The sequence below is a fragment of the Aythya ferina genome, assembly GCF_964211825.1.
Source record: "Aythya ferina genome assembly, chromosome: 6".
In the NCBI taxonomy this organism is placed as follows: Eukaryota; Metazoa; Chordata; class Aves; order Anseriformes; family Anatidae; genus Aythya; species Aythya ferina.
In genome coordinates, this window is record NC_140303.1 from 41,908,480 (window position 1) to 41,978,678 (window position 70,199).

General features: G+C 43.7%; 2 protein-coding genes and 3 long non-coding RNA genes across 20 annotated transcripts in view; 4 read left to right on the forward strand and 1 right to left on the reverse strand.

Annotated features, from left to right (window-relative positions):
• Positions 1-12,201, forward strand: part of LOC311439328 — a 17,719-nt gene extending 5,518 nt beyond the window's left edge. Inside the window, exons 2-4 of the long non-coding RNA XR_014694662.1 lie at positions 1,630-1,768; positions 8,809-8,936; positions 12,019-12,201. This is a non-coding gene — a long non-coding RNA (uncharacterized lncRNA). The remainder of the gene's footprint in view (positions 1-1,629; positions 1,769-8,808; positions 8,937-12,018) is intronic.
• A 4,490-nt stretch (positions 12,202-16,691) lies between these two features.
• MARCHF7 (membrane associated ring-CH-type finger 7) lies at positions 16,692-44,158 on the forward strand. Of its 16 annotated transcripts, XR_014694199.1 has the most exons (12): positions 16,694-17,144; positions 22,118-22,274; positions 24,970-25,128; positions 28,436-28,607; positions 30,214-30,381; positions 34,690-35,806; positions 36,055-36,224; positions 37,574-37,683; positions 39,127-39,240; positions 39,636-39,944; positions 41,221-41,269; positions 43,201-43,285. XR_014694199.1 is itself a non-coding variant. In XM_084523145.1 (11 exons), the coding sequence occupies exons 2-11, from the start codon at positions 22,128-22,130 to the stop codon at positions 43,321-43,323; spliced, it is 2,112 nt and encodes a 703-aa protein (XP_084379271.1). In that variant the 5' UTR covers positions 16,693-17,144; positions 22,118-22,127; the 3' UTR covers positions 43,324-44,158. The 16 variants fall into 16 exon arrangements, 7 of the variants coding, with proteins under 7 accessions (XP_084379272.1, XP_084379271.1, XP_084379273.1 ...); XM_084523145.1 differs by lacking the exons at positions 39,636-39,944; positions 41,221-41,269 and having other exon boundaries at positions 16,693-17,144; positions 34,690-35,484; positions 35,653-35,806; positions 43,201-44,158; XR_014694197.1 differs by lacking the exon at positions 41,221-41,269 and having other exon boundaries at positions 43,201-43,334.
• LOC311438596 lies at positions 33,615-34,680 on the reverse strand. The gene is made up of 2 exons (XR_014694205.1): positions 34,065-34,680; positions 33,615-34,010 (listed from the first exon to the last, which is right to left on the reverse strand). It is a non-coding gene; the product is annotated as an uncharacterized lncRNA (long non-coding RNA).
• A 1,122-nt stretch (positions 44,159-45,280) lies between the features above and the next one.
• Positions 45,281-49,584, forward strand: NAA20 (N-alpha-acetyltransferase 20, NatB catalytic subunit). Its single transcript, XM_084523155.1, has 6 exons — positions 45,281-45,407; positions 45,555-45,579; positions 45,668-45,758; positions 46,968-47,103; positions 48,144-48,289; positions 49,252-49,584. Exons 1-6 carry the CDS (start codon positions 45,355-45,357, stop codon positions 49,335-49,337), a joined length of 537 nt encoding a protein of 178 aa, XP_084379281.1. The 5' UTR covers positions 45,281-45,354; the 3' UTR covers positions 49,338-49,584.
• A 5,017-nt stretch (positions 49,585-54,601) lies between these two features.
• On the forward strand, positions 54,602-68,624 carry LOC311438597. Its single transcript, XR_014694206.1, has 19 exons — positions 54,602-55,075; positions 55,346-55,399; positions 55,500-56,376; positions 57,250-57,359; positions 57,481-57,530; positions 57,916-58,009; positions 58,119-58,254; positions 58,971-59,100; positions 59,288-59,370; positions 60,004-60,149; positions 61,307-61,496; positions 61,615-61,716; positions 62,397-62,495; positions 63,206-63,279; positions 63,710-63,855; positions 64,927-65,324; positions 66,118-66,216; positions 66,640-66,916; positions 67,406-68,624. It is a non-coding gene; the product is annotated as an uncharacterized lncRNA (long non-coding RNA).
• Positions 68,625-70,199: the final 1,575 nt, after the last annotated feature.

Consider the following 70,199-nt stretch of genomic DNA (forward strand, 5'->3'; position numbering starts at 1 on the left):
CCTTAAAGCAAAAATGATCACCCGAAAAATTATGTTTCCACAACACACAAGTTTTCAGTGCACAGAAATAGCAACAGAGCACTATTACTATGGTTTTCCATCCTTCGACTCTTTTACTACGGTAGTCCAGTTTATCCCAGGATCCCTTTGACATCCTTTCCAGGTAAGGAGGCAGCACCTGATATGCTAATGTAAATTCATATGATCATTGATTGGACAGGTTGGTTTGTGCAAAAGGACATACATCATATGCATCCAGGCATTCCTTTCCTCACTGAGAGTATTAATTAATATTGCTGTCCTTCACACCTGGCAAGAGCTATGGGAGCTATGGCTTTCTGATGTCCCCAAAAGATAATGCTCATTGTGAACAGAGGCAGGAAAATCTTGATGTTTAAAATGTCTGGGGGGAAAAAATCAATGATTTATGGTTCTGAGAAGGAACCTCTATCAACATTTGTTTCAAATATAACATTGACTCTGATCTACGTTTAAAGCTGGGCTTCTGAGCAGGAGCAGAAGCCTGCCAAGATGTACTTTGACTCAGTGCACTCAAACCAAAAGATGAGTTCAGTATTTAAAATTAAGCAGGTACATTCACAGAATCACAGAATTTTCTAGGTTGGAAGAGACCTCAAGGTCATCGAGTCCAACCTCCAACCTAACGCTAACAGCCCTCCACTAAACCATATCCCTAAGCTTTACATCTAAGCGTCTTTTGAAGACTTCCAGGGATGGTGACTCCACCACTTCCCTGGGCAGCCTGTTCCAGTGCCTCACAACCCTTGTCTTTATACAAGACTAGAATTTAAGTCTCTTTTGGGAGTCTTCTAGATGAAGCAAACAACTGTCATACACGCATTTGTTAGTTGCTTCAGAAAGACTTAATTTTAAGGAAATGAATGGTGAGAAGAATGCAGTTGATTCCTGATAGGAGCACATTTTGCAGTAGTATGGGGCTGGCTGTTTTGCTATGTCCTTCGTGGATGCATGTAGTCAACTGCAGACTCCCACAAGAATCTGTACATATTGCTCCCTGTATCTTTTTATTGCAGAGGATGCGACAAGATGCTAGGATTGATCTAATATTTTAGTAAAATATTTTTAGTAGAAAATGGAGGAATTTTCATCAAAATAATACAACTGTTTTTCTTTTTTTATTTTTCACTATTCCTATACTTTCTCCTATTAGCTTTGTATCCACATGATAAACAACAAAAAAAAAGTTTTTATTTTTTTGTTTTGACAATAATCACAGTCTTTGTCATTGACTCAGTTCTTGTGAGCCTTGGTTTGTTGGCTTTAACAGGTTACTCCTTTTTCCCATTACAATGTACTGCTAGAAAGAAGCATATATTTGACAGAAATGGACAAAAAAGTAAAATGAATAGTTGGTCGAGTATAATGATAAAAAAATTTACCCAACTTCAGACTTCCAAATCGGTCACACATAAAACATCAATATACACAATACAGAGAAAGCAAAGAACACAGAGAACAATTTTAATTACTTCAGCAATAGATGCACAACAGAAGTTGGGTGGAATAAGTAGGCTTTCATCAAATTAATTGCTGTATTAGTAGTTAATTTTCCCCTTGACGTATGTCACGTTTTCTTCCATTATTCAGAAGCAATCCTGACAGACAGTGAACGTCATAAGCATTAGCCTTCTACACGCAGTGGACTTACGTCATGCTGCAGGACTTTTTTCCGAATGCTGTGTGTCGGCTGAAACTGCCATGTCTTCATTTGTAACAACAGCTGAAGGTGAGCCCAGGAAACCACCATGACAGCTTAAGGGATCACTGTCAACAATGTCTCAGGCCAGGCTAATAACCACCCATCTGGTGAAAAGACACTCCAAAAAGCACCAAGCTTATTAGTAAACAAATCTTTGGAGACTCACAGTGTAGCTTTTATTTTAGTCTTAGACAGAAAACACACTTCAGATTCTTGTAAAGCATTTAATGTTATCCCAATTAAATAGGCACTTGTGAGTCCAAGGCTTTGAACATCAGTTGTAGCTGGACTGTAGGCATTTTTTAAAATCCTGTGTGAATCTTCAGATAGCTCTAGACTTTTTAAAGTCCTGAACTGTTGCCTAGATAGTTTCTGACAAAATTTCTGGGAGGGGGTGATACACAAACTAAGTTCCTCTGTTCTGGCCAAGGTTTCCTCCCTTCCCCTTCCCCTTCCCCTTCCCCTTCCCCTTCCCCTTCCCCTTCCCCTTCCCCTTCCCCTTCCCCTTCCCCTTCCCCTTCCCCTTCCCCTTCCCCTTCCCCTTCCCCTTCCCCTTCCCCTTCCCCTTCCCCGCCCCTCCCTTTCCCCTTCCCCTTCCCCTCCCCTCCCTTTTTCCTTCCTCTTTCCTTCAGTAAGTATTTGGATTCAGGACCATAACCAAAGTTAATTGCATATATTTGTTTTGGATAATTGCTTGGATGACTGTTTATCACAAAGTAAACATTATGCTTAACTAGTTATTTTAGAGCTGACAATGATAAATGCAGGCTGACTCTTTTAAAGTGGTACTATATTTATTTCCACCTCTCACTTGGAGCTCATGCAGCTTGGTGAACATGGAAGTAAAATACTACGTTCTCTTTTCTCCTGCATTCTCTCTTCATATGAAAATGCCAGTTGTTTATTAAGACAAACAAAATAATTTATTGTTTTGATATCATATACAAGATATTAAGTGATTTAACTAATTCCATGAATGTGCCTTAAATGATGAGAACATAGTATTCCTTACCGTATTTGTTCTTTATCTTATTAAGTGACAATAATGCAGACAGTAAATGGCACCTTCCACACAAAACACATTCTAAATTTAATGTCAGTCTAATCACAGGAACATAAATATATTAGCATGAAGATATTACAAGTCTGTTCAGTAAACAGAAGTAGATGGAGTTGTAACAAACAAACAAAAAAGAAGGATATAAAAAAAGGCTTTCTTTTTGTCAGACCCTTCTGCTCTCTGTAGCTGGATTTGAATCTAAGATTTTTAACTTCCCAGACAAGCAGTAATTCATAATTCCATGCACTCTTCCTCAAATGCTAATATTTTTCTTACTGAATCTACATTATTTAAATTCCAGACAATATTACTTGTTCAGCAATATGCAAAACTCTTATTATAGCCCAAGCTAAGAAGACTGATGATCTTGAAGATGAAGCAGTAGACAGTTCAAAAACCCATGACTGATTTCAAAGCCAACCAATACTTAATTAATGGAGAGACCCAGAAGGCAAAATGAAAATAAAATCAACCTTTATGATTGTAACTGGATAAAAAGTCTCTATTATGTTGTAAAAAGTGTCTTTACCATTGATAATGACATACAAACAAACAAGGCTGGTGTTTTTGCCTGCAGCTACCTGGATGCAAGCCTTACTTTCCAGGCAGACAAAGAGTGAAATTATTAAAAAATGCAGTGGACACACTCAAAAATTAAAGAGGATAATCTACCCCCAGAATATACACTCAGCTACTTCATTGATATAAAAAAGTGACCTTGTCCTTTTCACATTACATTCAAAAAGAGGGCAGAAATTACATAACACAGCAGCATATCTTGCAACACAGCAATTTCCCAAAAGGTATTTAGAAGCATTGTGAGAGTATTAGCATTAGGGTAGTAGAGTTTGTCTTGCTGTTTGGTCTTGCCCCTCTTTACACATCATTGGGATACAGTTAATCAATAAGAATTCAGTTATAAAATTGCTTCAATATGTAGCTTTCCAGAGCAAGGTCTACTCATGTGAATGGTTTTCATCACGAGAGGAGGAAGAAATGAAGAGTTCACCAAAATCAGTTTTAATGTAGCACGAGGTTTCTGATTTCACCAGTTGATATTACTGTGTTAACTGGTGCAACAAAGGAGAAAAAAAGTGTTGTACTGATGAGGGAGATGAATACTGAAATACAAAAAGAAAGAAAAAAAAAAAGTGTGATTACACAATAGACTCATTGAACATTGAGTATATTAAAAATAGAAACCTTTTTCTATCTATATATGGGATTTGGTACTTTAAGGTACATAAATTATTGAGAGCCTTATTTCTGCTTTCTTAGCATACTATGCTTTCTTTCTCTCCCAGAGATTACATTTCTGGTAGTGTATACTTTCAGTAAAGCTTAAGAAATGACACCAATACAATGTTGTTTACAACCCCCCCTAGCAGTCTTAAAATTTTCCAGGATATTTATGTAGTTGACAGCCTGTACTTTTAGAACTCTCTCTCTACTTGTTTCTGGCTACATTCTTCTAATTTTTATACATGAAAATCCAATTAAAATCTAAATGCATTTTACCCAGGCTTTGCAAGTAAGTTTCTCTACTACAGTAGTAGTTTTACAGATACTTAGCTATTTTCATTCTGAAGAGTCAAAATATTTTATAACTGCAATATAACAAGCCACAAGGCAAACTGTATATATGGATCTTGTCATTCAGTGCTAACAATCCATTTCAGAAGTGGAAGTCAGCATCTGTTTGACAACATAGGAAAACATGAGAGACCATTTAAAACAAAGAGAAATAGTTTTAACTCTGAAACTGCAGAAAGTAAGATACCCATATTTCCCAAATGAGTGTATAAGGAGTACGTGAGTATCGGTATTTTAATTCTTGCACATACAACCTAGAATATATAATCACAAGTGCTGAGGACCTTGATTTTACATCCAAACTGAGAAACAAACAGCCTATCATCTGCAAAAGAACACTGCCTCCCGTTACAGTACAGGACGTTGGTACAGAAGGTCCTCAGAGGAAAGAGTGCCATCTGCTGAATTGCTACCATACAGGAGCAATTTGTTTCCTGGGATAACTTGACTAAGAGAATTTTGCTTTTAGAAATTTGTAAATACTTGCTTCTTAACTATCTTTACACTGCTCTTCTATACACATAAATTAGGATTCAGTCATTAAATAAATGATAACCTTTTGCTGAGACCAGTTTCCATCATAATGGGAAATATGCTCTCATTCTCTAGTGTCCTGTTTCCTGCCTGCCTACCTCATAAGGTATGGAGTTTAAGACCCTCTTTTTTGTCGTTCTTTATTAGAGCAGCAGCTATTTTAGAAAGATCCCATGGGTCATTACAGCTTATGTGTGTTTGCTGATACAAATAATAACCAGAAACTCACTTCTCACATCTTAATTCTTAGAAAGGGAAAGAAATAGTAAACTGGCAGAAGAAAAACATATATTTGCAAAAAACAATTTGTCTAAGTAGGTTTTGCGTGAGGCATTCATCAATGTATTTATCCTCATTAACATTCCAATATGCCCTTAATTTTAAAATAACCTGTTGGATTTGAAAATCTGTATGTTCACAGTTACCTCTTCATCAAGTCATACAATCACAGAATGGTTTGGGTTGAAAGGGACCCTAAAGTCCACCCAGTTTCAACCCCCTGCCATGGGCAGGGACGCCTCCCACTAGACCAGGCTGCCCAAAGCCCCATCCAGCCTGCCCTGTTGTTTTCATCAGAAAAGTGATATAAATTCACACACACAAAAATCACAGAGAGGGAGAATCAGTGTCAGGGAAGGTCATGGCCTGTGAATATCCATTAGTGGAGTGACAGCAGCTAAGGAGGAGAGGGCAAGGGGATGGGTGAGGTTGATTGGGTGGAAAAGACAATGAACCCATGTTTTGGTAGTCATGGCCCATTAGATGAGCTCCACTGCTCATGAAAGCAGCCTAAGTATAGAAAGGTAACACACTGACTAGTAAAAAGCTTATGGCCTGACCTTAGCCTTGCATCAGAACATCATTCGGTTTCACAAGTACATGTGCCCTTGAACAGGCCTCTGGCTAGGCAGGAGGAAAGGACTGTGCCAATGCTAAGTAGTACAGATCAGTCTGTGGTACCATTAAGCAACACCCTGAAGACAGCTGGAAGAGGACAGAAGCGAAATTACTGGAATTCAACTGTATATCAGCTGACCTGTCCTGAATATCCATGAATGTGCCATTCTCATAGCAAATGTGAGGTTAATTTGACCTACCTTGAAAAGGAAGAGGCTTAAATTAGGATACATTACCTAATACTTGTTACGGTCTAAGGCTGTGCCCTCTGTCAGAGTGCACGTGGCTCAGCAGACAAGCAGGAGCTTGTGTAGCTCCAGGAACTCAGTCCTGTGGTGAAGCCCTGCCTCACTGCATTGCAAATCAGCCGCTCAGAATCATAGAATCGTTCAGGTTGGAAAAGACCTCTAAGATCATCTAGTCCAACCTTTAACCTAGCACTGACGTAGTACTGATGCCAGTACTCCTAGCGTCCAGCCCACAGGCACAGGTGTCATCTTGAGAAACATTAAAAGGGTGCGTAGGTTGCATTGTTGAAGCAGCTGTTGGTATTGCTTCATGTAGTCACAGAACTCATTCATTCTTACTCCCTGCCACTGCAGCTCATGCTTTTGTATAGTTATACTACTGCTTACGTATGACAAGCAGTACGCGAGACAAGTATTATGAATCAATTGGTATTTAATTATAATATCTCTAGTAACAGTCTGTTGTCTCGATTCAGACATTCTTTGTTGAGCCAGTAAATTATACTGCATATTTGCATAGGTCCTTGTACCTTGCATTAGCATACGTTACTTCAAAATCTCAGCAGAAACAAGCATGTATCTATACCTATACCTAAACACACCTTAGCACACAATCCACTTCTAAAGACAATCATAAGATTTCTTGAAAACAAAACTGCATTCCTGTTTGGTGAATGTAGCTCAACACATCCATAGACACAGGATGATGGTGCCATTTTAATCACGTTTCCTATTCTTGACTCTGCATTTAGCAAATACTAGCTTGTATGATAGTCACTCATTTCCAGAAGTTTTTTAAGATTCTGTATTTAATCAGAGTGAAGAAGAGATGAAAAATCACATGCACGGAAGATGATGTTTAGCATTACTCATAAACAAGCAGATCATTCACAGCTCCACAAACAAATGCATTCCAAGCAAAATTTTAAATGTGCTATGATTCTGGGGAATAAGTGAGATGCTAGTAGCCAGTAGCTTGACAAGTAAACTTGTAAAAATGTTTATGGCTTCTCTGGTTGAAAATTGAGTCTCTGGAGAAAAAGAGAAAGAAAGCTTTGCAGTTATGTCTTCATTGTTTTTTGTTTGTTTACATTTATTTGTAGGTGGATACAGAGAAGGCCATAAAACATTGAGTCATGTCGTGTTTGCAGATTTTGTACAGTCTGAGGATTCTGTAACTTAATTTAGAGATAAGAATGCAAACTACAAAAGAAACAGGCATTATAATAAGTGCAATGAGTGTTTGAGAAGCATGTGGACTCAGACCTGATTACAGTGATAGTTAGTTCTCAAGTTTATACTTTAATCTTGTTTGCTTCCCACATAATGGAAAAATATTTCCTGAAGCAAGATAGCTTTTGGAATTAGCTCATTGCAAACTCACATCTAGCTCTGAAGGAAATTTCACCAGCAAACCATCCTTACTCCGTTTGAGATCACTTTGATTCTCAAGGCTATTAAAAGCATCAGGCTCAAGTCCTTTTTCACTAATAAAATAAACAAACAGCAACTTTTTGGTTGGGGAGGGGTTACGTATGTAGAAAGACAACATTGAGGGGAAGAATACAAAAACCCTGCACAACCCTGAAAAGAGATGTGCTCAAAGGAAACAGATCATGAGTTTTCAAGCATCAAATTAATATTTTTCAGTATATATTAGTAACAAAAAAGTTTGGTTTGTCAAAGTTAAGTCCAGAACAAAACTTTATCTGCCTGAATATCAGTTTTAAACACAACATTCTGTAAAACTTCAATCAAAGAAGTTGTAAGGATCTTGATGTGGGCAAAAGCTGGAATGATTCCAGAATGAGTATGGTCCAGAAATGAGATTTAATATCTTTGAAAAACTTCTGCAAATTGCAGGAGTGCCAAGTCAGTTAAAAATAGAACTTAGTAAATAAGCAAAACTGCATCAGCTGCCATGAACTCATATTCTTTTTTTTTTTTTTTTTTTCTTTCCCTAGGGCAAAATATGTTATCATCAAATCTTGAAAATTACCTCAAAGTAGGATTAAGCAGAGCAGTGCAAATTTCTAGCTTGCTAAAAGTTTTTATTTTCCCTAGTTCTTTTGTTGAGTAGTTGCCTTGAAACCAGAGAAGCTCCACTGGCATAAAATATTTGTGGATTAAGAATTATCTTTCCTTCTGCCTATTTCAATTCATGTAATAGCCCAGTGTGTTGCAGGTGCAGGGAGCTTCACCCAAGGAGAAACATGAAACAGAAATGTAACTTGCTGTAATGTAGATGAAAAAAAAAAAAAAGTGTAATAGCTAGACTCACTCTGTACTAAACCATATCTGTTCTGAAACAACTTACATGAGGAATTCTGAAACCCAGAATAAATTATGTTAATGTTGCTACCTGTAAATGTAACTGGTTGTATGTACTGAATAATCCATTTACTGTGTTCTGCAGGCAAGGAATATAAAGAGAAATATTTGTGTGTCCATATATGCCCATGTATACATAAAGTCATTTTTATGTAAATTTTCCATTTAAAAAATGATTTAAATTACCATTATAATCATGAGTTAATCCTATGCAGTTTGACTTTATTTGAATAAATGCTTCTTCAAAAACATTAATATAGCTTGTAATCATTAGTTATATTTTTGTTCATCATAAATATACTAAATACGTATTAATTAGAACTATGTTACGGTGTGTTTATAGAAAACCATTAAGACTATGTACATTTGAAAATGGAAATTCACTGCTTTCTAATTTTGTGCAGGTCTCACTGGACAAAATAAACCCTGCATACGTTATATAAGAAACCTCACTGTAAACTTCTCAGTCTTTTCAAGATGAAGGAGACTACTGGGGTGTATCCAGTAGAATAGCAAGATCTCAAGGTAATCGGTAAGTGAAAACAAGGCTACATTTCCAAATGAGTTAAAACAGCTGTTTCAAAATTGTTTCCAGAGAAAACGAGTAAATTGTAAATTATAAAACATGTTTTCTTCGTAGGTGGTAATGGTGTCCAAGCCCAAGACCCTACTACAAATTTCAGAACACACTGCTGCTACAGCCAGTGTGTTCCTTTCAATACAGTTTTATATTTTGCTACACTTACCTCTAGCATTACAAAGATTTATGAGTATGCTAACCTTTATAGTTCATGAGAATTTCCATAACCCACACAGCATATAATAGCAGCTGCCTGATAACCTGGCTAGAGATCTAAGTATGCATCATACAGGCTGTCACAGAGGATGTCAATAAGTTTGTTCCCATCTACCCAACAAACATTTACAAAGGGAGCAGACACTTTGTGCTACTTTCTTATTTTCATAGGTTGTAGCAAAGCCCTCCCCAGACTACTTTAGCAAGCTTTAGCTTTGTTAGTAGTCTTAAGCTCCAATAATTAAAAGATTAAGTACTAAATCAGTATATTAAGAATACTATTAACAATGTATTTTATAACATCAAATTATTCTTACTCTATTTTATGAATGTTATATTTATATTATTAAGACTACGTAGGTTGTATAAAAAAAATTACTAACTACAAAACCAAAAAATATACAAAACGTCTAAAAAGAAGCCTTTTATATTGTGTTTTCTAAAAGGAAGGAAACGTTTTCACCTTGTTGCACTGAAATCTCCAATGCCCACATAATCTCGGACAGTGAAAACAGCAAAAATATTTTACTGCTATGTATCGTTCTTCTCTGTCAAGCATCAGTCTCATTAAGAGACCTCTCTCCTCAGGCTGATGGATAGTCATCGTGCCAGTACAACTAGGAAACTCATGCTGCAGGAAAGAAACTACTGAGTAATTGCCAGAGATTTAGTCTCACACCTTTCCTATTTATGGGACTTGCAGAGAAGATGTATAAACATACAAGTCTGACTACATTGAAGCAAAGAATGAGTACATCCAGTCAACTTCCTAGATCTAGATCTAGATATGTGGTGGGTTCACCTGGCCTGGTTGGTGAATGACCACCCTGGGAAGCAGCATCAAACTACTTCCAGGCTGAGCCTGTTTACATGTGTTGATAGTGATAGGACAAGGGGAAATGGTTTTAAATTAAGACAGGGGAGATTTAGGTTAGATATTAGCAAATACAAGCAAATTATATTGACAGCACATAGAGTATGGGCAAAAAGCAGACCTTGAAAGTCAGCTTATAATAGCTGTGTGCTATGGACTGCCTGTTCCATTGGGAGACATAAAAATAAATCAGAACATTTATATGGAGGTCAGAACAACCTAGTGTGATTCAGCACACAAAGAGCAAGACAGTGCCTATCGAAAGGCTGGACCTGATTACTGGGACTGCTTGTGGCACTCGAGTCTGTGACAAGAAGCCCTGTGTGCTGTCTGGGGTTCCTCTGAGTTCGTTCGAATTAGATGAACCCAGAAGCCTGCTTTGGGTTACTTGGCTATAACATTTTCTCAGACACGAAGCATTGAAAACATGTTCTTGCTTTAATGGCAGCTGAGAAAGAAAAGAAATTTTGTAACCTCAGTCTGTACCTGTGTGGTAAGATAATCAGTCGTCATAAAAATGAAGACAGAAGATGTGTGTCATCGTGCACATTTTTCCTTTTATCATTAATTTCTTTCTCTTAAACTCATATAAAATGGACACAGAAGAAAACATGGCTTTTTTTTTTTTTTTTTTTTTTTTTTTTTTTTTTTAGTGCAAATCACTTACTTGTCATCAGGTAAATTCTAATTAGGCTGTTGTTATATTTGTGTGCATACTTATTAATTCAATAATTATATATCTTTAAAGAATGACATTACCCTTATTTACTACATCTACAATGTAAAGCAGAAGAGAGTCAGGCAGGCAGAGAATAGCTAAGCAGCTTTTCCACCAGCAAGATGCACTTCTGATACATAAAACAGTAGAAGCCAGGACAATGTTCCTAATCCTACACTTGATTTATTACATCAAATATTCTTGATATTTATTTCCTCATTTGTGTGAGACACAAGAAGAAGATAATTAATATGATCTTACTTTCTTAAATGCACAAGAAAACAAGTTTGTTCATTTTCACTTGTTCTTGGCTTGTTGAAGCTCAAGAAAAGGATTTTGTCTGTATAGCAAGGGTAACAGACAGGTACAGTTTCACTGACAGTTGAAAATGCCTTCTGTTTTAATCATAGTCATTTGTCCCTACCCAGAAAAATGATGGACATAATAAAAACAAAGGAAGACAAATGAATAAATTACGTCCCGCAGGGGGAGTGGGGGTGGGGGAGGAGAATACAGGGGGAGGGCAGAGAACGAGAGCACTCAACTGCCTGTATTTCAATTACAGGAAAAGCACAATGATCCCCTTGCATGTACATGCAACTAATAATTCCTGATGCTTTGCTCCTCCCACTTCCTCTTCTGCTTTAATACTAAATTGGTCACAATAACAATAATTATCTCTTTCCTGGATTCCAGTCCATTCTCACCAACACATTAGTAAAGCATCTCATCCCTGCCCTATTTACATGCTACCCTCAGTAATAGGGCTCAGACAGATTTCAGTAAAATCTTACATAGTTATTATGCTAGTTCAAAAACTTTTTCATGTCCTTGTGTTTACATATGTACGTGTGTTGCTTTTATGCAAATACTTATAAGTTAGGCACACAGAAGAAGGTACATATTAAGGCTATCCAAGTTTTCTTAAGTATTCAGTAGCAAAACTTAAAGCAAAACTTTTAGGTTGGATATTAGGAAAAACTTTTCTACCGAAAGAGTTGTTAGGCACTGGAATGGGCTGCCCAGGGAAGCAGTTGAGTCACCATCCCTGGAGGTCTTTAAAAGACGTTTAGATGTAGAGCTTGTTGATATGGTTTAGTGGAGGACTGGTTAGTGCTAGGTCAGGGGTTGGACTAGGTGATCTTGGAGGTCTCTTCCAACCTAGACGATTATGTGATTCTGTGAAAAAATTCTTCCTGAATGACAAGACATTTTCATCTTCAAAGGAGTAATTTCCACTCCTCTAGCCTGGACAAATAACAGAAGTTAACCTCCACCTGGGTTTTTCTCCAGCTGCAGAGATACGGTATTCTCTCAGATCTGCAAACAGCGTCCCTAACTGAAGCCATCATGCTGGATAGTAAGATTAATGAGAATATTCATATCTAAACTTCTTATTTCCTCTATGATGTTACATGACTTTCTACTGTTAGCCTTGTATATTAAAAAATAACAATCTGTATATGTGGTTTCAGATGAAGAATGTTTCCTTATATGATATTTGTATACAAGGTGTAGATCAACATAAAGTTTTTATTTTATAGCATATAATAAAAGTTTTAGAAAATGAGAAAGGTAGGTGTGTTTCCTGTTATCTACTGAAGAATATATTAGTTCTGATTTTTTTTATTTGTTTTAAGATGATGTATCTCTGCCTTGTATTTGCCCTGTGTTTAGAGAAGACTAGATGCTCCACAGAAATTAATGAAAAAGAATACAAGCATAAAGGGAAGACAAACTAACAGAAGCATTTTGATCAACGTTTTTAATTCAAATCAGCTGTAAGAGCTCTTTAGTGAATAAAATATTACTAGAAGTTAAATTCTATGCCTCGTATAGCTTTAGGCTTCCTCATCATATGGATCGTGCAGTCGAAGGAAGTAGACTTTAAACAAAGATTTCTAAAACATTCACACTTTATTAAAAATCCAGAAATAGTAATTATGGTAAAAAAAAAACACAAAACAAACAAACAAACAAAAAACAGACTATCTCTATAGAAAACAAAATAATCTAACCAATCTAAAGATATTTTGTAATTTTAAGAGACATTCTTTTAGATTGAAATTAGAAGAATCTCTGGAAAACATACGTGTAATCTAAAATGAAAATTTTAGAACAAGATATAGGTACGCTTTGTCCTTCTACACAAGGTACTATTACCTGACAAATTTCATCTACTAATATCCTTTAATTGCCCTCAATGGTACGCACTTTTAAAGCAAGAACAGATGTTATTCAAGGAGCATATAAACCCTTCCTGATTAAAATACATTGGTAGAAGAAGGAGGTAAATATTTTTATGCTTAAAAAAATAAGATTAATTATCAGGAACATTGGACAACATTGTTTTCTGGATACAACAGGAGAAATATAGATTTATAAGGCAGAGAAACAAGAAAAAAAATGTTTCTAACATGGGTGTGAACTGCAGTGTTTTATCTTACAGAACACTGGGCCAAAATTATTTCAGTTTGATTGTAATAAAGTTAAAAAGTCTTCTAGTTTCAAAGCTTTTCATATGAAAATTAGTTTTTACTTAAACCGGTTTCCCATAACAAAAACCTTAAAAGCAGTGATTGTGACCTTGCCTTACAAAAACAACTATGTTCAAAATCCCTGCATTGTAAAGGCAGATGTTTTTTGGTTATCTCTTTGTTTCTATTAGAATTATGTGATGCTTCACACTGGCGGTATTACAGTTTCTTTAAGGCTCTATCAGTTCTGAATTCTTGTGTCTCTGCAACAAACTAGTAATTTTTTTTTTTTCTCATATCACCGCAGTGTATGCTGCAGTTTGGATGCTTAGAACAAACCCTTGACTGTCACCACCCTTACAAGGTTTGCTTAAGCTGTGAGCTCTGATTTGGATCTAGCCTCTGAGGACAACTTTCCAGTTCACTGTCAACTTTCAAGTCTTTTCTGTGCAGTGTTTACTGTAGGCAGTCTACATGAACTCTGCTTCTTCGTGCATCCCAGTTTTCCCTCCTCTGTAACATATTTTGTACTTAAACTGTGTGGCCCTGTGTTTCAGCAAGTGAACCAGGAGCAATCCCCAACTCCTGGCAGGCTGAAAGCAGCAGACATTTTGCATTGTGCTCAAAAACTACAGTGCACATGGCAGCCTGCTGGTAAAGCACAACACAAAGAAGAAAAGACAAGGCTCAAGCTAACTCCCAAGGTAGCCCTTGGGAGATGTCTGTAGGGACTATTTCTACAGTACTTGTTTTAGCTGACAGAATAAAGAGAAAAAATACACACATAACCTAATGCAAATCTTTTGTGCAGACAAAAAGAAAACAGAACACGGTAAAAGGATGATTTCAGACTTCACTGGTTTTGTCTGTCTGCAAATTCTTAACCCTATGCCTTTTCTGTAGTCTCTTTCTATGCTACACATACATAGCAGGCAGTGCATTCCAAACCCTGCATTTCATAGAAAGTGCTGAATGGACTGACTCAAGAATGCATTTTTTCCTTTTTCTCGGGGCATAATGTTTGCTGCCCATGGAGGTCTTCCACCTGTGCCCAACTTTACAAACTTGAATCATTAATAATAGTTAATAGTTGGGATCACGTACATGAAGACATGCCACATCTGAAAACCTTTTATTGATTTGGGACCTTGTTGCTGGCATTTCTCACTGAAAGGAGAGGGTCAAAAATCTTAGGATTTTGGCTAAAGTCCTTCATACCAATGAATATTCAAGATGCAACTTAAACTGCATATAAATCAATGAGTTTAGCACTCTAATAAAATTCTCGCTGGTCAGAAATGTTACGAACATGCTTTGGAAAGTGTCTATCTCCAGATGGTTAGTAGAAATGGATTTTATTTAATAGCAATCTACTAACATGTAGATTAAAACTACACCAACTAGAAGACTCCAATTCCAGGTCATCTTCAAATTTCTTTCTATGATCTACTGAAATTAAGTACTACCCCCGCAAAAAGCTCAGCCATCTGTGGAAAAACAGGCTTTGTAAGAGAATGCAAGAATGGTCTGTTAGGGATAGTAACTCTGTTAATAATTATCTGACTTGAATTTGCCCGTTTGCATGTTCATGATACAGTTAAAGAACACGATGAAACAGAAATATCCTAAACCTATTTGGCCATTTACGAGCACATTATTACGCAGGCTGTTACGACTCCAGTCAGTGAAACCCCATGCTTTTGACGTTTTCCTTAAGACAAGCCCCAGCTTATATTCCAGTCTCATGAGAGGTCCCAGTTTTCGTAATGACTCACAATGTAACAAAGTCTTTGTGCAATATGGTAACATCAATCATTATGTCTTACCTTTTACCAAGATTATATATTTATGATTAAACCAATTTACTTGTGCAATGCAGCCATATTACAGGAAGGTCTTTGATTCATTATGCAGATTTACGAAAATGCAACCCTTTGAGTTCAGGAAATTGCATACATTTTCTTATTCTAAGAAGAGGCAAAAAGTTTTGACAAGAGTGGGGCCAACAAATGGCTCATGAAAGGGTATTGCATCATCCCTCATGTCACAGAACCCTAGAATGGCTTGGGTTGGAAGGGACCTTATAGATCATCTGACTCCATGTCACACACTGCGCATTGCATTGGGCAGAGCTAATGTAGTGAATGGCATAACGTTTTTCTTAGCACCCTGGTAAATCCTCTTCTGATGATAGTGAGACTGGGTTGAAGAGTTCTCAAGTTCTTCATTGCCTTCAAAAAGAAAAGCCTAATGGGCTTGCTTAGTGGTGGCCATGATCTATTCTGACTGCGGGAGGATTTTACATTCTATCCTCTACATTCACATGATCATTGTACTTGATCTGTGAATTACAACTGATTTGTGCATGATTACAACTGATTTGTGCATGATTAGAAAGGCAGAACCCCTTTCTAAGGATCAAATTTACATAAGTAACACTTTCTAGAAGCATTCTTGTTTGCTAAACAAGAGAAAGGGCATCCAGTACTGCTAGAACGATTTTGAAGTCCATTCCCAGCTGTCCTCTTTCCCTTGAGAGAGTTATGCCAAATAAAGGGTACTTGAAGGAGTAGCAGCCTGCTCCTGGCTGCTGTAGACAAGATTTCCAAATCAAATATGCACATACATGTTGGCATGCTGGTAAAAGGCAGCAGGCCTACCAGCAACAATGAAGAAAAGAGCAGCCTTCTCTCCCAGGCATTTCAGTCAAATTGCTTTTCCCTCTCTCTTTACAGCTCTTCCCACCCCAGATAATCAGCAAACAAAGCCAGTCACAGTCCAAACGTTTGCAAGAACACGGTTAAAAGCACCATCGGGAAACAGAATCAAGGCAGTTGCTAAACATAGGACTGTCCCTGCCCTTCAGAGATGCCAGCTGGCTGGATTCGGACCAGCCTGGCTGGTCTTACGCGTCCCAGATCTGTCAGAGCTATGCGGCACGCACACGTTGCCTCTGCGTGCGCTGTATCCCTGTGCCAGGGCCGGCGGCTTCGGGTTATTTTTTTTTGTTTTCCGACAGACCGGCCAGCCTGCCGCTCTTTCACGCCCCTTTATCTGCCGTGCACCACTGCGATCTCGGGCACTCGCCGCGACGCCCGGGTAGCCCTGCCGCAGGCCGCTGTCGGGCGGGTTGCCCGGCGAAGCGCCGAGGCCCTCAGCCGCCGCGGCAGCGCCCCGGCCGGCGCAGCAGCGCCGCGGAAGGCCCGCAGGGCCGGGCCCGGCTGCCCTTCTCGGGGCCGGGCTCGCAGAACGCAAGGGCGCGGGGCTGCCGGCGGCGGGGCTCGGTCACCGCCCGGCTCCCCCAGTGACGCCAGCTCGGGGCGGGGCGGGGCGGGGCGGGGCCGGGCCGCCCCTCCTCGCCGCAGGCCCCGCGGGGAGCGGCGTCAAGGTGAGGCCGCGGGCGGCGGCTGGCGAGGCGCCGGGAGCGCGCGGCCGCGGCACGGCCGACAGCGGGCGGCCCGCTCGTTCCCTGCCCCGCAGCACGGGCCGGCCGCCGAACGGGGAGGCTGGTTCGGACGGCGCCCGTGCGGGGGCTCCCCGCGGGCAGCAGCTCCGCCTTCCGCCGGGGGGCGGCTCGGAGCGGCCGCGGCTGAGCCGAGCGCCCCCGCCCCGCCCGGGCCGCCCCGCTCTGCACAGCGCCCCCCGCAGGCGCAGAGCGGGTCGGCCTCCCTCCCTCCCTCGCCCGTCCCCGGGTGCTGCCGCGGCCGCTCTCGCGAGAGCCGGGCACGGGCGGGGCGCAGGCGGTGACTGACAGCCGCGGGGGCTCGGCGCTGTCGCCATTGTGCTGCGGGGAGAGGCGGCTGGATCGGCTCGGCTCGGCGCGGCCGCCTGCGGGTCCGGCTCCTCCGGTGACCCTGGGTGCGCCGCCCGCGACAGTGAGTAGGGGCCGGCCGCGGCCTCGGCGGGGGGGGGATGGCCCGGCCCGGCCCGGCCCTGGGGGCTCGGCTCGGGCCCGCGCGCCGCCCGGAGCCCGCGGCTCGGGGCCAGGGAACCATTTTGTGTCGGGGCTGGCCCCGGCCGCGCAGAGCGCTTCCGGCGGGAGGGCGCCCCCGCGAGCTCCGCCGCCGCGCCCGGGCCCCGCCGCCCCTCGCCTCCTGGGGGCGCCCCTGCCTCGCGGGGTGGGGGCAGAGCGCTCGGCGCCGCCCTCGGGGCCAGGCCGGGCGCGGCCGCCGGTCCCCGGCCTCCCCCCGCCGGCCGCGGGGCGGCGCCCTGTCGCTGCGCGGGGCCCCGGCTCCGGGGCGGGAGCGGCGCGGGTGCTGGCGGCGGCGCGGGGAGGCGGTCGGCTCTGGCAGGCGTCTCTGTTAATCCGGGGAGGCTGCCGAGGTTCCGCCGATCTTGCGGCGGCGGGTTGGGAAAAAGCCCCGAGCGACGAGCCGCGCGGCCGGAGGAAATTGCCCCCGAGGCCTGCTTGGCTTGTCGGTAGAACGTGCTTCGTGGGTAAAGGTGGGAGAAGGCCGCGCGATCAGGACCTGGGCGACAGTCCTGCCACCGGCTGTGTACTGCGTCAAAGGATACAGAAGCCTGTAGCCGTAAAAACTCAAGTTTTAGCTAGTAGCAGCACCACGTAGTTCAAAGGTAGAAAACTTCCGTTTATGAGCTGGGAGCGAGGCGTGTGCAGCGCTCTGAGCAAGGATACAAGAATGCTTTAAGCTGTCAGCAGAAGGCGTGGTAGCTAGTAAGGGCCTCCCTTGCTGGTAGACAGAATACATCAAATATCTCCCTCGTTTCTCAGTAGAGGGGGCTTAGGCCACCAGAGAAGCAGTGAGAAGTCCCAGTTTTAAAAGTTTGGTGTTATTTTTACCTTTTGAAATTACTCTGCTTTCCTGTAAAGAGCTATCAGTTTTGGTTTTAATCTGTTAATGCCTGCCTGTGGCTAGGTTAGATCTAGTTCATCTAGTAGTTGGAGGAATCACAGCTTAAGAAGGGCAGAGCGTTAGAGCAGTCTACTCAAAATAGGCAGTTCAGCTCCACCTCCCAGATAAGACACGGTCATCTCTTTTCCATGTACAACTGAAATTTAAACTTTGATTTCAGAAGTTGTTTTTTTTTTTTTTTCCTGTCTTGAGATGCGTCATGTAGTGCCTTACTCCTGAAAACACTGGAGTTCAGATTCTTCTGTGGTGTTTTGTGTGCAAAGTTGAATACCACTGTATGAGCTGATGGAATATTATGCTTTGATGAGGAGTGTTTCTCACACCTTATTCCATTTCCTATTTTCTGCTGTATAGCCACTCCGCAAATTGTCGGATAGCAGCGTGAGTAGTATCAAAATACGGAAGTCACAGAGAATCCAGAAATCTGGTTTGTCAAGGTAGTGAGTTGAGGTTGCACAATGAAGGATGTGACAGGTGTTGTATTTGAGTAAGGTATTGTTCTCCTTTCCCACAACAGCAGTCTTTTAAACCAGTTGAGGATGTAATGCAATTTTTTTTTTTATTTGTTCCTTAAAAAAGTTGTTTAAGCATTTTTCTGTCTCACTGTCTTCTGTGTAAATTTAGCTGACTACTTCATCATTATAGAACTTGTTATAGCATGTTAATCATCATTTGGGGTTTGGTGAATTTCTTTGCACGTAAACAAAACGTTTGAGGTTTTAAATTGGAGTGCCATTGTGTTCGTTCAAAACAAAAGCAGACAAAAAAAAACACACCTCATGGTACTGTGATATTGTAAAAGAGAACCATTTTAATTCCAAAATATCCTATAAAACTGATGTTTCCCCTTTCAGATGAGTATTCTAGTGACGTAAATAATTTTTTTAAATGGTGAGATCACAGAATCACTGAATGTTAAGGATTGGAAGGGACCTTCAAAGATCACCGAGTCCAGTCCCCCTGCCGGAGCAGAACGCCTAGATCAGGTCACACAGGAACGCGTCCAGGCAGGTTTTGAATGCCTCCAGAGAAGGAGACTCCACAGCCCTGCTGGGCAGCCTGTTCCAGTGCTCTGTCACCCTCACCATGAAAAAGTTTTGTCTCATACTTAGGCAGAACCTCCTGTGTTCCACATTGCACCCCGTTGCCCCTTGTCCTGTCATTGGGTGTCACTGAGAAGAGCCTGGCTCCATCTTCTGACACTTGTCCTTTACATACTTATAAATATGAATAAGGTCACCCCTCCGTCTCCTCCAAGCTTAAGAGACCCAGCTCCCTCAGCCTTCCCTCGTAAGGAAGATGCTCCACTCCCTTAATCATCCTCGTGGCTCTGCACGGGACTCTCTCAAGCAGTTCCCTGTCCTTCCTGAACTGAGGGGCCCAGAACTGGATGCAGTATTCCAGATGTGGACGCACCTGGTCACTGTCGTCTTATGTACTATGTTCTGTGATGGCATAGTACATTCTTCTTGAACACCTCGTTCTGTTACCATGATCGTCATAAGCCTTGTGTGACTCTGTGTATTAAAGCTAACTGCGAATATGGTTGGTCTATGAAGCCTTCCTTAGTGAAGTGCTTAAAACAATTTTCACAGAACTCTGGATGATAAAAGAAACCCAAATGAAAATGGATTTCCTGCTAGCGTTGGTTGCCAAAGTTGAGTTGTATCTGGTTTGATTTATACAATATGTTCAGGTAATAGCTCCGTTGACTTCAGTTGGAGATGTATGCATATTTTATTTCTTTTATGTTGGATGCCCAGAAGATTAAGTGGTCTTCTGTGCTTGTATTGGCAAAATGATTCACCTGAGTGACATGTTCCACATCACTCAAACTGTGGTCAGAAGCAAAAATGAAGTCCAGTTTCCTCATGCAGAATTTCCCTGCTTGAGTCAAAAGGCCTTTCGTTCAGTAACTCGGCGTGAAAATGAGGCAGGGTTCCTCTTGTCAGGTGCCTGTCACTATACAAAACTGAGTCATCTTTATAGCAGGTCCCTGTTCGCTTGCTGAGGCCAAGACTGTGCAGGAAAAGTATACAGTTTTAGAGGATTTAATCGTAGTGCATATTCATAAGCTGACATTAAAGTTGGCATTTCCTAACGTGCTCACTATAAACATATTTTTGTGTTTAGTTTTCTGCAAGATTTACTTAGAACATATCCCTTTGATAGTATCATCCTGATGTGTTCAGGCTGAAATCATAGAAGACAGCTGCTTGTGCTAATTTACAAGATGGAGTTGATTGATAATATTGTCCTCTTGGGGTTACCACTGGAGGAGAGAATTAGTCTTGTGCCTCTTCATGTACATTTGTAGAAGCAGTTAGCTAATCTTAGTCTCCATTTCAATTTCTAGAGACTAGGCATTGGACACAACTGTCTTCTATCCTGTCCTTTCCTATTGCGACAGGCTGATTTTTCTCTCTTGTGTGCATAAGCAATTTCAGTAGCATTAGATGATCTCTGATTATGTCTTAAAGTTCTTGAACTTCTTACACTTGTATTTCTTCCCCTGCTCATTTGGACATTCATTAATCCTGCTGTACGGAGCTTCCTTTCCTTCATCTAGAACCTCTGCATATTTTCTGTCTGCGTCTGACGTTCTACTTGTGTTATTTAATTCATTTGGTTCTACATACATCTGAAGGAAAGTGATACAGAAGCAGAATGATCCATAACTGAAGCGGTAATTCTGGTGCTCAAAGAATGTTAGGGATTGGAAGGGCTCTTGTGTACCAGTCCCATAAACTAAGTTTAATCAATGGACATCTGTACAAACTAACTTTTACCAGGAGAGTATTGGGTAGTCCTGGGTACATGAACTCAACTTGTAACTGCAGCCAGGCATAGGCAATGTCAGGATTGCTCCAGAAGCTTTTCAGAGACGTAGCTGAATGTGAGGAAATAATTGTACTGTATTGATTGTTTTTTTTTTTTTTTTTTTTTTTTTTTTTTTGTTGTTGTTGTTGTTGTTGTGTGTGTGTGTGTTTGTTTTTTTCCCTAATACATCTTTTTCCCATTGCTGCTCTCAGAAGGCAAGGTCAGAACTGAAAGTTGTGAAATAAAACATTGTACCACTTTGGCAAATCACCTGCACCGATGCAGTTCTTAGCCACCTGTTTTACGAGCCGTTAACTGTCATGCACCTCCTCCTGCACCACACAACTGCAGATGCTGTAATGTTGTGAATGTTATTTAAGAGCTATTTTTTGTGGTGTAGTTCTTTCTGTACTGTCCTGAGGAGGAAGAATATTAGAAAACCAGTTATCTATCTATCTAGAGTTCTTAAGCAATGTGAAGTTGAGATATCCTTCAAAGGACAGGAATGACAGGATCACTTCTTATGTGGAAAAGGCACCAGCATTTGTTTTAAAATGCCTAGAAATACCAACAGAGCAAATATTTACTCAAAAATAAATTTGTATATACATGTCAGACCACATACTGTGGTTTTATAAATGAATTTTCATGGTAGTTGTCTTGGAGAAGTGAAATACTTCTTTGAGGTGGGTAGTTTTAACAGGAAAGTGAAGTTTCACAGTTCTGACCCTGAAGAATAAGCTTGAGTGTAGTTTCTGCAAGTAGCTAGTTGATCTTCTCATGTTGTAGATGCGGCACATAAACAGAAAAGTTACTTCAGGCTTTAAGAAATCAGAGGATTCTTTCCGTGACTCCTGGTTCCTTTTTGCGTTACTGCTGCAGGGTTCTTAAGGGATATAAGTAATATAGTAACAAGAATATCAAAAACAGCTATGTTCCTAGTTTTCTAACAGTGAATGGGAGGGGGTTTATGGAAGAGGTGCAGAAACCTGAGAAAGAATTCATTTCCACATCTTACTGACCAGAACAAAGCTCTGTGTAAATGTATGTCTGTGTGTGAGTAATACTTACGTTACACTGGAAAACAGTTGCGCGTGTTTTGTGTGTAGATCCCTGCATTTGAAAGAAAAAGTAATGAGTGTGTCCTTCTACAGGGTACAAAAAATGGAATCTAAACCTTCAAGAATTCCTCGGAGGATCTCTCTTCAGGCCTCCAGCTCTCCAATAGGATCCCGACCATTACCTGGAAACAGTTTAGGTGGGGCATATAGTGCAAGAGAATCTTCACGGAGATTAGACTCTGGATACCAGGTAATGGTATTGATTCTTTCTATGAAGCGTACGTTCATTTAATGTTTGTTTCTAACAGAGGAAAAACCCTAGAGTTGCTGACCCCCCCCCACCCAGGGGGGGAATTAAAAGGAAAAGTATCGGCCACGGTCTTGCATTTGTAAACAAAAAACATAAGTAATCATCCAAGGCAATGATTTGATGATCAGGCCAGTGACAGTTTTCACAGAATCACGGAATGGCTGAGGTTGGAAGTTACCTCTGAAGATCATCAGATCCAACCCCCCCCCGCCAAGCAGGATCACCTAGAGCGCATTGTGGAGGATGGCATCCGGGTGGGTTCTGAATATCTCCAGAGAGGGAGTCTCCACAATCTTTCTGGGCAACTTGTGCCAATGCTTGGTCAATCTTACAGTAAATAAATGTTTTTCTTGTACTCAGCTGGAACTTCCTGTGTTTCGGTTTGTGCTTGTTGCCCCTTGTCCTGTTGCTGGGCACCACTGAAAAGAGTCCAAAAGCATCCTCTTGACACCCTCTCTTCAGATATTTGTATATGTTGGTAAGATCCCCTCTGTCTTCTCTTCTCCATGCTAAACAGGCCCAGCTCTCTCAGCCTCTCTCTGTCTGAGAAATGCTCCAGTCCCCTAATCTAGTGAACTAGTGAACCTGTGAACTGGTAGTTCTAGGTTTGACATCTTTACCTACTTTTGTTTGTAGCTCTGCCTTTAAAAATCAGCTGATTGATGAGAAAAGGGCATCCCGATACCCTTTTGCTTTAAACTAAAAGAGGGGAGATTTAGATTGGAGATTAGGAGGAAATTTCTCACTCAGAGGGTGGTGAGGCACTGGAATAGGTTGCCCAGAGGCTGTGGATGCCCCATCCCTGGAAGCGTTCAAGGCCAGGCTAGACAAGGCCCTGGGCAACCTGATCTAGTGGGTGGTGTCCCTGCCCATGGGAGAGAGAGTTGGAACTGTGTGATCTTTAAGGTCCTCTTCAACCCCAGCTGTTCTGTGATTCTATGACATGATTTTATGATACTATGGATCTGTTTTGACAATAGTCACTGCTGTCCTAAACTTGGGTAAATGGGTGTTGCTGGTGAGGGAATGTGAGGATTTTACATGGAATGTTAATAGGGCATTATACTTCACGTGTGGATAGTGATGCATATATAGGAATACGTTGTGGTTCTAAGAGTTGACAGTAGGATGTACTACTCTGCAGCATGTGCTCACTTTGCTTTCTGTAAGAAAAGGTAAGAAGAGGACTTCCAGGTTTACATCATACTGTCCTGTCAGTATGTTAGTACAGCTACACCTGGCAATGGATAGGGCTGTGGCAGAGACCTTTGCTGTTTGATGCCAACCAAAATGTTTTTTTGTGGGATGAAGGTATGTTCAAGAGTAAGAATTCATACTTGGCAGATGCTTTCCCTTTGAAAGAGGATTGTGGTAAGTATAGATAAAACTGATACAGAAATTGTTTTGGGACATTTGGAAGTAACCAGAGGGCTGTTGGGTTCGATTATCTTAATTTTGTTTCTGCTCCTGTCAGCAGTTCCCACCTAAAATTTTGGGACTAGAAATGTAAGTGCATTTTAGTCTTTGCAATGCAGAATTTTAACTTGATGACTAAATGTTTATTGTATAAAATAGTAATGAATTCTGTCCCTGCTAACAAGTGATCTGGGGCGTTGTGTTGTATAATTCCTTCCCCAGAAATAGTTTCACAAGTAACGCATCTAATTATCTTTAGCACAATGTACGTATAGCCATGTGTTACACTTTGTTATATCTAGCCTGCATGTGTTTGTTAATATGTAGGCTACAAAGATTGCCTAAGGGTGGTCTTCAGACAGTTTTGATCTATTTATTTTTTTGTATTCCTACCCATTTTTTGCAGACCAATTGCTCTGTAAAACCGTCTGATTAAAAATAATAAAAAATAATAATAAAAAAAAATTGAATAGTCTTGCTCTTTCATAAGGTTTATGGACCCATCCAGTCTAGATGGGATGACACTGAAACCTTTTGGTCAGAAGATTAGTCTCAAACTGTGAAGCTAGATATGTTACCAAACTGTTTTTCCACTGTCAAGGAATTAGGAGGGTTATGTACTTGATTTCATTTATTACATGAACTGCAGTGTTTACACTGTGCACTGCGTTATCATTTGGATGTTTTGTGCTGAGCAACGTGCTTCTACTCTGAGGAATGACCTTTACAATACTTCCCAGGTAAAACGGAGGGAAAATAATAGCAGAGAGGATCATGTTGAATCACTTTTTTCCACTCCAATTTATAGAAGATAGTCTGAGAGCTTGTTTTATGAGACTAGTGCCCAGCAGTTAAATAAATAAAACATACGCAGGCGTGCTTAAATGGAAGATGGTAACTTGTCATACTGAAAGTTGAGTTCCTTAACTGTGTCCTGTTTCTGGAGTATTTAAGTAGGGGTAACACCCCAAAAAAACTACAGTCCACAATCAAATGAAAGGACAGATAAAGGAGATAATTAATAGAAAAATATTTTTCCTTTCGCCAGTGGTTTTCTTTTTAAACCTGGCTCATTTCTTCTTGGGTATACCTTGAGGTTTTTAATGGATGTCTCCAAGTTTATTAGTACCTCACCCTTTCCTGCATTTTTGATATTCAGATCGGATATACATTTCATCTTGAGTTATAAGATGTATCTGATAAGCATGTTGTTCTTCAGGAATCCACTGTATTGAGTACTTCTGGTAGAGACTGGGGAATTGGAGAAAGAGAGACCCATGAAACTGCTTGGAAGCTTACAGCGTCCTCTCCAACTCACTACTCAGGGACACTTGATCATCCACGGTCTGGAAGATTCTGGGGAAGCAGAAACAGACTGGTAATAACTTTTAATGTGTAATGACTTCTTTAGAAAAGAGGGTTTTACTGTAGCCTTCCCAATCTGAAAAAAGTGCTAGCAGAAGCTTGCTGTAATGTTTTTAGATAAGAAGATCTTACCAAGTCAAAATGGAGGGAAAATAAGATGGCAGTGTTAAGAAATTATTCAGAGGATGAAAATAGTAATGTATATTAATTTGACTACTAGTAGAGCCACTCACTTCAAATTTCTTTCTTAAGAAGGGACCATTCACAAAGAAAAAAGGGCATGCATGATTAAAGTCTTTTACATGCTGTAGTCCTACAAATGACAAAATAAATGTTTTACTGGATTTTTCTAGGGCACAGTGTTTTTTGTTTGATTTTTTTTTTGACCTTACCAGCTCTGTGACCTGAGAACAAAGTTGGTAGTTTGAAGGATCTGTTTTAGAAAACTTAGCTTTAGATTTACTTACAACTTACAGGTAACATAACAGTTAGTTACATGCTGCTTGCAGCATACTGTGGAAGAAAATGGAGGCCAACCTCTCACCAGACTGAGATCCAAGGCTCAGGCCTAAACAGCTTGCCTTAGGTGGCCTCCATAACCATACATGTAGAACTGAACCACAGACTGTCCCTTAACAACTCTAAAGTAGTTTGCTTCTTTGAATTACTTATGCACTGCAGAGTCAAAATAAAACACTTCCAGTTGCATTAGAAATAAAAAAAATAGAACTGATAGTCCTTTCCAGCTGAACTATTCTGAGATCTAGTCCAACTGTCTGATTATTTCCCGCTTTAAGAGGGGTAAAGCAGACAACTATAAAGACCCTTGGGGGTAGATAGCAAACTTGAAAATTCTGCTCACTTGAAAACTGAGAGGGCTTTTGGGTACCTAAGGATACTTGAACCATAAGTAGGTGTCCATTTTCGTACAGTTACTTAAAAGGTGAATGCACGGTCAGAAAAGTGAGGAGTGTGGAAAACTGTGGGGATGCTGGCCTGCAGGAGTAATCCTAGTAAATGGCTTTAGATATGGTTGGAACCTGTGGTTGTAGTAGGCCCATGTATATGCAGTTAAGCTAGAGCTGCAGGCTTTTTGAAGTGAGAGTGTTGTTTTTTTTTTTTTTCCTAAGTTAAATTTTCTTCTTAAATTATGTTCTGATGGGGGTGAACACTGCAGAAGGCTCAAACTTCCACTTGTCAAATAGCAAGCGATTAAAAGATAAATTACATTAAACATACAACTTGAGGGGAAATTAACCTATTTTCACACTTGGTTTGTGATGTTAGATTCTATGTCTGACCCTTTTGTCTTCTATGATGGGGAAAGAGAAATAATTGAAAAGCATTGGCATAAGCTCAGCAAAACCATAAAAATAAAACACAAGTAAACAGTTAATTTGTTTGGCCAATTAAAAAGCTTGGTTTCAAATACTTTCTGGGAGAAGAACAAACTGTTTGATCAAGCTCAAGTTTTTGGTATCAAAAAATCTTGACGGTGAGTAACCAGACCAGTAACTTCACGGGCCAATACGTTTTCCTTTCTTTTTCTTTCTTTTTTTTTCTCAGTACTAGGAAGGCTATATACTGCAAAAATTGTTTTGTACTTTTTAAACTATTTCAGTTGAGTTTAAGCTTAATAAAAAAAGCTTTTATTTTCCTGGTACAAAAAAGACAGGGATCTCCTGGAAAGAGCCCAGTGGAGGGCTACAAAGATGATATGGGGCCTGGAGCATCTACCCTACGAGGAAAGGCCTAGAGACCTGTGTCTGCTCAGCATTGAGAAAAGAAGATGGAGAGGGGATCTTACTAATGTTTATAAATACCTTAAGTGTGAGAGACAGAAGGATTTGGCCAATCTCCTGTCAGTGGTTTATGGGAACAGGACAAGGGGCAATGGCCATGAAATGGATCACAGGAAGTTTGGCACCAATATGCAAAATAACTTTTTCATGGTGAGGGTGATGGAGCACTGGGACAGGCTGCCCGGGGACGTTGTGGAGTCTCCTTCTCTGGAGATATTAAAGGCCTGTCTGGATGCCTGCCTCGGTGTACTGGGTCTGTCTGGGATGTTAACTTTTCCTGCAGCAGCCCATTCAGTGCTGTGCTCTGCACTTGTAGCTAGAACAGCAGTGGTATCACACCAGCGTTGTGTGTACTGCTGAGCAGTGCTGGCACAGCATCAGGACTCTCTCTAACCCTCCTAGGGGGTGGGCAAAAAAGTGAGAAGAGAAACATCACTAGGGCAGCTGACTTAAACCAACCAAAGGGATATTCCATACCATGTGGTGTCACACTCGGCAATAAAAGGTGGAAACAGGAAGAAGAGGGGAGGGGTGGGCTCTCGTGAAAACTTCAGTTCTCCTCCTGAATGCCAGCTACGTGCGTTGAGGCCCTGCTTCAAGGACGTGGTCAAGCATTGCTCATTTGTGGGAAATAGAGAGTAATTTCTTTCCTCTGCACTTCCACATAGCCTTTATGTGTTTTTTTTCCCTTTTTTCCTTTTCCCCTTTCTCTTTTTTTTCCCCTTTAGTTAAATTGTTTAGTTAATAATAATAATAATAATAATGATAATATTTTTTTCCCTTTAATTAAATTATTCTTATCTCAACCTGTGAGTTTTCTTTACTTTACTTCTTTTCCTCCTCATCTAAGGAGGGGGAATGAGAGAGCGGTTGTGGTGTTTAGCTGCTTAGCATGGTAAAACCACCATACTTGGCAACCTGCTCTAGGGAACCTGCTTTGGCAGTGGGATTGGACCTGATGACCTCATGAGGTCCCTTCCAAACCCTACGATTCTCTGATTAATGTAATCAAAATATTTCTGGTCTAAGCACCTTAATAGAAAGTAGAGCTACCTCCTAGCTAAGTATATTTTAGGTTGTTAAAAGATGAGCAGGGTTTGTTAAACTACTATATCATAAAGGTAATCTGTTACAGCCATTTCTGAAATACAAAATTAAGTTTGCTTTATTATCTGTAAACCTACATCTCGGCATTTTTATGGTATCTTAAGAGTCAGGATTATCTCTCTGTTCTTTAAATGTCATCCATCTAAAAAAGAAAAGGTGCTGACTGTAGTAGAAACCAGCTTTAGATGCGGAACTGCCTTGAATAAACCTGAGAAATGCTTATGCTCTTGACAGCAAAATTCTATAATATTTTTAAATAAAAAAAGACTTTGCGTCATAAAGTTATTCTCTGCTGGTGTTGTGGGGTTTATGGTATATATGCTATTTTTCAGTATTGTAGGCTGTGGAAGGTACCCCTGAAATACTGTATCCATAATTATCTTTTTTTTTTTTTTTTTTATGTTATTTCAGTCTACATCTTCCTCCTCTCATTTTACATCTGGGTGTTATGGCGAGTCTGAGAGAACTCAGGGAGCATATTCAAGACTGCATAACCAGCAGCGAGATAGTGATTCAAAGAGACCTAAGCTGTCCTGTACGCCTACCTCTTCTGTGAGAAATAATGGCTTGACTGCCTTTTCAGGTGAGAGGCTGACAACTAGAGCTGAGCTACGTGAGAGTTTTCTGAGTAAGATCAATCAGGTCTTACTGAGTTGGAAATAACTTGCTTTGAAATACTATGTTTCTGTTATTCTTCAATATGAAAAACTTTGACGGTAGTATATGAAATAGTGAGAATGCTGTTGATGTGTTTGAAAACTCATTAGTACTCATGGAACTTCAACATTAGCTGTACCTATTCCATTTGCAGTGAAGTTGGACTTAATGTTTCAAATAGATCTGAAGTGGTTAAGATCTCAAGGAAAGAATGAGTGCACTTGTTACATATGATTTCAGGGGACTAATTGTGTTAGTAAACCTGCATGTGTCAGACAGCAGAAAGAAAATCTTTATGTACTTAGCTCTGTGTTTCAAGAAGCATAGTGCCATAGCTGGTTAGAATGTTGTTGGTAGGGGGTCAGGCCCTACTGATAAATAACTTCATTCCCTAAACTATTTCTACAGGCCAGGCAAAAATTAACATTCTACATGAGGAACTCTTCCAGGAAAAACTGAGATTCTCATTAAAGCTCTAAATAACTGTGATACTTGCTTAGATGTAATTTAAGCAAATACTTGGATAACTGTAATTTAAGCAATATGCTAACAGTGGTCTAAAGGCCAGGAAATAACAACAAGCTACTACTGAAAGCATTTCTAGAATGTTTTGAAACAGACCCTTAGAGACATTCAGATGACCTTTATGTGTATAGACCAATTTTGGTTTTATAGAATTACGTGGCCATCCAAATAAAACTTAATATGTTCTTACTAAAAACCCTGTACTGTAGATACTTTCTTACTCTTGTGTTAATGGCAGTCATATTATTAACATGACTGTTATGATCTGGGACACGTCTGTCCGCTTCTGGATTGGTCATCACCCTGTTGACCAATGAATGCCCAAATATAGATTTAGAAGTTAAAAGTATAATAAATTCATGGTGGGTTTTTCAGAGCCATTGAAGAATTTTTTTTTTTTTTTAATGAGTTCTGTTCACAGCTTAAGTATGTATAGTTCCTGATTTAGTTGTTGGAGCTATTATTGAAAAACAAGATCTCTTCAAATTGAGCTTTTCCCTTCTGTTTCTGTAATATGAGCAAGAACAGTGTTTGTCACTGTTCTTAAAAGTAGTTTTTAAAATGCTCTTAAGATATTCAGATGTCTTTTTGGAAAGTCAATCTTAGGAACGCTTAATGAGTTTCATTGGAATGGCAGCATTTATTAAACCTCGAGTTGCTGTTTTGCCTAATGTGAAGCTACCTAGTAATTAGCTGTCACTGGAAGACAAGATCCTACTTCCCTTCTCCTGTCCTGTTTGACTGTTACAGGGTCTGACTCTTCACAAAAGTATTACTGCTTTTTTTCCCGGGTTAGCTTACAGAACCAACTGCATGGTTAAGTGAGTTGCCATCAGCAGCAGAGTGATGCTGTATTCTTAGCTTTTTGTTGGTAACTGGCCACTTGATCAGCTTAGTGGTATTGCTAAACTCCCCCTTAATACAATATAACCAGAATGCATGCTGAAGTACCAGCTTCAATGGATTTTAAAATTATTATAAAAATGTGGCATATTTTCTTTTCCTAGATGCCTCTTGGAGGTATAGTAGGATTCCTAGATCTTCATCTGTGATGCTCGGTTCTCTGGGAACTGAGCTGGTGAGAGAGCGAAGAGAGTTAGAAAGAAGAACAGATATGTCCATTAATGATCTGGTGGATCACAGTTACAGAAGCAATGACTTGTCATCTTCAACATGTATGTATTGTAAAAACAAAGCTTGTAAACACATAGGCTGCATGCCTGTTAGTTTCTTCCCATGTGCTTTCCATGCGTTCTTCAAAAAAAACAAAGTCAAAAGATCTATTTAATTTAAAGGTATTCTTTTAAATAAAGCTGTTTAGCCGCTCTCTAGGTGTTCACTAAAATCATCAAAAGATATATGAATGATCTAGCTTACATAGATGCATTCAGTCATAAGAAAATGGTATCAGTGTTTGCCACAGTAACAGTGCGAATATTCATTAAGCCTCCTTTCTCCTTGTGTATTTTAAGATTTCTTTTTATTTTGCCATACAGAAATAAATTAAAAAATTTAATGGACTCAAAGAATTTCCACCAAGGCACTCACCCATATCTCTTTCCATTGTGTTTTTTGAGTGTTTATTAGGGAGAACTGCTAGATCATTGACAGTACAACTGAATAAATACATATACTATAGGAAGTGAGAGATCTGTTCAATGGTATCTGCTAGGACTAGTATGACTTTCTGCATTGTCACTTTCACTTTCTCCCTCTTTGGATTGTTGTGGTCTGAGGAGGTAGCTAGTCATCAGTCTTCATTGACACCCTTTTTGCAGATGCAGTAGTGGTATTTTATATGCAGAAGTTAAAACTACAACAATCCTTTACAGCTATACAGAAGATGAGCAGAAAAAATTAAAAAACAGTTCCAATTCTCATTCAGCAGTTTTGCCTTGCCAGAAGAGTATGTTTTAATGTTGTCATACTCTACATGACTTCAAATGGGTGAAAAATGGGGAGTGTACCTGGTAGAGCCTAATGGGAGAAAAGCAGGGGTGGGTAAACTTGCTTTGTATTGTCTGTGCTGCCTTTCTAGCTGTAGTGCCCCCGTCAAGTGCTATAAAAGTAATTCCTGACTGTGTTCTCTGCTTTGTCGTCAAAACCATGTAGGAAATGCTTAGCATCTATGTGGATGTTTCCTTCCTTAGGATATGCCAGGTGCATAAACCTCACCATCAAGAATAAAATAGTATGATTGCAGTGCAGAACCTGTAAAAAAAAAAAAAAAAAAAAAAAAAAAAACACATGAAAGGTTACGAAGAACTTCTTTACCAAAAGGGCATTGGAGTGGGCTGCCCAGGGAAGCGGTTGAGTCACGATCCCTGGAGGCGCTTAAAGATGTTTAGATGTAGAGCTTAGTGATACGGTTTAGTGGAGGACTTGTTAGTGTTAGGTCGGAGGTTGGACTAGGTGATCCTGGAGGTCTCTTCCAACCTAGATGATTATGTGATCCTGTTTCATTCTCAGAATTACTGAAGAAGGACTTCTACCTCCTACCTTAATCTACCAATGCCTGTTAAGTATTTAGAATGTTAAAGGAAATGAAAAGTAATTTCCCTTCCTATGAGGTCAGCGTGCATCTGCTGTCCACTTTCAACCCAATTCTAGCTATTCTGTGAGAAAGAAGACTATCCTTCTCAGCTGCTTCACTTAATGTCACCTAGACTTGAGCTACAGTAGAATTCCATGTTGAGGTATATATGTAGTAATGACAAAAACTATGGTTATAAGAAAGCATTATGTAAATAAATATACTTCAAAAAGCAGTGGAGGGGACGTTCGTGTGGTAATAGTTATTGAACTGGCTATATGTGATTAAGGTAATTGAGAGAGTAGCTATGATTAGTAATACAGGATGATTATTAGTAATTTGATCCTGCTTAAGCTGCTTGCATAGCTGAATCTGCAACTGAAGTTGTTGTATTTCTTTGAGAGAAGGAGTAGTTAGTTGATAGAATTGTAGAATCATTTAAGTTGGAAAAGACCTGTAAGATCATGAAGTCTAACCATCACCTCATGCTACCCTATCCAACGCTAAACCATGTCCCTAAATGCTACATCCACCTGTCTTAAATATCTCCAGGGAGGATGATTCCACCACATCACTGGGCAGCTTGTTCCATCGCACCCTTTCTATGAAGAGATTCTTCCTGATAACTTACAACAGGAGGTTTAAATAAGATAAGGCTGCTTCCTAACTGTCTTATCACTTCTTGTCTGAGAAGAGAGACTGACACCCACTTTGCTTACAACCTCCTTTCATGTAGTTGGAGAGAACAATGAGGTCTTCGCTCAATCTCCTTTTCTACAGACTAAACAGATGCAGTTCCCTCGGCCACTCCTCTTAGGTCTTGTTTTCTAGTCCCTTCGCTAGCTTTGTTGTTATTCTCTAAACATGTTGCAGCAACACAACATCGTTCTTGCAGTGAGGAGCTCAAAACTGAACATGGTACTCAATGTGTAGGCTCACCACTGCTGAGTACAGAGAGGCAGTCACTTCCCTAGTCCTGCTGGCCACACTACTTCTGATGCAGGCCAGGATGGGCACGATACTGGCTCATTTGCAGCCAGCTGTCAACCAGCATCCCCAGGCCCTTTTCTGAAGGGCAGCTGTCTAGTCACTGTTTATCAAGCCTATATATAAATGGCTGCATGGGGTTGTTGTGACCTAAGCGCGGCAATGGGCATTTACTCTTGTTGAGTGCAATACAATGGGATGCAGCCTATTGATCCAGCCTATCCAGATCCATCTACAGAGTCTTCCTGCCCTCAAACAGATGAATGTTCCTGCCCAGCTTGGTGTCATCTGCAAACTTAACTGAGGGTGCACTTGACCCCCTCATCCAGATTGTTGATGACATTATTAAGCAAAACTGGCCCTAATACTGAGCAGCTTATGACTGACATCCAACCAGATTTAATTTCATTCACAATGGCCCTTTGTGGCTGGACATCCTTCCAGATTTTTGCCCAGTGAAAACGACATCCATCCAAGCCTTGAGGGTTATTGGGAAACAGTATCAAGTGCTTTGGTAACAGTCCAATTAACAGTATCACAGCCTTTCCTTTGTCTGCCAAGTGTGTCATCTTACCATAGAAGGAGATTGTATCAGTCAATTAAGACCTGTCTTTCATAATGGCACGCTGGCTGGGTCTGATCACCTGGGTGTCCTGCACATGCCACGCGATAGCACTTGGGATGATCTGCTCCATGACCTTGCCTGGCACTGAGATTAGACTGACAGGCCTATAATTCCCCAAGTCCTCCTTCCTGCCCTTCTTGTAGAAAGGTGTTGCATTTGCTAACCTCCAATCAGATGGGACTTCACTGGTTAGCCAGGACTGCTGATAGGTTGTTCAAAGTGGCTTAGTGAGCACTTCTGCCAGCTTTTTCAATACCCTGGAGTGAATCTTTTGTGGCCCAATAAATCTGTATGAGTTCAAGAGGTGTAGTAGATAGCTAACCATTTCCTGTTGGTTTATAATGGCTTCATTCTGTTCTGTGTGTCTTCCAGCTGAGCAGGCTGGGTACCCTGAGAAAAATTAGTCTTACAAAAGACTGAGGCAAAGAAACTATCAAGTACTTCAGCTCAGCCTCATCTCTCACCACTATGTTTTCCCTTGCATCCAGTAAGGGAATGAGATTCTCCTTAGTCCTCTGAAGTTTTGTTGCTCATATATTTTTAAAAACATTTTTAATTAACTCATTTTAGCCAAACTAGTGCAGTTGCAGTATTTTTAGGCTACTGTTTTTATGTTTTAGTTCTTTTTAAAAAGAAATATAATAACCCTCCCTAAAAATCTTCGGACTAGCAAGGTTTGTCTTGCTAGAGGTAGAATACTGTGATTCGAAGACGTACGTTTAATTTAGATACTGTTCAATTTCTGTTATCCAAAGTAGTTAATTTTATGCTACCTTTAAGCAGTGTTTTTAACTGCAGTTCTTGATGTTCTTGTGCAGAAAGTAGCTTGTAATAGATGGAGAATATACTTGATGTTTCCTGTGCATTTTTTTTTAGATAATTTGGTGTCTGCTACATTGCTGATGTTTATTAATGTTAATTAACCTGTCTTAGTATACAGGCAGAATGGACTGTTAAGTTATTAAATAGTACTGTACATGTACTTTTTTTTTCAGTGTAAGTGTTCTTATATAACTTCTAACAGATGGTTAGTGTTCACTATTTTTGTATTGGCATAAGACAGCAAGTCATACCTTGATAGACTGAAGATTTTAGGGGGGTTAGATTTCATATAGAGTTATCAGACTGAAAATGGGCTTGGTTTCAGTTTAGCATTAGAATTATGAGAAGTAAGTTTAAACTTAATATTGCTCTGGAGTTTACCAGCCAAATTTGAAACAATTTTGTGAAAGGATCACAAAATCCTGAACTTTTGCATTGACATTTAAGAGTTATCCGTCTGGTATGTAAGAATTGGAGCACGTCTTGTTATTGTTTTCCTCTGCTTTCCTGCAACAGATCTTCAGGATAGGCCTGCCTCTTCATATGCAGAGGGAGCAAGACCAAAAGAGAATTCATTAAGCGCTTTGAGGCTGAATGCATCCATGAACCAACAGTTGCCTTCTGATCGTCAGCCATCGTTTTTCAACAGAGACTCTAACATAAGCTCTTCAAGATCAAGCTATTCTTCAAGGCAAAGGAGAAATGAAATGGAATCACCCCAGAGGAGCATGCAGCCAGCATTTTCTCATACTGCCATTAGAGAAGAAATTCCTTCCTCAAGTGGTTCTGAAAGGGTTTTATCTTCTCAGAGGTCGTTAAATGAGGCTGCAGCTGACAGTGAAGGGAGGCGCACAACCAGACAGCTGCTGTCTCGTTTAGCATCTAGTATGTCATCTACATTTTTCTCTCGAAGATCTAGCCAGGATTCATTGCATACAAGGTCATTAGGCTCTGAAGAGTCATCTGTTGTCCCAAGAGTTCAAGCTTCTACTCTGTCTAGTGCTAATGGAGCTACAACTCCAGAAACTCCAGGACTTCAGACATCTGAAGCTTCTCAGGGATTTAGTTTTCTTAGACGAAGATGGGGTTTATCAGGAATTTCACAGAATCTTAACTCTGATTCGGACGGGGAAAGCTACAGACCAGACTCTGAAAGCAGGAGCACGGGATCCTGGTTATCATCATCTTTGAGGAACAGATGTACACCTCTCTTCTCCAGAAGAAGGAGAGAAGGAAGAGACGAGTCTGCAAGGATCTCCACCTCTGATACAACTGCTAGATCGCAACATGTCTTCAGAAGAAGAGCGTCAGGTGAGGAGACCTCTCTTGAAGCATCAGATAGCCTGCCTCGGGCTTCTGTTAGCAGACCATCAACACCTGCAGTATCTGGCATTTCTACAGCTACTGCCTCCCCACCAGATTCAACCCACAGCAGGAGAAGTTCTGGAATTCTGCCTGGTTCTCTCTTTCGCTTTGCAGTGCCTCCAACATTAGGAAGCAGTCTGTCTGACAATCTTATGATAACTGTAGATATTATTCCCTCTGGCTGGAATCAGTCTGAAGGACAAGAAAGTGATAAGTCTAAAATACCACCTTCAAGAGATCCAGAAAGACTCCAGAAAATTAAAGAAAGGTAAATTAGTATGTTCTTTTGAGATAATTAAATGTACTTGACTTAGCATGAGAGGGTTTTATGTAACCTTGATGTTAAAAGGTACTTTCCTTCAGAGAAGGTTGCAACTCACAGCTGTCACGTACAGGCTCACTTTTGTCTTTATAGAAACTTGTATTAATCCTCACAGGTTTGAGAACAGTTGGAGGACAGAAAAAATCGTACATGAAACATGTCACAGTGTTTTGTTGATATTCCTTCCTATTCAGTCTGCTTTTAGAAGATTCTGAAGATGAAGAGGGTGACTTATGTAGAATCTGTCAGATGTCGTCTGCAAGTTCTGACAACCTTTTAATAGAGCCATGCAAATGCACTGGAAGTCTGCAGTATGTTCACCAGGAGTGCATGAAAAAATGGCTGCAGTCCAAGATTAATTCAGGTAAAGGAGACAACAGACTATGGTAAATGTCTGGGTATGGTGGGAAACTTACTAGTACGATTGCTCTTACTAATATTGACATATTTTTGAAAAAGCAATGATTGGGGAGAGAAAAGCGTGTGTGTGTGTATATATATTTCTTTTATTTATATATATATATATGTATATATATATAATATAAGAAAAAAACAAACAAAAAACATTGACACTTCAAGGCTTTTTTTGATATGTGTGCACGCGCACAGATGTGTGCACATTTTCTCCTGTGAGTTATTTCCAAGAGCAGTATCAGTCATTTATAGAACTACATTTTTTGTAATGCCTACTTAGGTGTTAAACAGAACATGTAACATTGCAGAGGTCTGGGGCATGAGAAGATACTTTTAAGAGTTACTCTACCAGTTTGGGCAAGTGTGTTCCCAGCAACTCCTTGCACATGCAGTTCTAATTATTAAGTCTCTGATAGCCAGTCTGACTGTAGCAGAGCGACAGGAATTTTAAAATCAAAAAATATTTTTCTGTTGCAACAGTTCTTGAATACATTGTCTTTTTTTATTTTTTAACATATCTTAACTGCTGTTCAAGGCAGTTGAACAGGAATAAAGATTTTTTTTTTTTAAGATACACTTCAGAAACTGCACACCATACAGATGTTTTTGTATTACTTATAAATTGTTTGATGAACTTATATGTAGGATTCCTAAGACTTAAAATACATGGCCTGGTAGAGACATGAAGATCATGAAATACTTTTTACAAAAGGTACATTTGCTTGTTTGTTTACTTGGCATAAGATGACCTGCATCAGAGAAAGGACGTGTTAAAAGCCTCAGCATGTAGGGGAACTTCATTTGAAGTGTGCAACTTTGTAGATAGAAATCAACAAATTTAAGACACAAGTCCGTCATAATCTTGGTTTGTTTTGTTTCGTATGAAACAACTAGTTTCAGACCTGGAACTTCAAGACCAAGTCTTACTCCAATAGTATCTTTAAACTATTCTAGTGTATTTATTATTACTTTTGTGTATAACCGGATTACAGTATAGAATTCAAACAGCCCAAACAGCAGCGATTTTATGCCAGGCTTTCAGGAAGTACGGTGTCCAGATTGAACATGAAGCAAAATGCATATAGCCTGATAGGGAATAAACATTCTGTAGCATTTAAATTCTGATGGTTGTAAATGTTCACTACATTTATACCAGAGACCATCTTTTCATCTAACCTTGCTTTGGGAAGTAAAGCCAAGAAATAGTTACAGTCTAATGCTTCTATAATTGCGTCCTGTACTTTAGACTGTTGCAACTTGACACTGATTTCTTACCTTCCCCCTGCGCTTCCCAACCAGGTTCTTCTTTGGAAGCAGTAACTACTTGTGAACTGTGTAAGGAGAAGTTACATCTGAATCTGGAAGACTTTGATGTTCATGAACTCTATAGGGCACATGCAAATGAACAAGTTAGTATATTTTGCTTTGTTTGGTAAGTGTTGATTTTGTGCTGGGAGGGCACTCCTCTTTAGAGAAGGAAAATGTTTCCCCTTTTCAGGAGGACTGATGTGCATGTAAAGTAACAAAACCATGGAACAGATGTATCTCCTCAATATTCAAATTCTATCCTCCTGCTTTTTCCTATTGCTAAGCCTCCATTAAAGGTACTATATCTCTTATCCTTAAGTGCAGATCTGCAGGTCTTTCATCTGTCTTTGCAATCTAGTGTCTTTGACACATAGGTGCAGTAGAAATCCTGCATTCACATTTATTAAATCATGATGTGTCTTTCTTTTTAGTGTTTTTGTTTGTTTGAGAACATTTTAAACAATTGTTTTAAACATACCATTAGATTTATTACTTTATTCCTCTAATTAAAGTGTAAAAAACAACTTCTTTTATAACAGAACTTCTTGCTGCTCCTTCAAGTGCTTTTCTAAATTAAAAAAAAATAATAATAATAAGTAAAGGTCCATTGGTATTACTGTCTTTATATAAAATGCATCATTGTATAACCACTGGATTGTGTACTGTTTTACAATGAATACATATTAGAAAGCTGACATTGATATATTGAACTATTAAGGGGGTTTTCCTTGTTCTCTGGGTTGAATTCTGTGAACACAGGAAGACTAATGAAATTTGCCTACCTGAGAAGTTAAAAGAAAATACAGAAGAGTAACTCCAACTTTGAAATGTGTGAACTTGGTGAAACATCAGCCTCTGATTTTCTTACTGTTTAGAGTAAGATAACTTACTCTGGTACTCTAGCTCCTTTCACCTGGGCTACATCATGAACAGTCCTTAAGAGTGCTGTCATCTTATATTTTAGCATGACTGAGCGTTGGTTACTGTCACTGTACTTCAATAGAAGTAAGGCCTTTCAAGCTTTTTCCTAAAGAGTCAACTCTAAATGATCAATTCAGCAGTAGTAGCATTTTGAAGATTTTCCTTTATTGCAGTGAAAATAATTTCTTGAAATTTTTATTAACACCTATGAACAACACTTTTTCTTTCTGTAAAGTATTGGGAACACTGAAAAGAAACTGGCAAAGTTTTTTTTTTTCTTTTTTTTTTTTCTTTTTTTTTTTTTCTCCAAATGGTACAATTCTCTGCTCCTTAGATTCTTACCTGTGAACTAGTCATACTGACTTAAATAGAAAAAGTTCCACAAATAAAATCTATCTTCAAGGATAACAAGTTAGATCTGTGGTTAGTGGGAGGAACTACAAGTATAATAGCATTTTAGTAAGTAATTTGTTTTTTCCTATTACATTTCCGTAACTTCCTTGGAACAACTAGAGATGAAATATGTAGTGCTTCCAGTAAAATTTAATTCTTGTTCTGCCTCTTGAATCACATATGTAAATGTACTGCTAACATTCTGAATGTTTCTTTTGATCTCCTTTAAGGCAGACTATGAATTTATCAGCTCTGGTCTCTACCTTGTAGTGTTGTTACACTTATGTGAACAGCGCTTTTCTGATATGCTAGGAACTGCAAGTGAGGCCAGCACACGTGTCAGAGTAAGTATGCATTACTTTTATGGCAGGAATTGCTCATACAGTGAACTTAGAACTATATTGTTGTCTTGAGTGACTCAGGAGCTAGATAGATATCCCAAGAAGTACTACTGTTAATTAAGAGATTTTGAAGTAAAATGGTCTAGATTCGTCTAAAGTAGTAAGACTATGTTTGATTTAAAACTGAAGGATACTACGTTATTTCAGTTACTGTGTTGCAAAATTAATTTTGTCAAGGTTATCAGTAACTGATTGCTTTGCATGTATCTTTTGCATATATCAGTTTTCATAATTTCTGGGTATTTATCCAAAACTGGAGGGTTTATCTTCCTCTGTATTCAACATTCAGTTTAGAACATTGGACTATCTGACATGACAAACCTTTCTCATTATGCCAGTCTGCATTACAGAGGTCTGGACCTTGCATTCTCCGTCTGCTGGATTGAGCCTTAAATAAGTACTTGAAACTGCCGAGCTATAGTATGATTTTCTGGCACTAGTCAAAACTCTTAACAATTGGGTTTGACTGGATTCTTGTCACTTGAACGCCTTGACTTAGAAGTGCAGTAAGTGCACCTTGGACCATTAAGAGATCATCATACAAAATCATTTTTGCATAGAGACTCTTTCAAAAATCTGTAATCTGCGTGTTAACTTGATACTGGATAGTGAACTTCAGTGTTCTTTGACAACTGATCCCCTGAAAGGTATATATATTTTTTAAATTGCTTAAAAATAAATGGCAATATAAAGCTTGTCTGAAGCTTGTTTGAATGATTGCATAGCAAGTAGTAGGCCTTTGGAGTAGAAGCAGGACTGTGCTCAAATCTTCTGCTGTATTAGAACAGTGGTCCCCTTTCTGTACATGCCCAGTTATATAGCTTATTTTCTGTGGTTCACATGAAATGTACATTAGGAAGAAATTCTTTACTCTGAGGGTGGTGAGGCACTGGAACAGGTTGCCCGGAGAAGCTATGGATGTCCCATCCCTGGAGCTGTTTACTGGGGCTTTGGGCAGCCTGGTCTGGTGGAAGGTGTCCCTGCCCACGGCAGGGGGGTTGGAATTAGATGGTTTTAAGGTCCCTTCCAACCCAAACCATTCTGTGACTCCCATTTTCCTCCTCTACAAGTGTAGAGACAAAAGACACAATCTAACTGTAGCCAGCATCCAGTACAGTTTATTACCTTGAGTGTATTGCAGAAATAAGATGTTCTTAATGGTTCTGATCAGGCGCAGCATTACATAGGCGTGTGATGCTACATTTTAAAGCAGTGAAGATCACCCATGTGCGTTTGATACTGAAACCACAACTGGGCTATGAAACCTCTTATGTTATTCTTGTTTCGTTTTATTTGCTGTGTGTCAGCATCTGTCCTATCATTTAAACAGTGACGTAGATTGTCACTGTTCTTCTAACATTTAACTGCCATTATTGTCTAGTAGTTACCCTGATTTTAAACTATATTTACGGATATAATCTTCAGTGGATTTATGCTTTTTTTTAATAGCCTTGTTCAGCCAGAGGGCTCTGTTTTTGCCATATAAATAGTGAAATAAATGAAATGGATTCAACTAATGAAGTCCATGTGGGTTACGTTTTTGTGCATTGGAATTTGTAGGAACGGTTTTCATAAAACTGCCAATTTCTTATATATGTGCAACTCTCAAAATAGATGTGTTTTACAGACTGTAGGACATGAAAATGGGGAGGCAATAAATGCTAACAGAAGCATTTGACGTAGTATGGAAGCCAAAATAACTGTGCAGTAGCAATTTGAAGTCTAATATGTGGGACTTGATATTAAATTTTGTATTGATTTTGTAAGTTGAGCAAGTGGGTTAGGATAACCAACACCTGGATTGAAGCTTTGGGATATAAAAAGTGAAGAAAAGGTGAAGAAAACTTCTTTGCTAACGTGTTGCAAATTACTGCACATAAACTTTGCAACTTTTAAACTACTTTCTCTCTGCCTTGTTTCTAGTTTATTAACCTTGCAAGAACTCTTCAGGCACATATGGAAGATATTGAAAGTAGGTGCTTCCCCTCTCCTCCTTATTTCCCCCCCCATTAGATCAAAGTTCAGTGAGTACATGAGTACAATCCTCCTTTGCCAAGATGATTCATAATACCAGACTAAATTACTGAAAACTTGACTTTACCCAGTGCTTTTTTCCAGTGTCAGTAGAAATATTCTGGGTGGGAGCTGATTTTAATTCTTCATGATGGATTTCCCAATAGCATCATGACTATGCAAGACTATCCAAGTGTTTCCTGCCAGTGATACCAAGATTCTTTACGAGTTTACCAAGATTCTTTGCGAGTTTATTCTAGTAGTACCTAATTATGGAAATGGTGGTGACCTTTAGGCTGTAGCCTTTTCATGAGTTCTTGTGGAAAAGAAGCATTTCAGGCTAAATTTGACTGTGCTTAAATTACCATACTTTTATTGCTCTTTTTGTTTACCTTGTTTTCCCCACTTTTTGGATGTACGTATTCTTTGATCAGCATTACCCACTTCTGGAATGAATTTAACAATTCTCAGCTAAGGTAGAGGACTAGCTTACTTTTCACCTAGTTGTTCTTCAGTGCGATGAAGTGAGAAAAATGTGTGCTGACCTGTGGTAAATGTAGCCTGAATCTGAGTCTTATTTCTGGGCATTGTGAATAGGCAGTGGAAAGGTAATTGGTTTATCTTCTTTCTAGTGTGTGTTTGTCTCTCAGCATGCAAATTTTGTATATGTATTGAGCTTTCAGTGAACAGGACATGTTTGGTGTATGATATAAGGAATGCTGGGGGGGAATTGTTTAGTTCAAGAAGCAGAGGATTATTTCTGCATTCAGAGCACTATGTAGGTAATGTTTTCTGTAACAGAGATGGATTGGAATTGAGGATTTATTCTTAAGTTGTGTGTATTCTTATTATAGTAGAAATTAATCTTAGTAAGTGGCATTCCACACAGCAATTTAATCTATATTTGAGCTAGACTTTAACTTTTAGGTTAGGAATACTGACTTGAAATTTGTTATTGACACTATTTGAGTTATGTTCCTCTTCTGAGGAATGTTTTTGGGAGGCTGGAGAACTGATGAGAAAGACGTTGCTTCCCTCTTTACGTTCAGAGATGGAACAAATTACGTGATTCAAATAATTTCAAGACTGCAGAGTTTGCTTAGGAGGACAGATTAATTCCTGTTAGGCACAAGCTAACTTTACAAACCTGTTGTAGATGTTTGTACTCAGTTTTTATCACAGTTGACAAGCATGTGTTTGTCCTTTAATTCACCTTTCAATAGCAGAATCCTATGCATATGGGGACTTTACCTTACATAGACTGAAAGAGTGGGGGTGGAGACAGTAGCTGCTTCCAAATAGGACTCACTTAATTGTATTAAGCAACAGATATATATATATATATATATACACACATGCACACACACAAAACGTGTGTGTGTATATATATATCTCTATATATATATATGAATGTAAATGTCAGAAATTTCTGTTTGCTTAGATTAATGAACTTTTCTTGGTATTTTAGTATAAAGATAGTTTACCTGTGGGAGTAATTTCTTCCCCCTTGTTGGGTGCAGCTGTCATAGCTTGAACATACTCTCTCTCTGCTCTTACTACAGTTGGAATTAGCCACTGTGAACTTCTATATAAAGCTGAATCTCTGGCATAATCATTTTTTCTTCCTTTTATTTTGAGGAGGAACAGCAGGAGGACACTGCAGTTTGTAATGTGGAATTCAGATTTAAAAATGCTACGTTTTTCAGATGTGAGATGCATTTAAAAATTAAGCTATGAAAATTACACAAGGTTTGGGCCGGTATTACAGTCAGCTATTTATATTATGAAATCACCTTTATTTCCACTACTCATTTTAAACTAAAAGTGCTCTAGTTGTAAATTTAACAGACCTTTACGAAGGCTTCTGATTATACTGTGTTGTTCCAACAGCTTCTGAGGATGATTCTGAAGACTGATGCTGGTGGAACTGTGTTGCAAGAGACAAAGAGATGTGCTGCAGAAATGCTGAACTGGCAAGAACATCAACATGCATTTGTTTTTTGCTCTCCTTAGTAAAAAGTGCATTGAATATTACTGTAGTTTTTGAAGCACTGTTAAATTCAAAATCAACTGCTGCACTGTGGAACTCAGTGGATTTGAGAACTACTCAGCATGTGCAAAGATTAGATATATGTGTGTATATGTATATATAAGGCAACTTCCCTTTTTAAATGATGGGGATGTGCTTCGTTTTGGGAGACATCAGATTTTGAATATTTAAGAAAGCTATATCTGTCTTTATTTCCTTCTTACTGTAGTCACATTTCTGGTTTTGTCTATCCGGTTTTGCTCTCTACTGGCACTAAGTGGTTATTGTGGGTTTTGGGGTAAGGGCGGGCAGGGAGGGAGGGGATGTCCATGTACCTAAATAGCTTTTTTTTCTTTTTTTTTCTTTTTTTTTCTTTTTTTTTTTTTTTTTTAAAAATGCCTCTTTTGTGGCCTCATATAGTAACTGATTGCTTCCAGTGTTAATGAATGAGCAGGAGGATGAGCAAGGTACAGTAGAGACTGTTTGGTTTTCAGTTTATTTGAAGAGTATTAACTCAAAAAGCAATAAGAACTTGCAGTGGTCTTCTAATACATAGTGTTAATGATGGCTTTTTTATTTACCGGTTTGGAAGTTGGAGATTATATTTGATATTACGTAGGTATTCCACTATGGAATATTGCAGGTGTAAATTCTTGCATTTCAGCATTCCTGGCAGATATGCAACTCGATAAAGACCTAAGCTTGTGTTAGTTCAATCAGATTTTTTTATGTCCCACCTTCACTGTTCAAAGCACTGGTTATCGATGTGTTTTCTAGTGTTGTCACTTCTTTATAAATAAAGTAAAAATGAGGTATGCATCTTCACTGGTATTGTCCATTTTGTTTATACATGGATATCTACCAGAACATATATTTGAAAACTTGGAAAGCTGTTGTCTGTGGTTTATCTTTACTAATGTTTGTAAATTCTTACACAAATATTTAAGATTGTTTCTCAACATTTTAAATTGAAATGCTTTATATGAATGGTGGTACAATAAATTGTCATACATGTATCAGAATTGTATTTGCTATAAATATTTCTCTTGGCCCTTTAATGACTAGTAAGAATGTATCTGCAGGGAGTTCAGTATGTGGAAATACCTTGAGTTTATGTACAAATGAACTTGTGAGGAAGAAGGAACATACCTTCACGGCAGAAATGAACTCATGATCGTAGGAATTATCCTAAAACTTAGTGTTGTATGAAGTGGCCTGACACCTGTAAGTCTCGAAAGAAACTGGGTATTGAAGAAGCTGAACGTTTCTGTGCTCATTCTGATAACCTTAAGCCGTTGGTTATTCAGCGACAACGCCTGCAAATATAATTCTGACAATCAGTTGAAACACAGCTCTCCTTCAGCTATTCATTTGAAAGATGGAGGCCGAGGCATAGGTGAAATTTTTTCTGAATCGTAAATTGAATTCAGGTAAATAGTGACAGGGAAACAAACGTTCGACCGTTTCTGAGTTGATGTAGCTTTGTAAAAGCATTAGAGAGGGAAGTAAGCGGTACTGCCTGTGCACTCGGTGCACGCGGAGGCGCAAGCATGGGTGTCGGTAGCCTAGTAACGGGGTGACTGGAAGGGTATTTTTTTTTTTTTTTTCTTCCGTCCTTCCGTATAACAAACAGCACTCCTGGCAGGTGAGCCAATTAGGCAGCCGCAGCTCCAAGCACCGGGGCGGTTCAGAGGGCAGGGTGTGGGTCCGATGTCCCGCAGAGCCCCAGAGCGCCCGAAGGAAGGACACGGAGGTGCCGTGGGGGAGCCGGGGGAAAGCAGAGGGGGCCCGCACGGGTCTCTTGGCAAGGCGGCGGCCGCGGCGCCCCCCGCGAGCCTTGGCCCTGGCGCACGGCGCCTGGCGGCGCGGCCTCGGCCCGGGCGGGCGGCTGCGGGGCGGGGCCGGGCCGCGGGGCGGGGCCGGCGGAGCTGCCCCTCCTCCCCGCCGGAAGAGGCCCCGGGGCGGCGGGAGCATTTCCGGGGCAGCGCCGGTGGCGGCGGCGGCCCAGCAGCGCCATGACGTCGCTCCGCGCCTTCACCTGCGACGACCTGTTCCGCTTCAACAACATGTGAGTGACACCCCACACCCCCCCGGGCCGGCCCCGGCCCCGGCCCCGCAGCCCGGCCAGGCCCGCGCTGAGCGTTGCTCGCTCTCTCTCGCTCTCTCTCTCTCTCTCTCCCTCCCTCCCTCCCTCCCTCCCTCGCTCTCCCCGCAGCAACCTGGACCCGCTGACGGAGACCGTATCCTTCCGCTGCCGCCGGCCGCCTGGCGGGAGGCCTCGGGGGGCGCCGCGCCGGTGTGGCTGTGCTCCTTAACTGGCGACCGCAGTACGGGATCCCCTTCTACCTGCAGTACCTGGCGCACTGGCCCGAGTACTTCATCGTGGCGGAGGCGCCCGGCGGGGAGCTGATGGGTTACAGTGAGTGCCCCGGCCCCGGCCCCGGCCCCGCCGCTCCGGGGCCGCAGCGCTCGGCGGGGGCTCCGGCTGCTCTCGGGCCGCGGGGCGGGCGCGCTGCGAGCGGCGCTTAGCTCCGGGCTCGGGCTCGGGCTTCCCTTCGCCCGCCGAGAGCCAGCCCTGGGCCGGGGAGCCGAGCCGAGCCTTGCCTTGCCTTGCCTTGCCTTGCCGCGGTGGCGTTCGCCAGCAGTACCCGCTACTAGGGCTGTCTGCCGGTTCGCCCTCCTCGTTATCGCTGCCCCGGCATCCCGGGAGGCCTTTGCAGAGAGTGGGGAAATGGCCCGTTCTATGTGTTGAAGCCTAAAGCATTGGTGCTGTGAGTGACGGGTGTTTCTGAAGTACTGCGTGCGACAGAAGGTTTGAAGGGTTGTTCACAATCTAACGCTTGTGTGGTGCTGTGTAGAAACAAGCTCCAAAGACACCCCCGCTCCCCACCCAACTCTTCCCCCTCCCCCCAGAATAACAAACAAACAGAAAAACCCACCTCTTTTGGCTACATGTAACGTGTTTGCAGGGTCTAAGCTGTCTTTTGCCAGATTAGCAAAGCTGCCCAAGTTCTACCCCCTCAAAGCGACCAGAAATTTCCTTTAGTTGCTAGGGTGATGAACTAGTTTTTTGGCTTGTAGCCCTCTGTTCTTCCATTATTCCAGTCAGACCCCGAATTCTGCTTGTTTAAAGACTCATGAGAATTGCTTAAGGCTTTTATTTAGAAGGCACTCCTCAAAAAACAAACTTTGAAAAATGATTTAACTTTTTTAATGCTAGTCAAGAGACTAGTGTAAAACGAGCAAAATGATGTCTGATGCAATGAAGCAGAACTGTATGAGAACCATCTGCATTGTCTGCGGTAGGTGAAGTTGGGTGTCAGAATAGGTTCTGTTAGCGTGCAGTTGGTGAAATCAGGAACTAGCATCTGGGGGTCTTTCCAATAGAGCTTGGAATCCAGACAGAAATGTGACCTTCAGGGGCCTTGTCTGCCTTTCTCTGAAGCTCTGATATTTGACCCGTAACCGTACAGAGTTGCTAAGTCATAGAGTGATAACACAGACATGCTTTGTTCAGCTTTTTGCCACAGTTGTTGCAGCATGTGTTCATATACTCCTCTGTAACGATGTACACCTGGGGTGCGGTGTCCCAGAGGTGCTGCTGTGCTGATACTCTGTATGTCCGCAGTAATGGGTAAAGCAGAAGGCTCTGTGGCCAGGGAAGAATGGCACGGACATGTTACTGCTCTCTCTGTTGCACCAGAATTTCGACGGCTGGGTTTGGCTGCCAAGTTGATGGAACTATTGGAAGAAATCTCAGAAAAGTGAGTATTACCCTTCTCTTTAAGCTGATCTTGTAAAGTATTCTTTCTGTAGACTTTTGTCCCTGGTTTAGGTATTTGTTTTACATGAAACGTACCCAGACTCCCGGACTTCTCTATTAAATAGTGCCCCCAGCTGACTGAAATTCCCTGTAGAGAACAAGAGCTAAAAACTTCGCTCGGCATTTTAAAATGTCTTGATTTCTATGAAAGCTCACTTGCCATGATGAATGGGAAGTAGTCTAAATTGCAGCAAAGACACAGTATAAATTATCCTTTTCTTGATATTTTGTGAAGTTCTTTTCCTACCAACAGTGTTTTCCACAGTGCCCCCAACATACTTGTTTAGCGGCTGTGGGCTTTGTGCGGGTTCCCTTGGACGCAATATTACGCAAATGTAGTGCTGCAGACAGTAACTTAGCTTATTTTCCATCTCATGCTGGCTTACTCGTACCTGCAGAAAATGAACACATTAGGGAAATGTCCCTAGCTCGTGCCAGTAGGGCAACCCTATTGTGGTTGGTTGAATCCCCAAATTGCTTGATTCTTTGAAGAACTTGCATACTGAGGGCTGTCTCCTCAGTTGCTGTTAGGCAACTGAATTGTGAGACTGATTTTTCTTCCCATGTTCATTTTGAAGGGGGCAGTCCCTAAGCTAGTGCAATGTAAATGCATCTAAAGTACGGATTATAATTAAAATAATCATATATATATACATATGAAAATGTATATATATATACATATATATACATATATATATGAAAATGAGGCTTCTGTGGGTATTTGGCTGGCCCTGTTCTTTTTGTTAATAATTCTGAGTGCACTGGATGGTGTAGAAGATTGTTCATGTGACCAAAAAAAATAACTTAGGCCAATACTGGGCTTGTCCCATGGTAAAAGGAGTGCATCTGTTATAACAGCGTGAAACATACCTGATTAGTGTATTGCCTCATCAGACCTGTTCTTGGTTACATGTTGTGGGTTTTTAATTGGAAATATATTCACCTGCTTGTTCTTACTGTGTTTTGTTTATTTTTTAAAAGAAAGGGCGGATTTTTCGTTGATCTCTTTGTGAGAGTATCAAATCAGGTTGCGGTAAACATGTATAAGCAACTGGGCTACAGTGTGTACCGGACAGTGTTAGAGTACTATTCTGCTAGCAATGGAGAGCCTGATGAGGATGCTTATGGTAAGTACTTGTTCTACCCCACGTTGAATGGAAAGGTCCTCTTGTGTGTCCCAGGGTTGTCCCTGTGTTTTGTTTATAGGGAAAAAGTTAAGGTGGTGGTTGTTTAATGGGATTTTACTTCTTCCTTTAGATAGCTTTTCCTGCTGAGGATTAATATCTGTTAAAAAACTCAACCTTGTGGTTTGCACGTTGCATTGTATCCATGGTAAAATAAAATACCAGATGAGTAAGCTATCAAGTACAAAGACATGTTATTCTGTGAGTAAGGATAAATAACGTTTGGTTACTTATCTAATGGAAAGAATGCTCCTGGCAGGTGCCTGGACTTCTTCCTGATGCCACTGGGAAGAGGAATGGCTGTGCTTTCCTTCTTCTTCCTTTCTCTTCCCTCCTTTTCTGTGACGGTCCCCCCCCCCCCGCATTTGTTTTGTTGTCCCTTGATTATACGGACTTGAGGAATTGTTTTTCTCAGCCAATTAAAATCTTACAGAGGCTAATGGTCCACAGTGACAGAGAATTGGGTGGCCTTTTCAATTTAAAGGATAAAGGACATGGAAATTTCAAGTACTGTGTTAAAAAAACAGGAGTACTAGGTGCTTGTTATTGCAAGGTATTTTTTCCTGTAAGTGTCCTCCACGAAAGCTTCTTTGGGCTTGCTGTGTATCTTTTCTGTTCATCCATTCATCGTTTCAGATTCAAGTAACATACGAAATACAAAGGCTGTGGACAGACAACTACAGTTGTTGCAGATGACTTAAGTCATGTTTGCCCTTTTAGCCTGCCATTTTCTTGACATTCAGATGAATTTTGTGCCGCACTAATGATTTGAATTGTTAACATTGCTGCCAAAATCAGCTTGATTGAAAGTGGTAACTTTCAATCTAACTGTAATAGGGAATTTGCTTAGTATGGCTTTGTGCAACAACTCTTGTTACAACAACATCTTGTTCCTCTTGCTACAGATATGAGAAAAGCACTTTCCAGAGATACGGAGAAGAAATCTATTATACCTCTTCCGCATCCTGTGAGACCGGAAGACATCGAGTAACTGTAAACCGTGATTCTCAGGCAACATGCTAAGAATTTTGGATTGCTTTTCTGTCTACCCCCCAAAACCTTACAGATGAGAAAACATAGCCGCAATGTTTTTTTCTCATGAAACACCAAAAGCAATATTGAGAAGTTTACTTACACCGTCTTTATTGGTAATAGCTGCAGACTTCTGAACTTCCCCTAGTGAATTTTCTTTTCAAATATTGGTAATGCAGAGACTATTAAATGGAATCACCTGGTGACATGGTGCACGGTGTGTGTTTTTTATTTTTCTAAAATCAAAGATAATTGGCCAGTAATAGTAAAACTCCTAAAAATGCCATTAATCATGACCAGTGAAAATATTATTGTACAATACCCAGGAAGAGGGACAAGCGGAGGTAGTGTATTAATACTTTCATAGAAAATACACCTGTTACAGACAATTTGGACATTTTTTCAAGTTCTGTGGCACAAGGAGGGGCTGAACTCAATGTGGTCCATGCTCAATTTGGAAAATCCAGGCAAATAAAGAACTCGAGGATTTCTATCTACGGAGGACGCGATTCAAGACCAGTTCTTGGTACCATACATAAACTTGGAATGCTGCATCCACTGAAATAAGCCACAGTAAGGGTTTCTTGCGTTCTCATCCCATACTGCAGGTATTTAACGGCAGGGTTGAACGCCACCTGCTGGTGGGAAGTAAGTACTGCAGGCGGCCGAACTCCACGCATGCGCGATGGCAGCAGACGGCGCCCTCCGCCGCCACCTGGTGGTGGGAAAGGGGTACTACAGGCGGACGGCGGCCGCGCATGGGAGGTGGCGCCCGCGGGTGCCCTCTGCCGCCATCTGCTGGTGTAAAACGAGTACTGCAGGCGGCCGGAGGACGCGCATGCGCGGTGGCGCCCACGGGCGCTCTCTGCCGCCACCTGCTGGTGGAAAACGACTACTGCGCTCTCTTTGAGAGCGGGCGTTCTCTTTTCCACCGACAGGTGGCGCCCGCGGGCGCCCTCTGCCGCCACCTGCTGATCGGAATCGGGTACTGCAGGCGGACGGGGGGCGCGCGTGCGCGGAGACGCCCGCGGGCGCCCTCTGCCGCCACCTGCTGGTGGCAATCGAGTACTGCAGGCGGCCGGGGGGCGCGCATGCGCGGTGGTGCCCGCGTGCGCCCTCTGCCGCCACCTGCTGGTGGAAAACGAGTACTGCAGGCGGCCGGGGTCCGCGCATGCGCGATGGCAGCAGACGGCGCCCTCTTCCGCCACCTGCTGATCGGAATCGGGTACTGCAGGCGGCCGGGGGGCGCGCGTGCGCGGTGACGCCCGCGGGCGCCCTCTGCCGCCACCTGCTGGTGGCAATCGAGTACTGCAGGCGGCCGGGGGGCGCGCATGCGCGGTGGCGCCCGCGGGCGCCCTCTGGCGCCACCTGCTGTTGGGAAAACAGTACTACAGGCGGCCGGAGGACGCGCATGCGCGGTGGCGCCCACGGGCGCTCTCTGCCGCCACCTGCTGGTGGAAAACGACTACTGCGCTCTCTTTGAGAGCGGGCGTTCTCTTTTCCACCGACAGGTGGCGCCCGCGGGCGCCCTCTGCCGCCACCTGCTGATCGGAATCGGGTACTGCAGGCGGACGTGGGGCGCGCGTGCGCGGTGACGCCCGCGGGCGCCCTCTGCCGCCACCTGCTGGTGGAAATCGAGTACTGCAGGCGGCCGGGGTACGCGCATGCGCGGTGGTGCCCGCGTGCGCCCTCTGCCGCCACCTGCTGGTGGCAATCGAGTACTGCAGGCGGCCGGGGTCCGCGCATGCGCGGTGGTGCACGCGGACGCCCTCTGCCGCCACCTGCTGGTGGGAATCGGGTACTGCAAGCGGACCTTAAATGCGCATGCGCTGTGACGCCCGCGGGTGCCCTCTGCCGCCACCTGCTGGTGGAAAACGAGTACTGCAGGCGGCCGGAGTCCGCGCATGCGCGGTTGCGCCCGCCGGCGCCCTCTGCCGCCACCTGCTGATCGGAATCGGATACTGCAGGCGGAAGGGGGGCGCGCGTGCGCTGTGACGCCCGCGGGCGCCCTCTGCCGCCACCTTCTGGTGGCAATCGAGTACTGCAGGCGGCCGGGGTCCGCGCATGCGCGGTGGAGCCCGTGGGCGCCATCTGCCGCCACCTGCTGGTCGGAATCGGGTACTGCAGGCGGCCCGGGTCCGCGCATGCGTGGTGACGCCCGCGGGCGCCCTCTGCCGCCAGCTGCTGATCGGAATCGGGTACTGCAGGCGGCCGGGTTCCGCGCATGCGCGGTGACGCCCGCGGGCGCCCTCTGCCGCCACCTGCTGATCGGAATCGGGTACTGCAGGCGGCCGGGTTCCGCGCATGCGCGGTGACGCCCGCGGGCGCCCTCTGCCGCCACCTGCTGGTGACAATCGAGTGCTGCAGGCAGCCGGGGTCCGCGCATGCGCGGTGGTGCCAGCGGGCGCCCTCTGCCGCCACCTGCTGATCGGAATCGGGTACTGCAGGCGGCCGGGTTCCGCGCATGCGCGGTGACGCCCGCGGGCGCCCTCTGCCGCCACCTGCTGGTGACAATCGAGTGCTGCAGGCAGCCGGGGTCCGCGCATGCGCGGTGGTGCCAGCGTGCGCCCTCTGCCGCCACCTGCTGGTCGGAGTCGGGTACTGCAGGCGGACGGGGTCCGCGCATGCGCTGTGACGCCCGCGGGCGCCCTCTACCGCCACCTGCTGGTGGCAATCGAGTACTGCAGGCAGCCGGGCGCCACGCATGCGCGCATGCGCGGTGGTGCCCGCGGGCGCCCTCTGCTGCCACCTGCTGGTGGAAAACGAGTGCTGCAGGCAGACGAGGTCCGCGCATGCGCGGTGGTGCCCGCGGGCGCCCCCTGCCGCCACCTGCTGGTGGAAAACGAGTACTGCAGGCGGCCGGGGTCCGCGCATGCGCGGTGGCGCCCGCGGGCGCCCTCTGCCGCCACCTGCTGGTGACAATCGAGTGCTGCAGGCAGCCGGGGTCCGCGCATGCGCGGTGGTGCCAGCGTGCGCCCTCTGCCGCCACCTGCTGGTCGGAGTCGGGTACTGCAGGCGGACGGGGTCCGCGCATGCGCTGTGACGCCCGCGGGCGCCCTCTACCGCCACCTGCTGGTGGCAATCGAGTACTGCAGGCAGCCGGGCACCACGCATGCGCGCATGCGCGGTGGTGCCCGCGGGCGCCCTCTGCTGCCACCTGCTGGTGGAAAACGAGTGCTGCAGGCAGACGAGGTCCGCGCATGTGCGGTGGTGCCCGCGGGCGCCCCCTGCCGCCACCTGCTGGTGGAAAACGAGTACTGCAGGCGGCCGGGGTCCGCGCATGCGCGGTGGCGCCCGCGGGCGCCCTCTGCCGCCACCTGCTGGTCGGAATCGGGTACTGCACGCGGACTGGGTCCCCGCATGCGCGGTGGCGCCCGCGGGCGCCCTCTGCCGCCACCTGCTGGTGGGAAACGGGTACTGCAGGCGGCCGGGGAGCGCATGCGCGGTGACGCCTGCGGGCGCCATCTGCCGCCATCTGCTGGTGGGAAAGCGGTACTGTAGGCAACCGGGGGCTGCCCATGCACGGTGTCCTCCGCGTGCGCCCTCTGCCGCCACCTGCTGGCCACGATGGGATACTGCAGGCAACCGGGCGCCACGCATGCGCGTTGCTTATTACATCTTTTTTTTTGATGTGTAATTTCCTATGCTCCTAGATTTTTCTTCATATGTAAATGAGAAGTTTGAGCTAATTCCCGTGGAAAATATTTCATTTACTTTCTTGGTTGTATTGTCCTTTCTATGTTCAAAGCTGAGGCATAAATACGGTAAATTTTGCTTCTAGAAGCACCCCAGTTCTTTTGTCTGCACTCTGCATGCTGTAAACTAGGGATAGGCACAAAAAAAACAAATAAATAAATAAATAAAAGAACACAGCTGCTGCTGCTCCTGCTCTCTTTCTTGTGGTTTGCCCCCTCCTCTTTCCCAGGTGATTGGGTTTGGGTGCTGGGCGGGGCCAAATGGTATAGGAGCCCCAGGCACGGCATCAGAGAGCTCCTTCTGCCCGGGCTGCTCTTTGGGGTCAGTGCTTTGTTGATGCTTCTGTTAGCTACATGCAGGGTTCTTTTGGTGGGTCAGGGTCTGGTACGATCTTTTAGAGGAAACCGATCTAGTAGTATGTGCATTTATTGCTTGAAGCTCTTTGGAGGTGATTAATTGTTATAGCACATTTATGGATAGGATGTCAATGTTATTTTGTGCGTTTGCTTTGTTGTTCTAGGTCCCTCGTGATTTTTGCAGGGTTACAGGGCAGATGCCACCAGATCTACCCCTTTTGTTGTTTTTGTTTTGTTTGATTTTTTTTTTCTTGATTTTTCTTTTTCTTTTTTGGAAGGGGGTTTGGGATTTGAGCGTCCTATTTTTTCGGGTTTGGGATTTGAGCATCTCAATTTTGCGGGTTTGGGATTTGAGCGTCTTAATTTATTGGGTTAGGGGTTTTAGGCATAGGACTTCAGGGGTTTAGTGTGGTAAATAGTTTGGGTTAGGTCCGTAGGGGTTTCGAGGATGTTTAGGGATAGGGCTTGAGGCTTTTTTGTGTAAGGGCGGGAAGGGCTAGGGTTACAGTGAGTGCTGTTAAATGTAGTTCTCGAAAACTCGGCCTCTGATTGGCCGTGCTGGCTGTCCAGGGAGTTCTGGTAGGTGTAGTTTTCCGGCACCAGGCTTCCGGTAGGCCGTGTTGACTGCCCGGAGCATGCCGGGAGATGTAGTTCTGGGACTCCGAACTTCCGGGAGGCCATGTTGGGTGCCCAGAGCATGCCGGGAAATGTATTTTTGGGACTCCGGACCTCCGGGAGGCCATGTTGAGCGCCCAGAGCATGCCTGGAAATGAAGTTCTCGGGAACCAGGGTTGGGGTTAGGGACTAGGGCTGGGGCTAGGGTTAGAGTTTAGGGTGAGGGTGAGGGTTGGGGTTAGGGTTAGGGCTAGTGAATGCTGGTTCTCTGTGTTTGCAGATGACGGTGAGCGTGTTTAAACTAATTCCAGTTGAAGAAGTTTCAGTTACTTGCTTGGTGCCGTTATCAGTTCAACATTAAAAGCTGCAGCAAAAGCAAAAGGGGATTTTTGCTTCTAGAAACACCACAGGTCTCTTGTCTGCTCTCTGAATGTTTTTGAGATAAAACAGATTTTAAAAAACAAAGGAAAAAAACAAAACAAAACACAGCTGCTCCTTTTGCTCTCTTCCTACTTTCGTGTGCTTTGCCCCTCCCCTTTCCCAGGTGATTGGGTTTGGGTGCTGGGCGGGGCTAAATGCTATATGAGCCCCAGGCATGCCATCAGAGAGCTCCTTCTGCCTGGGCTGCTCTTTGGGGGCAGTGCTTTGTTTTTCCTTCTGTCCGTTGCAGGGTTGTTTAGGCAGGCTGGAGTCTATGGATTTCTGGATTTTAAGTGCTTGGAATTCACTTAGTAGAGGGATGTTTAGTAGGGGCTGCTGGCTCAGTTTGGGGCGCGGTTGTCACTGCAGTTATTTTCCTACAGCCAATAGAGTAAAATTCCAGTTTGCCTTTTAGAGGTGCTATAAGTGGGTAAAGAGAACAGATGGAAGCGTGTGCCACGTGGGGTAGGCAAGCGGCTGAGGTACAGGAGGGGATGAGAGTATGTGATTTTTTTTCTGGGGATGAAATGGACTCAATTTTGTTGGTGTATAATCTGTTCTGCTCCTAGATTTTTCTTTCAATGTGAAGAAAAGTTTGAGCTAATTCCAGGTAAGAAAGTTCCAGTTACTTGCTGGGTCGTATTGTCCTTTTAATATTCAAAGCTACAGCAAAAGCGTGGGGATTGTTGCTTCTAGAAACACCCCAGTTTTCTTGTCTGCGCTCTGCATGCCGTTGAGCTAAAGCAGACTAAAAAATAAATAAATACAGGAAACACACACACAAAAAACAACAATAACAAAAACAACAACAACAAAAAAAACACACCATTGGGTGATGTGTTGTTAACGCAACGATCATTTAATCCCTTTGTTTTCCCAGGTGGTGTGGATGATACTGGTTGCACTGTTGGAGCTTGGATTTGGAGAGGAACAGGTGAGCATAGTTGTATGTTGCATCAGCAGTAGTCAGCGTTGTGGAGAAGGTGGGCATCATGACCGGCATGCTAGTGAATGCTGGTACTCTGTTTTTGCAGCTGATGATGAGCCTGGCAATTGACTAAGATGACGACCAGTGCCTGTGTATTTCTTGAGGCGGAGGGAATTTACCATGCAGCAACCTGAGAGCTAAGTTGGGGGGCACCTGGTATTTGCATATCTGGGGTGGCTAATGGGAGCTGGGAGCCAGAGCAGCGTGGAGCCAGCTGGCTGAAAATACTTGGTGCCGCTGCGAGGGTGGTTCAGGCTGGGTCACGTTCAGGCTGCTTGTGGCTGGGTCACCAGGCTAATAGAAGCAGCGGGATTATTTTGTAGCGTGAGTGCGTGCGCCAGGCAGGACAGTTTCCTTCTGTTCGTCTGTCCTGTAGTGTTGCTTCTGCAGCGTCTGTTCTGTGCTTCTCGGGTCTTGATATCCTTCTAGCTTTTTACACTGGACAGACCAGACAGGCGACTTGGTAGCGGTGCTGAAGGGCCTCAGTGCTTGTTTTGTCATCGTGGCTCTGATCCGAGCACTTCTTGTCTTGCAGTCGCTGCTTGAAGTGCAGTTCTGTTTCAGGTCTCGTGCATCATATTCGGTTTGAGATCGCATCTGTTTCCATCCTCGCTCTTGTGGAAGTCATCTGGGCCGCATCAGGAGCTCTTGCTTGGGAATTGATTTCCTAAGCGTCGTCTTATGTGATTAAGGAGGTATTGGGGAGGCAAGGACAGTCCCCAGACAAGGACTGTATATCTCGAAACAAGACACCGGAACTCACGATAAGGAAGCGGCAGACGGACAGAGAAACAAATGTAAGGACTATAAATCTCAAAACTGGACGTTGGAATTCATTATAAAGACACAACAAAGGGAAGAATTAGCAACAGCCAGCTCTTGCGATTAAGAAACATGCCAACTCAGCGGATTCCTGACCAAAGGTGAAAAGTACAATGTGAGGAAGACTCGGGGTCTTCCTCCCAAAGACCCCTGCCCACAGTTCTTGGGAGGCTCTACTCAGGCGCAAGGTGCCAAAAGGCTAATTAGCATGAGAAGCGAGGGAAGGCGGGGGTAGGCAATGAATATGTATAGGCGCCGGTAGAATATTGATAGATTGATTGTATAAATTCAAGACTGCTTTCTGCTTTGGGTATGCACGATAGGTGGAGAGATCCCCCCGTGCATCCAGCGCTGCAATAAAGAATATACCGCTTAAAGGAATTTCGGCTTCAATCTTTGAATCATATGGGGTTTTCAGTCCCCATCCTTCTGGTCTCTTGTCTTGAAGGAAGGCTTTTTAGGCCTCCATCACCCCAGTTCTGGCAGTGTCTTCCGGTCGCGTGTCGTGACATTTGAGTCTCTCCTTGGGTCTGGTGCAGAGCACCTGTTGTGACTTGCTGTTGCCATAGGGCTTCCCTCCGGGGGTCACTTTTTCTTGCGCCTTGTGTTGTGTGTTTGGTTTGTAGTGTTTGCGGCGTGGCTGTGTGTGTATGTGTTTGGTCTGGAGCTGTTCTGCCTGGCAGTTAGTGATGACAGCTAACGTGGCAGTGCATGGGTGTGCTAATACATTGTCCGGACTGTGTTGGCGAAGACATCTGGTCTGCCTCTGCGCACGTACTGAAGGGCAGCAGGCACAGTCATCTCTGTGGTGCTTGTCAGATGTGTGTGTGGGGGGGAGAGTTGAGCTGCTTGTGAGCAGCTGCTCGCATAGTGCTTGAACGGTGTGCTTGAGGAGGAGGTCTGTGGAATCTTGAAAGCTTACAGATAAGGGGTTTTTGAAACTTTTATTTTTATTTCTCTCCTGTCCCCAGTAGAGTGTAAACCTTTGGAGGAACCTGTCACAGGAAAGAGCTCCTTCCGGAACTGTTCAGCGCTCCGTAGGCAGCTCGGTGACTGGCTTGGTCTACTTCTGAGGTGTGCTGAGGTATGGGGGCTGCTGTTTTGAAATGATAATATTGTAAACGGGGTCCCTTTGTGTTGTTGAGGGATGGGTGCTAATGCTGGCAGCTGAATGATTATCTTGTGACCGTTTTCATTTGTTAAAGCTGAAACACAGTGTACAACGCGGGACTTGACCGGAGCTGCTTTTGGCAAGGTGAGCGATGAACAGATGTAGCAGGTACTTTAGGGGTGCAGTTGTCACTGCAGTTACTTAACTGCACAAAGTACAGTAAAAATCCTGTTTATATTTCAGGGGCGTTGTAGCTGGCCTAAGAGAGCAGATGGAAGCATCTGCCTCGAGGGCAGGTGAGGGAGCAGAGGTTAGGGAGCAGATGAGAGTAACTGTCCCAGCTGTGCTGTGGCTTTGGATGCTGCTTCAGCCTATGCTTTTCTTTTTGTTTCACAGGTGTGTCGCACAGGCTCAGAGGGGCCAAGCTGCACTCTGAAGAGCAGCACGAGAAGGGCGGGCTGTTTGTGAGCTGGGTTGGAGCAGAACTGCCAAGTAGCACGAGGTGACTGCGAAGGGTCTTGCTTTGCAGGTGCCATGGCAGGCTCTCCACAGAAGCGGTTGAGGATTTGAGAAGAGGTTGCAGATCATCGAGGAGCGACACGTGCAGGGACGGCTTGAAAACGGTATGGCTGCTTTCTCTTCTGTTTATCAGGTGTCCCAGGCAATGTGGGCTGTGATGTTAGCCTTTAGGATCTGAACAAAGCAGGTGCTGATGGCGGTCTTCTTCGGTAGGCAAAGAGGTGCCCGAAGCCCCCTCCTGTGCAGCCTGAGCACGCCTCGCTGAGGATGAAGCTTGCTTTCCAGCAGTTCTGGAAACTGTGTTGAGGCTGAAATGCTGCGTCTGTGTTCGGGTTGGGGTTGCACCTTGGTGAGTGTAGGGATGGGTTTTAAGTGGGTGCAGCGGAGGGCCCGGCCCCAGTGTCCTGTAGTGCGTTTTGACCCATCAGCATAGCCTTTTGGTTCTCAGATAGCCTGCTGAAGTAAGTGATTTTTGCTGCGAGTGGAACGGAATTGATTTTGTTGGCGTATAATCTGTTCTGCTCCTAGATTTTTCTTTCTGCGTAAATAAAAGTTTGAGCTAATTCGAGCTGAAAAAGCTTCAGTTACTTGCTTGGTTGTGTTGTCCTTTCAATATTCAAAGCTGCAGCGAAAGCATGGGGATTGTTGCTTCTAGAAACTCCCCAGTTCTCCTGTCTGCCCTCTGCATGCTGTTGAGCTAAGCCTTATAAATAAGTAAATAAACCACAGCTGCTGCTCCTCCTCTTTCTACTTTCATGTGCTTTGCCCCTCCCCTTTCCCAGGTGATTGGGTTTGGGTGCTGGGTGGGACCAAAAGGTATATGAGCCCCAAGTATGCCGTCAGAGAGCTCCTTCTGCCTGGGCTGCTCTTTGGGGGTAAGTGCTTTGTTTTTCCTCCAGTCAGTTGCCGGGTTCTCTAGGCAGGCTGGAGTCTATGGATTTCTGGAATTCTAAGGGCTTGGAATTCACTTCATAGAGGGATATTTAGCAGAGGTTGCTGGCTCACTTTTTTTTTGGGATGGTGGGATGATACGCTCCTGTGTTTGATCTGTATTTTAATCTCTAGATGAATCAACCCACTTGTGTAACTCTCCAGAGGACTAAAACCAGCTTGATGACGTGCTAGAAGAGGCTTGACCGCGTTGGTGCAGTATTACCAAGAGACTGAGCAGGGTCACCTTTTTCATCTGCAAAGGGTATGTCTGTCATTACCCCTGCCGGGGCTGCTATGCATTCATGGCCTTGTGGCATTTGTGGACTTCAGTTTGTTTGTTTGTTTGTTTTTATTTGTCTGGCTCTGGTCTCTGTGTTTGAGTCCTCTGCATGTGCCGCGCTGTTTGCGTATCCATTGTGGATGTGACCTTCTCTCTTTGTTTCTTGTAGCTCAGGGCGTAGGCACGGAAGCTTGAACGAAGCATGAGGGTGAGTGGACAGCAGTGGGGGCCCCGAGTTGGTCGGTGGACTGTGTGAGTCTGCTTCAGCTGTCGGGCCGGCTTTGCAAGTGCCTTGCGACAGCAGAGTACGTCTCCTGCCACGTTTCTGACACGTGCCAGACGTCAGCGGTTCCAGGGTTCCAGTTCCTGAAATGCTGGAGATGCTCGGAGCACGAGAGGAGCTGGGGCGGCTTCGGGGGGCTGGGGGAGAGGGGACAGGGGAGAGGGGTGCGGCTGCGGCGGCGGGGGGGGGCAGAGAGGGCAGCAGGAGGAGGTGCCGTTGCGTGCGCGTGGCCGACGCCCCTCTGGATTGGCTGGAGTGCTCCGTCCCGAGGCATGCTGGGAGCTGTAGTTCTGCGCTGCCGGGCGGCCACGTGGGCTCCGGGCTGCGCGGCCGGGCCGGGGCCGGGCCGGGGCCGGGCCGTGCGCGCCGGGAGGCGCAGGTTGCCGCTGGCGGCGAGCGCGGTTGCCGGCGGTGAGGCGAGCGAGAGCCTCCGGGGATGCCTCCTCGGACCGTCGGGCCGGGAGGGGCGGGGGGTGTTGAGGCCGGGCGCGGGTCCTCGCTGCGCTTGATCGTTGGGCTGCGCCGCGCCGCGCCTCGGAGGCTTTCCTCTCCCTGCGTCCTGACAGCCGGCTCTCTCCTTGTGCTGCGGTTCACCGGGGCAGAAGCAGCTCCCCGCCGCTAGGACCCCTGCGGGGTTTGTTGCCGAGCGAAGGTGGCGCCCCGGGTAAAGCGAGGAAAGCCGCAGCTGGCGTGCTGCGGTCGCAGGGTTCTCAGGAGAGAGAGCAGCCCGTCCGTCCCGACTGCCCAGGTAAGTCGCAGCGACCTCGGGGTGGAATCAAGGCGTGCTCGTAAGCTTCCTGCAGCCCCGGCTCCAAGGCTTCATTGAATTTGCGGAAGCGCGAGCTGCTCGGCGCTGGGAAGCGCAAAGGGAAGGAAGGCACGTAGTGCCTGCCGAGTCGTAGTAGCCTCTTAGACCTAGAATGAACTGGCCTGTCAGGCTCTGTCTGTTGCTCAGTCTTTGGTACGAGAGGCTAAACTTTGTCCCGCCTCAGCTTTCGGAGTTGTCCTAGGAATAGACTGGTGCTTGCGGGGCTTTCCAGGACGCTGGTTGCGGTCAGTGAGGACAGACGTGAGAGGCAATTTCTGTCTGTCTGTCTGTCTGTCTATTGGTTATGTCCCAAGAGTTTTGCTTGAACTGTGTGCAATAAAGGAGGCCTTGGGCCTGTACTGAGCAGCGAGAGAGAGCAAAACTCTGCGTAAGCACTGGCTGTGGCAACGTTGCTTGGGAGTTGAGCGGCTGGGGGTCTTTCCAGAGGTGGGGGGTCTTCCCAGCGGAACTCGGTACGCAGGCAGAAACGTGACCTTCGAGGTCTTTGTTTGTCTTGCGCTGCAGCTGTGGTATTTGCCCCATAACTGTATGGAGTTGCTGAATTCTAGAGGGGATGATGATAGAGACGTCCCTGGTTCAGCCTTTTTTTGCCGCAGTCCTTGCAGAAGTTCTGGAAAAATGAGTAGTATCCTTCTCTTTAAGTTCACCTTTTAAAGAGTTCTTCCTGCAGACTCCTGTCTCCGTGGTTTAGGTACGTGATTTGTGTGAAACAGAGCCAGGCTTTCCTGTTAACGAGTGCTCTGATTGAAATTCCCTGTTGTTGGAGAACAAGAACCATCAGTGGTGCTTGGCAGTTTAAAACCTCTTGGCTTACGCAAAGGCTAACTTGCCAAAGCGAATGGGAAGTAGCCTAAAGTTCAGTAAATGCGCTGAATAGAAAAGGCCGTCTTCTTGACGGGAAAAGAGCTTTGCAGAACGTGAGCTTTGTTTCCCGTAGGGCTCCCTGCTTGCCCACCTGTTCAGCGATTACTGCAGGCTTTGACTGGTCCCCTCAGGCCCAATACCGCGCACGTGCTGTGCTGCAGACGGTGCCTTAGCTTCCTTGCCGTCTCGTGCTGCGTTACTTGTACCTGCAGAAAACTTACTTCAGTGTCACAGAAACCCCGTGGGAAGCGTTCCCGACTCACGCCGGTAGGACCATCCCGTCGCGGCTGGTAAAATCCAGGAGCAGGACGATGCTTGGAAGAACGTCACCTATGGAGGAGAAGACAACAGCCTCCTTCCTGTTAGGCAACAGGTTTCCAAGACTGGTTTCCCCACCCCCCTGTGCGTTTTGAAGGAGGCAGTCCCTAAGCTGATGCAATCCAACTATCCAACTGCATCTAAGATGCTGGTTGTTACTTCCATAAGCTATAAAGGAACTTAATGTGTTCTGTGTTTTTAGGTCGAGGCTTGTGTGCGTGAGTTTGGCTTGTCGCGATGGCCGGTGTAGATGATCGCTCACGTGCCCCAAAGCTCCTTGTGCTGATGCTGGATCTGCCCCACGGTAAAGGACCGCATGCTGTGTGTTCAGCTTTTCTTCCTTACCGTGTCGTCCGTATGTATGTATGTATTTACTTCTCTGAAGGAAAGGGTGGATTTTTCGTGGGTCCCTCTGTGCGCGTCTCGAACCAGGCTGCAGTAAATACGCGTAAGCGAGTAGGCTGCTGCAGCGCGTCCTGGACAATATCAGGGTGCTACTCTGCTAGCAGTGGAGAGCTGGGTGAAGGTGCCCAGGGTAAGGGCTTGTTCTGCCTCAAGTTGAACAGAAAGTTTCAGGAGTTGAGCATCCCAGGGGATGTTTGTAGGACTGCTGTTAGACGATAAAGGTTCGGATGGCTGTCGACGAAGGGGATTTTGTTGGTTCTTTTTCGATAGCTGTTCCTGCCAAAGATCGCGTCGGTCACAAAAGGTAGTAGTAACCTTGCGGTTTCTATGTTCTGTAGCGTTTGTACTAAAATACACTGGCAGATGAATAAATGAGCAGGTACAAATACACGTGACTCTATAGCTGAGACTAAATAACGTGCAGTTTCTTCTGTGTTTTATCTTTCAAAGCACGTTGTTGCTGAGCGCCTGAGCTTTTTGCTCGCGTTACCGAGGAAAGGAATGGCAGTGCTTCTTCCCCCCTCATCTCTTTTTTTTTTTTTTTTTTTCCCCCCCTCTCCTCTTCTTCCTCGATGACAGGGACTCGAAATGTTTTCCTCGGATGTCCACGTGAAAAACGAAATAAATAAATAAATGCTGATGGTGAAGACACTGACAGAATTGGGTGACATTTTCAAGGTAGAGGAGGGGCGAAGAATGTGGAAATTCCTGGTACATTAGTGGTGCTCTGTTAACAAAACTGACGTATACGCCACTTGCTGTTCCTAGTTTTTTGGTTTGGTTTTCCTTTCAGTAGTCTCCCCGAAGGCTTTTGCGGACACACGGTGTATCTTTTCTGTTCTTCCAGTATTCGTTTGTCAGGAAAGACGACCATGCAATCCGAGGGCTGTGGACAACCATCTACCAGGTGGTTGTTGCAGCCTCCATCGGTCATGTTATTTGTGCTTTTAGCTCGCCCTCTCCTATATCTTGAGTTGAATTTTTTTTTTTTTTTTGGCAACGCTATGTTTGCAGTGATAGCATTGCTGCCGAGGTATTTTTGACTAAAAATGATCTTAACTGTAGTAGTGAATTCACAGAGTGTGGCTTTGTGTAACGACTCCCGCGATCACAACTTTTTTTTTTTTTTTTTTCCTTTGTCACAGATAGGAGAAAAGCTCTTTCCAGAGAGATGGAAAGAAAGTTGTTTCAGAATACGTTCAGAATGTCTGAAGTTGTTTTGGATTTTTTTGTTTTGTTTTGTTTAGTAGTTAACGGTAGTACAGCCCACAGAGCAATTTCTTGGTGCGTGAGAACTCGCGGGTTAACTGAAAGTTACTTGTTTTATTATAAAACTAGGATTTGAAGCCACGGGCATTCAGAAATGCATATGATATGTCTTGTCACAGTCTTCTAGATCAGCTAACCGGAATGAGAACCAATCTTCTGAAAACACACAGGGATATCGTGGGGCAGGATGAAGGTAAATGGACACAATTATTTATTAATATTCTGGTACAGCTATTAAATTCACCTAAGTAGTGTTTCTGTCCTCGGTGTGGGAGAGGAAGTAGACTTTGCATCGTTTCTTGGGTCAGTCGTCCTTCCCTAGATTCCGAAGGAAAAGAATGAAATTTCTGCCTTCTGTCACAAAACATGTTGTGCGTGCTTGGAATTTGAAAATTAAGTTTCATGGGTGAGCTTTCCTGTGCAACAGGATGCAGTAGATGTTCTTATAGTGATGGTGAAAGGAAAGAGGGGCTTTATTTGCCTTTAGCTTTTCCTTTGTTTTGTAGAGGGAGGAAATAGTGATTTCTAGATCTTAAATGCTAACGCTGGAAATGGAAGCATGCAAGGCTTGTATTTCCTTAGTCTTAAGGTAGACTAAATTTAGATACCTTGTTCTGCTGCAGACTGCCTTCACGGCGTTCCTGTTGCTCAAAGGGGAAATCATCAGGAGTAGTTGAAAATGATGCCTTCACCCCTTCGGGAGATTGATCCAGATCAACCAAAAAGGCTTCTTCATACACTTGGCAGTCTGTTCAAACAGGATGAGAAGGTAGGAGAAGTCTTGCTCTCTGCTGTATCATTATTTGAAAAGTAACTGAATTGTAACACGGAGGCAAATACTCTGGTAGTGAATTGACGAAGCAATTGTTTTTTACTTATATTAAAAAAAAAAAAAAAAGTCTTTTCAGGGTACGATGATAGATGAAGCAGATAAATTTGTTGCTGGGCCTCAGAATAAGATCAAGCGTCCTGGAGAGCCCAATACTCCAGCATCACTAAAGAGAGAAGGCGTAGCATGTCGCCGCTATTGCGACGGCCACAGTCACTGTTGTGACAAACCATGTTGGTGGGAAAGGGCCACCCTGTGCTGCTGGATCTCCGTCACCATATCTGAACCTCAAAGGCATGCCAACAAATAAAAGTATGTTGGAGTTGTTGTAGTACAGGAACTTGTGTGGTCATAAATGGACATAGTGTGCAGGAAAAAAAAAAAAAAAGGTCTCCGTGCTTTCTGTGTTAATTCAAAAGGACACGTAAGTTTTAGAGTTAATTGGGACTGAATTTCTTTGGGCGGCTTAGACAAACAGGCTGTTGCTATAGGTAACGAAGTCCTGAATGAGCAATAATTTGGAACTGTTTCTAAAAAGTGCTGAAACCTTTCACCACGATGGTTTGGCGGTAGCAAGGATTTCATTTCAGCTTTTAATTCTCATTTGTGTATTCTATAGTGGGGAAGGGAGAAGTGGGGAAGGAAAGTGTGTAAAAAAAAAAAAAAAAAATTTTTAAATTTCTCACAAATAGTAATTTACCCACCTGTTGCAGCAGAGTCGAAAGAAAAATTTGCTGGAACTGGGGGAAGGAGGGGAAACTTTAGTTTACTTCAGTCACTGAAATGGGAATACAGCAAATAACTTCACGACAGTCATATGAGACGGTAGCAGCCCAAAAGGAGGTATTCCTGTGGTTGCGTCAAAGGGTGAATAAAACTACTGAAGTGATCTGACAGTGCTGAGTAACTCTCTCCACAGTACTTTCAACAAGAAGGGATGCAGAATAACGTCCTTCTGTGTTTTTTGATCCTGCAGTTATATGCACTACTAAGCTCCTTCTTAATTTTCAGACACTGGTATCAGTACTGTCCAAGATGGTAATGGAGAGAAGAAAGCAGAAAACTGTCAGTTGCTGGAAAAGCAAATTGATGGCTTGTCTGTGCAAATGGCTTCTTCGGTTCCAGCTGTTAAGGGAGAGGATGAAATGTCACCTGGTGACTTAGACTCTCTACATGATGAGTTCAATTGCTTAAATGATGCAAAGACGGCTTGGATCGTAAACCTGGTACCAATGCACTTGTTCGAGGGCCTCTAAATTACAGCGTGGCTGGAGATGACCAAAAACGAGTGATGGAGTCTACTTCTGAATCTGTGCCAAATTGATTTAAAATAACACCTACAATGTTGGAGGGAAGCGATGCTGGTATTAAAATCAGAGTGGTGAAAGAGGTTCGCAAACGTGGAAGAAGTAAGTTCTTTATTAGTGTATTAAAAATAGGCTAGGGGTACAGAAGACTTTTTCTTGAAATGAGGATCTATTTTGAAAATAAAACCTCAGATTTGGAATGATTTTTGATTAGTCGTGTACAAGTAGTGGAAGAACAAGAAAGTAAGTACATGTATTCACAGTCCAACTTTATATCCTCACCGTCCTTACTGCAGCACTCTTAAGCAGGCTTAGTCACAGCACCATTCGTGTTTTCATAGTTGGTTCAGAGAAGAAAACACAGAAACCAATGAAAAAATACTGCTGTTTCACATCTAAGGTGTCCGGTTCATTCTTTTGCGCTACTTTTTTTTTTTTTTTTTTGTTAAACTTTATACGAGACAATCGTGCTCATGCTCCACATAGATAGGTCATCTTGTAAAGAGTAGTTATCTTAAACCTCTGCTTTCAAAAATGACAGCTCTAGGTTGAAACATGGCTCGGTATCCCTTTGTTTCTATTAACTGCTGATCATGGCAGCGTGTTCGTGGAGATGCAAGGCTTCTCTGCTGATTAAACCTAGTCTGCATTTTCCAAGGGCAGGTGTTTCTAGATACTGCTCTTTTAAGAGAACAAAATTCAGCGTTACATTTGAATATCAGCTAATCGATATCACTTCAAATTATTGGTATGCTGGCTTTTTTTTCTTACGTGCATTACTGTATGCAGAAATGGGAAACTCTAGGCTTTGTTGTTTTTCCTTTGGCTGTTGAGATTTACTGAAAATGCATTTACAAGATCTGTTTCTAATATCCGTTTGGATCTCTTCTTTAAGATCGTGAAAAAAATCTTCTCTCTTCTTGAGGAGGTACGTACAAGGACGGATGGAAACTCAGAAGTATTTCATTGAATTTGCTATAAGGGAAGGAGCAAGGTTTGTATAGATACGAATGATTCGGAGTTAAACGCTAACGTTGTTCATGATAGCAAATCTCAATCTTTTCCAAAACAAGTGTTTTGTTTTGACATACTTAAATTATTACAGTTTCAGCGGTCAAACTGCCGTTGTATTTTCTGAAGTAAATGGTCGTTACCTAGAGCTGAAGTGTGAAATAGAAAGATACGGGTGGTTATGGAAGAAAGACCCAGAATTTGCGTGGGTTGGGGAAAGATGGCTGTATCAAATTAAATTTGCCATTCTGATGTCAGAAATGAGGGAAGCTCTTCCATGCTGGAAACAGAGAGCCTCTGCTAATACTGTTTGTCGTGGCCAAATAATACTGAGTTATTTAACTGCTGTTTTTGGAAGAAGAAATGAAATTACTTCCCTAGGTTTAAAAATCGTGTCTTAATACAGCACTTAGAGAGAACGCTAGAGGAGCTAGAGTTCAACAGCCTACCCAACAGAGTTAATCAGGTGAACGGTAGATAATAGTGTACCAGCCAGAGGAATACGGACCGGGAATGAGTTTGCTGTGCCGCAGAAGAGTGGAAGAGGACGTAGCTGTTGCCCTCGCCATCCTGGCGGTCAAGTGATCTTACTGTCAGAGTCCGAGAAGAAGCAGCAGAGCTTTAACTTTACGAACCTCTATCGGCAGAAGCTGGGCTGTAACCTTAAGGACGTGCTATGAAAGGTGTGGCTTTTTTCCTGTGGAGGGTGCTCTTTGCTCAACAGGCTGAAAAAAATAACCATTGCTGCCCCTCCTGCAGGTGGTGAGAATTTACTCACTTGAATACTGTCATTAGCCGTTTTACGTGCAATAGGCAGTGGATCGCACTAAAATGGGGCACTGTCAAATGCACACAGTGTCTGCATTGTGGAGAGATCCCATCTGTTGTGTGTGTGTCCCCCGTCCCCCCCCCCCCCCCCCCCCCCAATAAACAAACAAACAAACAAAACTCCCAGAAACACCTGCACTGGTAATATTGCATGTTGCCAGCACAGAGACGAGGGCCTTGTTCCCGAGAACTGCTAGCCATGCCTTTAAACTTGAGATTCAGCGTAGATCGAGAGTAAAGAAACTGCTGTTGTGTTAATGAAAGCTAAAGACAGCCCTGTGACTGTTACCACTTGGTGGTTACTAAACAATCTACCTCAGACTCTCTTCTGTTTTTATCTGCAGACATTATGAAAGCGCACCTGAGGCTTCCCAGGTCCCTGACTTCAGTTCTCTTTCATCCCGTGAGGAGGACGGAGATTCTTCAGGTGGCCTTGCCTTGGCACACGCTGTGCTTTGGAAGCACTAAAAAGAAATGCTTTTAAAAGTGTGCATTTATTTTAATGTTCATACAAAAGAGATTGGTTTTGAACAGTGTTGTTACCGGATCACTAATTTGATATTTTAACTGTATACATTTTTTTGAACATAGGTGTGTGTGTGTGTGTGTATATACATATATATATATATATATATAAAAAAATAAACCGTTTTATTAATTCTCGTTAAGTGCTGATCTGAGGAGTCTGTAATGGGCAGCGCTGAATTCCTCAAATTGTCTGTCACCAACAGACCGCTAACATTTTTTGTGAAACCAGTCTGCATATCCTGAAACCCCACTTCTGGTAATAGCTGCGGAATGTGTTTGTTACTTACCTCCCGGTAGCACGTACCCTGGAGCACCTGCCTCATCAGTCAGCTCAGCCTGTACAGGGTGTACATTTTTGCTCCAAGGCTAAAGTGTTAAAGACACCAAGTTCCAGCTTACCAAATCCTTGGTTACCCGAGTTAATATCCTCCCTTCCGTTCCTCTTACTCTTTTGTTCAAAGGTAATGTTGTGAATCACAGAAAATGCAACGAAGACTGGAGCACCTGCATGTAATTAATATTTTCCTTTATAAACGGTGATATGCCAGTAGTAAGTGGCTCTTCAGATAATTTTATTTTCGGTTGTTCTCATTTAAAAACAGTCTCCTGCTCCTTTAACAGCTTTCTTTTAAAAGACAGGTTGAAGTTGTGCTGGCGTTAACAAGCTCTTCACAAGGTATTGGGGCTGTCCTGAGGATTCCACTTGACCAGCCAGCAGAAGAGGCAAGGAAACATACTTACATTGATGGCCTGAACTTCTCTTCCTATTACTCTTTTTAGTACTAGCCAGCGTGTGTGAGACATCTTTTCCTTCTCCTGTGAAGCAGTGGGCTGGTCTTTCTGGAAGAGGTTGTTTGACCATTGGAATTACACCAGTGAGATTCAAGAAGGAAATAAAATCCAAAAGCAGCAGCGTATCTTTATTACTACGTTAAGTGAGAAAGTGACACTTGGAACGAACTCGTTATAAACAATTCTGAACTCTTTTTCTTAGCGGGAACGTACTTATCTGTACCGTTGAACGTACTTGGGGGGGGGGGAAAACAAACAAACCACAGGAGTACCTTGGAATACATAGGGCGATTCATCCCTTCAGGATCATTACACGGCAGCTCTATGTCACCACAATACGCCTCTTTTGCTTAATGGTGGACTTCTAAGAGGGAATTTACTTGGGTCAGGTATACTGTGTGTATGTGGTTTTATGCGTGTAGAACTGCCTGTACTACACTATCTCTTAAATAGGCGGTGGTAAGAGGAGACAGCTTTCTTCTAGTAGATTCTTATTTAAGTTTCTTTAGTGATTCCGGGGGCACTCACTTGACTGTGATGTGCCTGAGCAGGGCCTGTGACCTGGTTAGCATCTAAACCTCCTCCTCTGTGGTACAGCTGTCTGCTAAATTAGTTACAGAAAGATGGTGACTTTAACTCGGACAGTTCCCTCTTACCTCGCTATTGTTTTATCTGGATAATTTGAATTTGGATTAGAGCGGTGGAGGGAAAAGATGCTTTACGCTGAAACAGACGCGAGTCTGTGAGAAGAAAGCCAGGCGTCCTTGGAGACTGTGCCAATGAAAAGGCGAAGAAAAATGAGTGGAATAAATCTCAGTGCACGTAGTCCTGCATCCCGAAGGGAGCACAGAAGGAAGGTTGCTTGCTTAGAAAAGCAGTGGATGCTTCGTGCCCGCCTAAAAGAGAATATTAACAGAGAGAATTCTTTGTAAGACAAGCTGCCCCGCGGGGTGTGGGTAGCAAATACGTTGGAAAAAATACAGCCACAAGCTCCGAATGGCACAGTAGACGAGCTGTGATCCGCCCGACAAGGCCTCCCGCGGGCGCCCTCTGCCGCCACCTGCTGGTGGGAAAGGGGTACTGCAGGCGGCCGAGAGGGCGCGCATGCGCGATGGCACCGGCGGGCGCCCTCTGCCGCCACCTGCTGCTGTTATTCGGGTACTGCAGGCGGCCGAGGGGCGCGCATAGCGCGGTGACGCCCGCGGGCGCCCTCTGCCGCCACCTGCTGGTGGGAAGCGAGTACTGCAGGCGGCCGAGGGCCGCGCATGCGCGGTGGGGTCCGGTGGCGCCCTCTGCCGCCACCTGCTGGTGGGAAAGGGGTACTGCAGGCAGCCGGGGGGCGCGCATGCGCGGTGGGGGTCCGGTGGTGCCCTCTGCCGCCACCTGCTGGTTTTATTTGGGTACTGCAGACGGCCGGGGGCCGCGCATGCGCGGTGACGCCCGCGGGCGCCCTCTACCGCCACCTGCTGATGGGAAAGGGGTACTGCAGGCGGCCGGGGGCCGCGCATGCGCAGTGACGCCTGCGTGCGCCCTCTACCACCACCTGCTGGTGATATTCGAGTACTGCAGGCTGCCGGGCGCCGCGAATGCGCCATGACGCTCGCAGGCACCCTCTGCCGCCATCTGCTGGTGGAAAACGAGTACTGCAGGCGGCCGGGGGGCGCGCATAGCGCGGTGACGCACGCGGGCGCCCTCTGCCGCCACCTATTGGTACAAGACGAATACTGCAGGGGGCCGGGGGACGCGCATGCGCGTTGGCACCCGCGGGCGCCCTCTGCCGCCACCTGCTGGTTTTAATCGAGTACTGCAGGCGGCCGG

Excerpts from the sequence above, each read along its gene's own strand:
- MARCHF7 (XM_084523144.1), top strand. The coding sequence starts at position 22,128 with ATGGAATCTAAACCTTCAAGAATTCCTCGGAGGATCTCTCTTCAGGCC. Across the intron at positions 30,382-34,689 it reads TGACTTGTCATCTTCAACAT|ATCTTCAGGATAGGCCTGCC; the intron begins GTATGTATTGTA and ends TTCCTGCAACAG. Across the intron at positions 36,225-37,573 it reads GCAGTCCAAGATTAATTCAG|GTTCTTCTTTGGAAGCAGTA; the intron begins GTAAAGGAGACA and ends CTTCCCAACCAG.
- NAA20 (XM_084523155.1), top strand. The coding sequence starts at position 45,355 with ATGACGTCGCTCCGCGCCTTCACCTGCGACGACCTGTTCCGCTTCAAC. Across the intron at positions 45,408-45,554 it reads CTGTTCCGCTTCAACAACAT|CAACCTGGACCCGCTGACGG; the intron begins GTGAGTGACACC and ends CTCTCCCCGCAG. Across the intron at positions 45,759-46,967 it reads CGGGGAGCTGATGGGTTACA|TAATGGGTAAAGCAGAAGGC; the intron begins GTGAGTGCCCCG and ends GTATGTCCGCAG.